The sequence below is a fragment of the Capra hircus genome, chromosome 18 (assembly GCF_001704415.2).
Source record: "Capra hircus breed San Clemente chromosome 18, ASM170441v1, whole genome shotgun sequence".
NCBI classification, from domain to species: Eukaryota; Metazoa; Chordata; class Mammalia; order Artiodactyla; family Bovidae; genus Capra; species Capra hircus.
Window position 1 is genome coordinate 43,680,551 of NC_030825.1, and position 72,089 is coordinate 43,752,639.

Genomic DNA, 72,089 nt, shown 5'->3' on the forward strand with positions numbered 1-72,089 from the left:
CAGGCCAGAGGCCTGCACGTGGGTCCGGGCCTGTCCGCGGACACGGAGGCCTCCATGCGGCATTAACCTACAAGAAGCTGCCTCCATTAGCAGCTCCTGTTCAAGGTCTGATGATTTTTTATTGCCCATGGTGAGAAAGATGTACTTCACCACTGGCTCTTCCAGGGACAGCTCTGGTTTCTGCAGCTCTAATGGGCAGTCCTCAAAAATACTGTGCGCATAGCTTGGGATGCTGCTGGTATCCACAGCCTTCTCCCCTTGCTGGTCAACCTGAGCCATCACTTACACAGCGGCTCAAAGCTAAAAATAACTGACGCAGATGCCTAACTGCTCCCTCAGGTCCCTCGCCTAGGGCTCCTCCAAAGCAAGGTGATACGGGAAGCCTAGCTCTGGCCTCGTCTCCCAGGGCACAGACACATTTCTGAACAAGGTTCCTGCTCGCATAGTGTGCTTCAGGTACCGTGGGGCACACAGAGGAACATAACCTGGCCCAGGGCTCAGAAACAAGTCAGCAAACCCACGGCACTGCTGCACAGGAGGTGCTGGGTCCAGTGGGGGCACAGGAGAAAGAGAAATGGGCCGTGTGTGGGTGAGGGGGCATTTCAGGTGAGTAAGGTTTCAGTAGGTAGAGGAGGGAGGGTCATCCCAGGAACGGAGCATCACAAGCCGAGTTGTGGGGACAAGGGGGATATGTACTCCTCAGGCTTCTGAGAAGAGTCAGACAGAGACTAAAACCCACCCATTAGTTTCAGGAACAAGACCTGTATGACCCTGTTCTGCCCACCTCCCCAGCTCATCTCCAACCACATGCCTCTGTGTTGCCTAAGCTTCCATCACACCAGATCCTCTTACGCCAGGACCTTTGCACATGACTTTGTCTGAATCAGCACTGTTCTTTTGGGATCTCTTGGTTGCCTCCCTTGGACTTTCAGATCTCAAGGCCTGAATAGAGCTGACCACCAAATTCACTGAGGTATTTTCTCCATGATTAGTCTGAAGTTATCTTATTTGTTTACTTGTTCACCATCGGTTCCCCTTAAGCCTATGACCACTGTGAATGCAGGCATCTTGTCTGTTTTGTCCACTATCTTGAGAGGCGGGGACAATGTCTGCTAATAGGTAAAGATCTACCTGGGGAGTGAGCTGCGGAAGGGCACAGGTAGTTCTTTACCTATTAGCAGACATTGACCTCTTTGTCATCTGGCCACAGATCACACATCACCAATCTGGGGCTGGCCAACCTTTTTAGGAGTTTGTGAAGTAGTGTGAGAAATGTAGCCTAGGCAGCTGGGAGCAAGCCAGGGCAAAGCTGATGGGCTCTGTGCAGAATGCACGGGTCACTCGCCACTTCGGGATGGTCGCGGCAATAGAGGCCTCCAGACGTACATGCAGGGATAGCTGAAACGCTGGGGCTAGGCAGCTGATAGAGGAAATGTGCACTTACTCCATCACAAGCTCTGCTGAATGGTCTGACCAGGCTTTGCTGATAGGGTCTTGCAGCCAGGCCTCCAAGCACCTGATCCTTTTGGAAAACAGGCTTCAGAAAGAGGCCATGCACTGGCTTCAGGGCCACGGCCAAGACGTGCCGCCTGGCCACTGCATGGACTCCCGGGCACGTAGGAAATTAGGCTTAGACAAGCTCTCAGCATGGTCAGGCTCAGACTCACAGCCTCATCAGCACTGGCACACACCCGAACATCAGGGTGAGCACCAAGGGATCCCAGGGCACGTAAGAGACTCTGGAACATGAGACCCGAAAGAAGGCAAGCTGTTCAGGATGCAGCGAAGGACACACAAGGGAACACATAAGGGAAATCACAGCTTGTGCATGAACAGGGGGTCTGGGGTCACCTGTGGAGGAGTTCACGGCTCACAGGAACACCTGTGGGGTAAAGACTCTGCAGATCATCACATCTCTCAGCTGCCCTGAGAAACTTTTCAATACAGGAACTTTGAGCTGAAGCTCAACCACTCATTAGCTGTTTTTCAAGACTGGGCAAATAATACGACCTCTCTTAGTGACCTACCGTCCTGAGCTGAAAATACTGAGGGTGTCACCACCTGTGTTTGAGGGTTGTTAGAGACTTAAGCATGGTCAGTGTGCACTTTGCTCAGATCCCTGTGCCATCCCTTGCCCTGGGTTGGCACTCACTGCTGTTCATGTTGCGGCTTCTCCTGCAGTGCCCTGTCCACAAAACCCAGTAAGTCCTTGGATCTGATAGGTGAGTCCAGCTGGGCTCATCCCAGCCTGGCTGAAGGTGGGGGAATCCCCAGGTCAGCCCACTCTGCCCTCTGTCCCAGCCCCTTCTCACCACCATCACCCCACGCTCCTTCTCTCTTGACATTGCTTATTGCAGAGACAACTATTCAGTTGCTATTCAGCCACTCAGTTGCGTCAGAGTCTTTGCAGCCCCATGGACTGCAGCATGCCAGGCTCCCCTGTCCTTCACTATCTCTCAGAGCTTGCTCAAACTCATGTCCATTGAGTCGGTGATGCCATCCAACCACCTCATCCTCTGTCACCCCCTTCTTCTGCCTTCAATGTTTCCAAGCATCAGGGTCTTTTCCAATGAGTCAACTCTTCGCATCAGGTGGCCAAAGTATTGGGGCTTGAGCTTCAGCATCAGTCCTTCCAATGAATATTCAGGACTGATTTCCTTTAGGACTGACTGGTTTTATCTCCTTGCTGCCTGTGCAAGGGACTCTCAAGGGCCTTCTCCAGCACCACAGTTTGAAAACATCAATTCTTTGGCGCTCAGTCTTCTTTATGGTCCAACTCTCACATCCATACATGACTACTGGAAAAACCATAGCTTTAACTAAATGTACCTTTGTCAGCAAAGTGATGTCTCTGCTTTTTAATATGCTGTCTAGGTTTGTCAGGGAGCCTTGAAAAGTTTACACGGTGAGAAGCTGATCCGGAGAGCAGCGGAGCGCTAGGCTACACAAGAACGCAGGAAACTCCGGCTCTGTGCAGTTGCCTCTCCCCAAAAAGGAACTCAAACATTGGCCATAGGAAGAACATTCCGGAGTCATGATTATCCAAGTCTCACTTGACCAGAGGGAGGGGAAGGAGGAGGGACCCTCCTCGGAACTCTGTGTTTAAGAGAGAGAAACTCGGGCCAGCGAGAGGCTGGGCTCAGGAAGTTGGGAGTTTCCCTGAGGAGGCGGAAGATGAAGCGTTTGTGTTTTGTTTGAATTGATAATGATGTCAGTTTCAGTTACGGGCTCATTACAACAAACCTGGGACGTATTAACGGCTCTTTAATTGAATTTGGAAATAAGAAGGCGAGTTTTCAACGGTCTTGTAAAGAGCCGATGCGCAGCCCCCACAGCGACTGCGCGTGCAAGCTGAACAGAGCTGGAACGCAGCGCCCCCCAACGGCGGCCCCTCTCAACACCCTCAGGTCCCCAGGTTACACCGCGAGGCCGTCTATGTCCTTCTTGAGCTCATGGGGGGTCTGAGGAGAAAGATAAGACCAAAAGGCATTCCCAGAGAGTGAATGCAGGCCCCATGAGATGCCACGGTCTATTTTCTATTCCAAACCAACAACGGAAGAGGAGTTGCTGACTCCAGTCCCAAGCTGAGACCCCTCCCTGTGAGCCCCACAGGGTCCCTGGCAGCCCTCACCCCGACGATGCATGCATGCCCGTTCTCCATCCACCTTCCCCACCAGAAGAGGGCTGGGTTCCTGGCGGGGGCGGCCCCTGGCCACATCCTCTTGGAATCCTAGGTGTCTGCCCCAGGCCCTGACACAGAAAATCTGAACGAGCGTTTGTAAAGTGAACAAGTGAAGGCATGACTCGACACCTGTGGGCTTTGCCTTTTTCCCCTCACCCTCTGCCTTCTGCTTGACTTGCTTCCTCCACCACACACTCTCCTATCAACCCCTGTGCAGCCTTTTCCAGAAAACCCTTGTTAATTATCGAGAATGTTTGCTTCTTGATTTACGCCAAGCCATTATATTGATGTTTTGAATCAGTCACTTCAGTCATGTCCGACTCTGTGCAACCCCATGGACTGTAGCCCTCCAGGCTCTTCTGTCCATAGGATTCTCCAGGCAAGGATACTAAAGTGGGTTGCCATGCCTTCCTCCAGGGGATCTTCCTGACCCAGGGATCTACATACAAACACACATCCTTACACATATAAATACGCACGTGCATGCATCATGTACATTCAAATGTCATATCTGGGGGAAGGGGAGATAGTTGCCAGATTCAGCAAATGAAAATATAAGACATCCAGTTAAATTTTAATTTCAGATAAACAACAAACACTTTTTCAACTATTTTAAAATTATTTCTCAGTAGTCTGATATTCAAATGTATTAAGCATTCTGTATTTTTTCTGGCACCCTTGGGAGGAAGGCGGTTTTCTTCTTTTGTAAATCTGATCATAGGATTCACGCACTCTTCTCTCTTAGATCCACGGATAGCTCTCCGATTCAACAGGTATTTGCCTAGTGACTACTTTTTAATGGATACATAATGTTCCACAGTGTGGCTCTTTCTCAGTTGCCAGCAATTATTTCTACATTTGGTTACTGTGTCACTGTAGCATTGCTCAGCAAATCCCCATCCTCAGCCAAAGGAAGGAAACGTGATTAGCTGTGTCTTGGCTGCCTAGATTAGCTGCCCTGGCAAAGTCAGACCCCAAAGTCCGCAGCAAGAGAGTCCATTGCTCAGAACAGCGTGAGACCCTACACTACATCAGAGGCTGTGGCTATGAAGGAAGGACAAAGGAATTTTGATTTACCCCTATCCAACAAGGACCAGAACAATGGAGACACTGAAATGCCTGCCTCTGACTTGAAGCTCGAAATACTCTCAAATGCAGAAATCCAGACTTGGCTAATTTGGCAAAACCAATGCCAACCTAATTATTGTGTGTGGCCCCTCCCACCCCTCGTTCATCACTGGTATCTTTAACTTCAACCTCGTTGCTGAAAACACAAAAATAAAAAATACATAGCAGCTCGGCTGACATTACAGCAACAGCATAAGCCTCATTTTACCAACCATTTAACTCCCTCTAAGGACCCGGCTCAGAGACACAGGCACGTTGATGGGAGCTGTACAAAGGTCAGTGATTTGGAGGCTCTTTCCGACAATTTGCCAGGATTTTGGCATTTGTAAGCATCCATAGGACAGCTCTCTAGCAAGCTGACCTTGACAGCGAATGGGATAAATAAACCTTCAATTTACCCCCTCCAGCTCTCCGCGAGCCGGGCCGGTCCCCACGGAGCCTTCACCTGTCCATATCGTTCAACTGCCTGCAACTTTCAACTGACGAACATCCACAGCTCCGCGGCCCAGTGACAAACACCATCTAACAGATAAGGCTTCTGAAAAGTCAAAGCCAATACTGCTTCCATTGAAAATTTAATGCCGGCTCCATCTTTACCCATCATTCTTCTGACTGTTGCGCGTGTCCCAAGAGGCCCTTGAAGCTAAAGCACTGCTCCATAACAGGTAATGACGTGGCATTTAATGATACTGTCCAAAGTGATCCCGGTCTTTGGGAAGTAATGTGCACTCATGTACCAGATAAGCACCGCCAGACGTACTGAGCTGCCGTATCTTTCACGGCCCTGTCACCAGATACGATGCGACACGTCCCCGGCCATCGTACCTGCCGCTCTTCCGACCCTGCGCATTTTCAGAGCACAGCTCCAACACGTTCAGGGAATGAAGGCGAAAGGTAGGATGGTAACATACCCGTAATTAAGTATTCACAGCCTCTTTAATACTTCAGTGCTCTTGGATTCACTACTAAAATCTGTGAATTATACCTCATTGAAAAATGTCCTTAATCGACTCTGACATGTTTTATTGGAGGCAGAAAAAATGTTTCAGTATGATAGATAAGGTTAAAAATGTTACTACTCTGATCATTTACTCTAGTGCCTGGCAAAAAAACTCCAAAGCCAAAAACCATTTACATCATTCATCGGATGCAAGAGAGGAAGAAGGGGGAAGAAAAAAAGCCTTATCTGACAGCGCATTTTAGCTGATGGGAGAAAGTACAGATTTTCAATTTTCTGACAAAGTTATGTTGTTTATGTAGATAAGGGAGAAAACAACTGTAACATCACTGCAGCATGCCATGAGGCCCGGAAAGGAGGCTTCCGCAGCAAACTATCCCCCGGCCATGTGGAGCGCTGAATGACCTGCAAAGCCATACCTTCAGGCATCTGACCAGGTCACGCAGGGCTCGTTTTCCTCCTCAGAAGCAGCTGAGGGTTTTCAAACTGCCCCAGAGCCCCGCTGGGATGTGCCAACTCTACAAGCACAGAAAGTCCTTTCCTCCCCAGCATGCCCTAAGAAGCTGCAGAGGGGACCAGAAACTTAGCAACAGAGAGGCCTTTTAGAAGCTGACTTTTTCCACAAACATTGAGTTTTTCCGTTTTCTCTGCACATTGACTGGTACCAGTGACCCCAGAGGTGGGAATCTAAGCTCCCGAGCTCTACATACCCTTCTGAGGGATGGGTCCCATGCAATTAAACCTGGGTACACACTGGGACATCACCTGCAAATCCTGTTAACCCTTCCCCAATGTTCACTCCAATGCCACCTCCTTCCAGACCTCATAGACATGCTCCCCTAAGCAGACTCGCCTTTCTCCCATTACAACAGCCAAGATCTTGGGCACAGCACAGAGGTGACGGGTTTGGGTCCTAACTTGCCAGCTGGAAACAAATCTCCTGTTGAGGGCTAAGCAACTATATGCTCTCAGACCAGCGACTCCCTGTGCTTCATCTGTAAGGGGAGAGGATGGCAGGAGCTGAAGTGAGGGTCTTCCAAGCACCGTACCTAATAGCCTGGTTACCGGGGCTGGCAGTGGTTGCTGTGGGAGGAATTTGGACTCCAGCTCTCACCGGTGAGAGTAGACACAGCCTAGCAGACTGACTGCTCAGAAACACGTCCGGTGACATTTTCCAAAAGCAAGTCTCTCTTAGGGCTTCCCCGGTGATTCAGCAGTAAAGAATCCATCTACGGTGCAGGAGCCCCAGGAGATGTGGGGATGGATCCCTGGGTCTGGAAGATCCCCTGGAGGAGGGCATGGCAACCCATTCCAGTATTCTCGCCTGGGAAATCCCATGGACAGAGGAACCTGGCGGGCCGCAGTCTACAGGGTTGCAGAGTTAGACACAGCACAAGAGATTTAGAACACACACAATTCTCTCTTAGGCAGGTCCTAGACAGGATTGTTTTCCAAATAGACTCCAACCCTATGGGACTGAAGTTCATTATAAACCCAGCAGATAACTCATCTGCTCAACCCATGTCTGAGGAAAAGCATCTCAACACCGTGGTCTCAGATCAAGATCCCCTGGGTCAGACAGAGTTCAGGAACTTCACAAGAAAACTGGTTACAGATCAGTTAATGGGATTCAAACAGTAAGCAAGAGCGAGAGGAAAATACAAAAAAACAAACATTGCCTCTTTCCAAATTCATGGTTCTGGGCAGCCAACAAACACCCTTCATCTTTGAGCCACATGGTCAGAGCTCACGTGGCTGGGTAGGACATGCAGACGTGCTGGTTTTGATATGTACAGGTGTCATTTCAGTGCCTCCCCTGATACCTTCCATGCGCAAGCCCAGAAGGCAGCATTCCCATTGACTTTATGCCAACCCTACCTACCTCCCAGAGTTGGAGGTGCTGCTTAGCAGTAATAGCATTTATAAACTAGCAATGCTAAAAATTAGGAAATTCAAACAACAAGGTCTTACTTGGAATATAGCACAAGAAACTATATTCAATATCCTGTGACAAACCATAATGGGAAAGAACATATATATATATATATATACATATATATATATATACATCTGTGTGTGTAACTGAATCACTTTGCTATACAGCAGAAATAACACATTGCAAATCAGTTATACTTCAATACAATTTTTAAGTGAAAAAAATTAGGAAATTCCACATGAAACCGTACCGTCTTTCAAGAAAAAAGATCAGGATTTTTCTAGGCCTGCCTCCTGTTTCTATCAAAAGCGGGAAGACATTCTGCATCTATGGCCAGCACTCACCAAGACAAAATCACTATAAACACAAGACACTGTCACAGACCAGAGGAAATGAAAGTGACATGATGACTAAATTCAGTGTAGAATCCTGGACTGGATCTACAGTCCAGAAAAAAGCGGAGGAGGGCGGTGCATTTAAGGAGAAATTGGTGAAATCCAAACAAAATCTTAAGTTCAGCAATAGTAACCAACCAAAGCTGGGTGTCTTTGTTGTGACCGCTGTCTCTAGGGGATGTCAGCTGCTAATGTCAAGGGGAAGCTAGGTGAGGGGTGCATGGGGACATTCTGTATTGCCTCCGCAACTTTTCTGTAAATCAAAAACTATTCAAAATGTTTAAATTTCCCTAAGAAAAAAGTCAAATGGAGAACAAAGCTCTTAAAGACCACTTCTTTTTAATTCTCTTTTTTAAAAAATGGGGTATAGTTGCTCTACAATGTTGTTCATTTCTGCTGTACAATGAAGTGAATCAGCTATCAAGCCAAGAAGATATAGTAATTGTAATCATTTATGGCAATGGCACCCCACTCCAGTACTCTTGCCTGGAAAATCCCATGGACTGAGGAGCCTGGTGGGCTGTAGTCCATGGGGTCGTGAAGAGCCAGACACGACTGAGCGACTTCACTTTCACTTTCATGCATTGGAGAAGGAAATGGCAACCCACTCCAGTGTTCTTGCCTAGAGAATCCCAGGGACGGGGGAGCCTGGTAGGCTGCCGTCTATGCGGTCACACAGAGTCAGACACGACTGAAGCGATTTAGCAGCAGCATGCACCAATACAGAAGCAGATAAAAATATAAAGCAAGTGCTAACAGCCAGTCCAATATCACTTCCTATATGTGGTCCACCTCACTATTCGGTTTGCTGCTTGGAGCCCAGAGCCGTTTGAACTCGGGACACCCCTCCCCCAATACCTCCTTCATCGGGTGTGTATATACTGTCTCCTGGGGCACATACCTGCCTGTCTCCTGAATAACCTGGTCCACACACAGGACTTGGGGTTCCTGTGGGAAACTGTGGGGACCCCCAAAATCTGGTTGGGCCTTGGTGAACTGAGAGCAGTAGGTCTGCCGTGCAGCTTTCCCTGAGGTCAGTGTCAAGAAGGTGCGAGATGTTCTCCACAGAACACCTGTCACTCTGCATACCCCACCCTGGGGTGCTGCTGTCAGAGAACAGACCTCAGTGTACCCCAGCTTCTGTGCAGCAGAGCCAATACCTCTATCAGAGGTGCTGGAGCAAGTATCTTACCTCCCCTCTGAGGGCAGGGCCCCCATTTATATCTCCCCAGAGCACCCACCCAGGACTGAGCACAGGCTCTCAACTCTGAGGATTTTTGCTGAATGACAAGGCCCCGCTGGACCCATCCTAAGGGTGAAGGTCAGTCAGCACCTGTGCGTGTGGCGGGGGCCGGGTGGGGGTGCTTTGCCGAGCTCTGCAGGGAGCATGGACATGTTAGACCAGCTCTCTGACCTCCAGGAGATGACAACTCTGCCAGAGGGGTCACATCCAGGTCACAGGACAGGTTACTGGAGGCAAACATCACCTGGGGGTGACGCCGTCAGACAGAGTCAGGAAGGGGCTAGAATACCAACAGGATTTGGGAGAAGTGGGAGGGGAGGTGGGCAAAGGGGAGGGAGACAGATCCACACCGGGAGAGCGGCGAGGGCAGGGAAAGGCCGAGGCGTGCTCGGTTGCAGAGGCAGGTCCTGAGTGACTGCAGCTTAGGACAAGCTGGGCGCCAGGGTGACGGTGGCTTCCCTGCTGCCTCCTGGGGAGAAAGTACGGTCCTGGCAGCACACAGAGAGCCTGGAAGCCAAGGCAGTCACCCAGGAACCGCTACCTCGGGGGCATCCAGGGACCACACCCCAGGGAGGGAGGTCACCACGGAGCCACGTTACTCCTAAATTCCTTCGTGGTCCTGTGACCAGCACCATTACCATGCAGAGGGATTCTGTTTTTCAAAGCGTCGATATTTTTAAAGGCAATCATCTCAAATAGAACTCAGTGCTTTTAATTTTGAGATTCCTTTATTTTAAATTTTTTACTGTTATTTTTATCCAAATTTGTTTGGGGCCTCTGCCCCCTGACCTTGTAGCTGGCCACTTCTAGCCAGATCCCAATGCTTGGGTTTAGAGTTCAGCTCTGCCTTCACCTGTGGACGCTGGGCACCCTCTGTGCCTCATTGTCCTCATCTGTGAAATGGGCATAATAAATCCAGCACCCACCTAGCAGAGTTGCCATGAGGTTTAAATGAGCTAATATGTGTCAGCTGCTGCTCACAGACCCTGGTACAGAGAAACCAGTCCTGAGTATCAGTGATGCACCCCGTGCAGGAAATGAGCCTGGGAAATGGTGCCAGAAATATGCCATGGGCACACGTGGCTGGACATGAGGCAGAGGAGAGCTTCCAGAACCTTCTGTGCAAGAGTGACCTCATAGAGGCCACATTCCTGGGAAAATAGTCCTGGGGGTGAGGTGAGGTCACAGTGATCCCTGGGGCTAGCTCTTCAGGGCAGGCCCAGCCCAGGCCTTCACAGACCTGAGCCCCATCATGGCCAGCTGAGAGCAGAGTCCAGGATGAGGGGTGAATGAAGTGGGGGGTCCATTACCCCACCCCAGCCATCCGCCACGCCTGCCCCAGCCCAGGTCCCCCCCTCCACCGCACACCTCCACCACACAGTCCTGCCTTTCAAAGAGCCCTGTGCTTTGTTTTGTTTCAGAAACAGGGTCATAAAATGAGTATATCTTTCTGGTTATTAATTTTCTGCCTTTTTTTTTTTTTTTTTTTTTTTGCTTATTTGTGTAAATGGAAGATGTTTTATTTCCTAACCAGCTGCTATATGAAGTGTGAGGAGCAATTTAAAACCCAGTTCTCTGTGTGGCTGAAACCCTATCAGATGAGGTTGAAAAAAGAATTTTTTCCCCTTGCTGGAAAGAAAAGAAACAGAAAAAGAGAAAGAAAGGCAGGCAGGAAGGAAAGGGCCCTTGATTAAGTTTGGTTTATTGCTGCAGTTCCTCAGGTGATTCCCTTCTTGAGTCAGACTGTCAGGCTGGGCCCCCAACGGCGATCTTGCCCCATGCTGCCAGACCCAGCTGCTACAGCAACACCGTGGCTCCTGGAGTTGCCACACACCTTTTGTTGTTGTTCAGTTGTTCAGTCGTGTCCAGCTCTTTGCAACCCCATGGACTACAGCATGCCAGGCTTCCCTGTCCTTCACCATCTCCTGGAGTTTGCTCAAACTCATGTCCATCCAGTCAGTGATGCCATCCAATCATCTCTGGCACCCACTTCTCCTCCTGCCTTCAATCTTTCCCAGCATCAGAGTCTTTTCCAATAAGTTGGCTCTTCGCATCAGATGACCAAAGTATTGGAGCTTCAGCATCAGTCCTTCCAATGAATATTCAGGAGGTTGACTTCCTTTAGGATTGACTGGTGTGATCTCCTTACAGTCCAAGGGACTCTCGAGAGTCTTCTCCAGTATCACAGACTGAAAGCAACAATTATTTGGCTCTAAGCCTTCTTTCCGGAGAAGGCAATGGCAACCCAGTCCAATACTCTTGCCTGGAAAATCCTATGGATGGAGGAGCCTGGTAGGCTGCAGTCCATGGGGACGCTAAGAGTCAGGCACAACTGAGCAACTTCACTTTCGCTTTTCACTTTCATGCATTGGAGAAGGAAATGGCAACCCATTCCAGTATTCTTGCCTGGAGAATCCCAGGGACAGAGGAGTCTAGTGAGCTGCCATCTATGGGGTCGCAGAGTCGGACACGACTGAAGCAACTTAGCAGCAGCAGCAGCAGCAGCAGCAGCAGCAGCCTTCTTTCTGGGCCACCTCTTACATCCGTGCATGACTACTGGAAAAACCATAGCTTTGACTAGATGGACCTTTGTCAGCAAAGTGATGTCTCTGTTTTTTAATTCGCTGACAAGGCCATGAAATTAAAAGACACTTGCTCCTTGGAAGAAAAGCTATGACAAACCCAGACAGTGTATTAAAACCACCTACTGCTATGTAACAATTACCACAAACAAAGCAGAATAAAACTCCATCCGTTTATTTTCTCAGTTTCTGTGGGGCAGGGGCATGGCTGCACTGTCTCTTCTCAGGGTCTCACCAACCACGGGTAAAGTGCTGGCCAGAGCTTCGACCTTTCCTGAGGCTGAGAGTCCTCCTCCAGGCTCACTGGGTGTTGTAGAACCTTGTTCCTTGCCATGGGAAGACTGAGGCTCTCAGAAAACAGGGGCCGCCACAGCTCCCTGCCACGTGGTCTTCTCCACCGTGCACCAGTTTGCATCTTCAAGACCAACAAGAGAGCATCTCTGCTGTTTCAGGTCTGACTTCTAGACCCTCTTTTAAAGAATTCACCTGATTAGGTCAGGCCCACCCAGGCACTCTCCCTTTTGATTAACTCAAAATTAACTGATTTGGGACCTTCGTTATATCTGGAGACTCCCTCCTCTTTGTCACACACCATGTCCTAATCACAAGTCTCATTCACATTCGAGGGGAGGGAGGGATACAGGCTGTGCACACCAGCGGGAATCACAGCCACCCACCACACTGTCCTGATGCAATTCCATCCCAGTCAGGAGGGCAAGCCTGGACCAGTGATGGCAGAGGCGGCGAGCAGGGAACAGGGTGCCATGGGAGGGCATCGTGGCTGCAGGGAGGATTTGCTGTGTGCCATGCCCACCACTGCCTGCCACCCGGGAGTACAGCTCAGCCTCTCTCTGCTCACACATGCTCCTCACACATTCTGTGTGACAACTGGCAGTGGCTTATTCATCATTTCAGATTGCAACTTTCTGTTTTCTCAGACACCCACTTTAATACCCTGACATTTCTGTAGAGCCGTAACATTCTGTCAATTGTTTATATCTCCTTCTCACACTGATCGCCTTTTCTGTTGAAATCTTGGCCCTTCCCAATCCTGGTGTGTGATGCTAACCAAGAGGTTCAGAGTCACTTCTCCTCAGTGCCCACACCACTGATTTCCAGTAAAGTGTGCTACATCCCCACATCAATTATCTCCCAAAGCACTCACAGCGTATGCTCCCATCTCAGGATAGACGCTGCCTGAAAAAAGGCAGCTTGCCCAAGCAGCAATTCCTCGCCTGCACATTACGAGAGGTCTGTTTCCAGATCCCACAGGTGGGTAAAACTGCCCCTACACGTTTTACCCGACTTTCCATCTGCCCCAAGTCTGGCTCATCAGCAGGACATGTTGCCCATCCTCTGCAGCCACACTGGACCACCAGGCTGGACCACCACCATCACTGTCCCCGGCCATCCAAGCACTAAACCATGTTCCCACAGTCTCCTCTTTCTCCTTCAGTTCCTCATCCACGTCACAACAGGAATGGTCTTCTGAAAACGGGGTGTATCGCTGCTTTGGAGACATCCCTCTAGGGGCTTCTCATTGTACTAAGGATGCAATGCAGACTTCCCTCTGTGGTCCACAAGGCCAGGCAAGACTTGACAACTACTCACCTCTTGCACCCTTCTCAATCAAGCCCGCCCACATTCCAGATTCTGGCCTCGGGGTTTCCTTTCATCTCTGCACGTTCTTTCTACAGCAGGCTGTGCAGGCATGTGCCATTCTCTCCATGCCCTCCTATCCATGGATGGAAAGATAAATCTTAAAGTAAATGGTGTTGGGACAAATAGACAACTGTTTGGAAATAAGAAAAACAATGTTTAGCTCCTGTGAAGCTCCTACCTACCACATAGGATTGGACTTAACCACCAATTTCTCAACTGGAACTCTCCCAACCACCCCAACTAAAACAAACTTCCTCTGCTATTCTCCATCACACCATGTTAATTGTTTGCTTCATATCACATGCCATAGCTTTCCATTATTTTTATTAATCTTCTCATTTTTTTTTCTTGTCTCCCTGCTATAATTCAAATTCTAGCAAGGCAGGGTCTAGTTAGACCCTGACATGACAGGATCATGTCATTGGTCCTGCCACCATCACTTCCCTAGTCATCATGTTGCCTGGCACGCAATACAAGCTCAGAAGCCTTCTGTAGTATGGAAGAATGAATGAGAAACTATCTCTGTGGACTCATGCTAACTCTGTGGTGTAAAAAAGGTAAGTTTGTTGTATGATTTGAAATGTAAGCAGGACAAAGGGAGGATTGTTGTCACACTACATAGAAGAAGCCATTCTAAAAAGATACAATAATTAAAACAGTAGCATTTCCAGTGAAGAGTTAATACAGGAACAAATCAATGGAATAGAATCAAAGGTCAAACAAATAAGCAAACCCATCATTCAAATATTTAAACAGTTGCTTTTCAAATAAGCAGGAAAAGATTATTTAAAAACTTGGTCTGGGACAACTAACTAACAACAAGGAGAAAAAATAAGTAGCGTCTGAGTTCATTACAATGAAATAAGTGAATTTGGAATGTAGTCAGTTCTTTTGAATGGAATGAACCATAATATCACAGAATAAAATTTCTATTAATTAGAATGGAATCTTGAAATGAAGATATCTAAGCATGACACTACAGAAAACATTGATATATTCAACCATGTGAAAATGAAAAGGTCAAACTTAAAAACAATTATTGTGGTAGAAAAACTTCCAGCCATAATGGAGAAAAGAGATCAGCAATCTTTCTCCCCAGAAAACAACTATAGAACTGGAATAAAATGTCAAAAGCAAACATTTAAGAACTCTATAAATTGACCAACAGCAAACAGCAAATTGTAAGTGTTTATTCATAAAATACTGGTAGAAATTTGAGAACCTGTGGCTTTCTCGCTAGGGCTGCCCCAATTTACTTCCTCAACTCAGCTGGCACAGTAGTTATGTCAGGGCAAAACTGGCTGTGAAAAACAGCATTTTACTGCCAAAGGGGGCTGACCTTGGCATGGGTGAAAAACTTCACCTGATGATGCTATCAGTAAAAGTTGCAAACTCAGAAAAAAAAATCAATGTAGGGGAACCCATAGTTAGGCTAGTGTGAAACTGTAGTCCCACTTAGGCTGAGTGATAGAATAGCCAGAAAGGTAATGGGGAGATCCTGGAAGAGCTAACTAAGCCATCCACACACCTTTGGCTGCCTGGAGAACCTCTGGCATATGCAGGTAAGACTCAAGAGAAGATAATAAAACTAACTCTTGAGGCAAAGTTACCTCAACTCTTAGGAAGCAATGCTTAGGAAGCCAGAAGTTTTAAAACTTAAGCAGATATATCAACAGCTGCACAGACTAAGTGTAGGCAAGTGCAGGAAAAGTGAATGGGAAGCAACACTTTAATAGGTACAAGGTTTCTTTCTGGAGTGATAGAAATATTTTAGAACAACATAGTGAGTTTACTGAATACCACTGATTTATACACTTTAAGATAGTTAATCTTACGCATGTGAATTTCACCTCAGTGAAAAAAAAATTTAAAGGAATGGGCTCAGAGGCACTAGTGGGTAAAGAACCCATCAGCAAATGCAAGAGATATGAGATGTGGGTTCAGTTCCTGGGCCAGGAAGGTCCCCTGGTTGAGGGCATGACAACCCACTCCAGTATTCCTGCCTGGAGAATCCCATGGACAGAGGAGCCTGGTGGGCTACAGTCCATAGGGTCAGTTGCAAAAAGTCAGACACGACTGAAGCAGTTTATCATGCACTCTCAGTCGCTCAGCCATGGCTGACTCTTTGCAGTCGCACAGACTGTGGCCCACCAGGTTCTCCTGCCCATGGAATTTTTCAGGCAAGAATACCAGAATGGGGTGCCATTTCCTACTCCAGGGGATCTTCCTGACCCAGGGAATGAACCCGCATCTCTTGCGTCTCTTGCACTAGGAGGCAGATTCTTTGCAACTAACGCCACCTGGGTAGCCCAAATAAAGTAACATAGAATGGCATTTATTCAGACCAAGAACAAAAATAGAGAAGTATAAGCTTAAAAAAAAGACCTAAATGAAAAATGAAAATTCTAGAGTGAAAAATACAGTAATCAAAATGAATATTCACTAGATAAGCTCAATACCTAAGATGGCAGAATAAGAACAACAGTGGGAAAATAAAACTTATCCAACATGAATAACAGGGGGGTGAATTTTTAATAAACGGAGACAGACGTGTGGAAATTATCAAGTATGCTAATACACATATAGTGGAATTTCTTGAAAAGAGAGAGAAAAAGGCAGGAAAAAAGAATATTCAAAGAAATAAGAGCCAAAAGTTCTCAAATTTGATGAAAAAGTGTAATCTACAGATGCAAGAAGCTCAAACAAAACATAATATAGGATAAATACATTGTATTCAGCCTGATGAAAGCCAAAGACAAGCAAAAAATTGTAAAAGCAGCAGGCATAGAATGACTCGGCATGTAGAGGAATAACAACATGACTAACAGCTAACTTTCTGTATCAGAAACAGTGGCGCCCAGAAGGCAGTGGGGCAACATATTCAGAGTGCTAGGGAGAAAACAGAGCTGTCCACCAAGAATTCTATAATCAGCAAAACAGTCCTCAAAAAATGAAGACAGAATATCTTCCCAGGAAGACGCTACGAAACTTTGTTGTTAGTTGACCTGCCTTATAAGAAATACCACAGGAAGTTCTTCAGGATGAAAGGACACCAACTCAAATCCATAGGAAGAAATACAGAGCCCAGAAATAGTAAATATGTAGGTAAATGTAAAATTTATATGAGTTAAAAATTTTTTTTCTTTTTTCTTATCTTAATTTCTTCTAAAAGCCTAAGATTGAAACGAGTAATTCTAGAATTTCATTGTTGGGCTTATAATGCCTATAGATGACAATAATACCATAAAAGAGGGGAGAGTAAATGGGGCTATATTGTAGCAGAATGGCTAAATTCTACTTGAATTAGGTGAGTGTTAACCTGAAAAAGTGATACCTCAAGCTGTGTATTTTAAACCCATAGAGCAATGACTATGAAAATATATATATAAACTAGAGAAATAAAAATGGCAGACTAAAAATTCTTGTTAAATACAAAGGAAAGCCGTACAGAAGGAATGTACAGAAAAATCAAGAATCTATGACTTCTTAAAAATTAATAGCAAATGGGTAACAACTGGAAAGATGCACAGGGAGGTTGCAGGCCATGGATGTTCACAAGGGATCATCATGGAACTGCCTGTTTCTGTTCTGTGCATTTTTCTACGTGTGTTATATTTCATTTTTAAAAAAAGCTTTAATAGCCTTAAAGAAAAATATATTGCATTCAATACACTGAAAATTGTATGTCTTTATTATACAATCAGGTTTTATAAATCAAATGGGCAAACTATTATCATATAGAAAAACAGAAAATTCAAAAACTAGAAGTACAGGTGTCTAATAAACAGTTTTTAATAGTCAATCTCAGAAATCCAGTAAAGTTAAATTATACAGTAGACATGTCCAACAATAAAGGAATTTCCATGTAATAGGCAGCTATTAATCATTTAAAACAGCATTTTAAATAATATTTTGATACAAAATCATAGTCACGACATAGTAAGTGAACAGTGTAAATAATATAAAACTATTTGAATATTGGGAGGGAAAGCCGTTTATATATTAAATGAAAAGCCCATGTTATAAAACTGAATATAAATCATGATCCATTTTAAAAAAGAAATCTCTGTGGTGATCAAAACAGTCAATCCTAAAGGAAATCAACCCTGAATATTCATTGGGAAGACTGATGCTGAAGCTGAAGCTACAATACTTTGGCCACCTGATGTGAGGAGCCGACTCATTGGAAAAGACCTTGATGCTGGGAAAGACTGAGGGCAAGAGAAGAATGGGACAACAGAGGATGAGATAGTTGGATGGCGTTACTGACTCGATGGACATGAGTTGGAGCAAATTCAGGGAGCCAGTGAAGGACAAGGAAGCCTGGCATGGTGCAGTCCGTGGAGTGGCAAAGAGTCGGACACAACTGAACAACAATAAAAATATGTGGATATGTACCCATGCCTCTGCATAAGAAACAATGGGATGAAATGGTTCAAAAGTCTGAGTTCCTGTCTCTGAGTGCTGAGGTTAAGATGATTTTAATTTGATAATTCTTTAGATGTGCATTCTAAATTTTTCACAGTGAGCATGTATTAGTGATGAATATCTTAAAAAAAATAAAAAGATGTTTTTAAATGAGAATCCAAGAAGTATGAAGCATTGTTACAGGGAAGCTGTGGGACACAGCAGGGCAGGGAAGGTCCACCCTCATCCACCACCCCATTTACCCCGTGTCAGCAGGGATTTCTTTATTTCATTTTAGATCAACACCTAATCTACAGCAGCAAGATGACTCCGTCCAAATCTCAATGCTCAGGCAAGCAGTAAACGCGAAAACCTCGGAAGGAGCCCACCAGCCCATATGGCAGAAAGCCAGCGGAGAGGGAGGTGAACATTTCCTATGAAAATATGCTCACGCCTAGGCTGGGATCCACACAGGTAGCATGTAAAAACCCAGAATATTGAAAGTAAACGTGAAGGCATGCATGTGGTGCTCATTCCCTCAGTCGTGAAGGCACCTCACTGACAATACGTAAAATCTCTAGGAAACTTTGTTAATGTTGTTACTTTTTGACCACCGATCAGATTATATTTTACTTTAATTCTGTCGTGAGGAACGCCAGGATGTCAACAGAGACTGCTGTCTGAGCCACCTAAAAGGTGGAAGGATACAGCCAAAGCCGCCAACACGCTAGCCTACCTCCCAGATGGGAACAAAGACAGCTGTGCTCACCCATCAAACCATCTCGGGCAAGGTTAATAAAGGCTTCCGCTTAACTCCAGCTCTCCAGCATGCTCCGGGGAGGGGCACCTTTTAGCAATTATTATGTGCATAAAGTGAGTCAAGACTGCAGCATCTAATAACCACTTCTCAGCAAATTTTTCAGTCTCCCTTTTCTGATAGGCAGTAGGAGCTGTCCAACTGTGCCCAGACACACCCTGCAGACAGTAGTGGGGGGGCAGTGGGGGAGAGGTGTCCCAGAGGCTAGCACGAGGGCAGGGTGCCTGCCAGCCTCTTCTAGAGTCAGGTTCATGCCAGCAAAAGACAAGCACCGGAACCATCAGGAGAAAGAATATAGGGCTTTCTGACTCCCCTCCCCCCACAATACCTAATTATAATTCTAAATAGCAAACATACATTAAGTTCAAGAAAAAAGTACAGATTGTTTTCCCCATAATGTCCAAGTTATCATATTGGTTTTCCTCTTTAATACTCTGCTTTGTGGTGTCTTTGGCACTTTGCCCATTCATGACATTGGGATGGTTTTGTTTCCTATTGCCCCTTTGAGAAAACCTCTAGGTTATGCTTTTCTTCACAACCAGATGAGTAGCACCATTCTGGAAACTCATGGGAATGAGTTGGGCTGACTCCTGAAACCTTCTAGGTGAAGGAGCCCAGACCTCGCTGCATGACTGTCCCCCAGACCTTTGCCTTTCAAGGAAACACAAGCAGCAAGTCACCTGCTGGAGGAATCCCAGGGGCTGGAAATCAAATTGCTCTTGTTTGTTACTGCTTTCTTTTTGTTCCAGACTTAGAGTGTGTAGTTTTTTAGAAAATAGAAAATAGTCTTGGATGGTTGGGCTTTTCTAGCTAACTGTTAGACAGAGATGCGTGTGTATCTTGGCCAGAGCACATGTCATTAAAGAAAAGGGGGGTGGGACTCAGGGGTTGCTCAGCCCCCTCCAGAGGGAGAAGGTGCAGATCAATCACCCAGCCACCGATGGGCATGGACTCTCCGACTGACTCCTAGAGATGCCGCCCTTGCAGTCCTTTGCATCTGGTGTAGACCAGGTCCTAAGCCTGACAGCCATCCTTTTAATTCAACTCAGTGAAGTGCTCTTGCTGCCCTGACAATATTCTTTTGTGTGCCAAAGGAAGTGAATAATAATTAAAGGGCCCTTTGGACACTATCCTTCTGTCTGAGGAATCATTTACTCAAATAATCTAATTTGTAAAAACCTCTTCACTACCTTCCTGCCCAGGTTCCATTTTCTTTTGCATATATTTTTGACACTCAACTAATGATGGATAGAGAGAATTAATACATGGTTGATTGCATCTCATAAAGACACTTGGATGTAGTTAAGATCACTAGCAGCCTTTTTTTTCTTTCCAGCACCCGATAACATAATGTGTTTTCTGAACATGTGTATAAGACACATTGATACTAAAAGTTGTATTCTATATAGCCTGATAAAAAGGACGACACATCAAAAGCCAAAAGGAAAGTCTAATGTGTACTATAATCATTTAAGAGATTAAAGAAACTAGTGTAAGGTTAAGGCCACCAAACAGTCTCCACTCACTACCCATAGCCGTGAAGGTGATGCTGAGCAGCCATGAAAAGACGGCAGGACTGCGGTGCCCACAGTGATGCGACGTCCATACTGTGGCATGCACTTGTCATCACTTGCCCTAGCTATTTCTGAAAATACGAACAGATGCATGCAGTGAGGAAAGACACTCAGTATATCCTGAGTGGCCTCTGGAAGCGGAGGAGGAACATGCTGTCAGGGCCCTGCTATGTATATTTCATAACATAATTCAGCCATTCCACCGTGTGTCCCAAGCCTGTTAAGCAGAACTTTGGGTTTCAGGTCAATGTGAAAATGAGCTGGGACTGCCCATTCGGACTCAGAAGAACGTGGTGGTACTGTGCTTGGGCTCTGCAGCAGACCTTTCTGGACCAAAAACCCTGGCTGTATGGTACCCTTGCCATATGACCTTGGGCAAGTCACTCTCCAAGTCCTGCTTCCCTTATTGAGACATGGACTCAATACCAGTCCCTGAATCCCAGGATTTTTATAAGGATTAAAGTAGCTGGTCCATGCAAATCAGCACATTGTCTCTTAAAAAAAAGTAAATGATCAAGAGGTGTTAATCCTCATTTTTAAAGCAAAGAATAAATTCATAGTGAACTTAAATCATTTCCCAAAGTAAATTCTGTGGATCAATTAGAATATTAATAGGTGCTCCGTGGGATAAATAAAAAATGACCTGGTCAGTTGAGGGAGATAAACAAAGTTGACCTGGTTTCTACTTCTCCAAGTCTTTTAACAGGTAAAGCAAATTGTGAATATCTCACAACTGATTGGGATTTTGTAAATGGTGAGCTGAACAAGACTATAAAAGAAATATCCAGCACATTCAAGATGCTGTTAGGGATAGACTTTCGTCAAGAGCTTTAGCATGAGGCTGAAACAGAACCAGGAAGGGATCCAGGATAACCCTGAAGTCACCTCCAAACTCTGAAGGAAGAGTAACAAAGTGTAGGGTTCTGCTTAGATGAAAAAATAGACTCAAAACGGAAGCTTCGGTAGAAGAAAAGTACCTCCATAAACTGCTAAGGATGTCAAGTGAGGAGTGGACATGATCAAAACTTAACATTTGTTTTGCCCTCTCAAGGGGGCATGATTTTGAAGGAAATGGTAGCCAGTGATGAGTTTTTTCCTAAAGCTGTGGATTTTCCAACTAAGCATAATTTCCCAGGCAGAATCCTCATGCTCATTCCTGACACTTGGGAACCCCCCACAAAACCCTCAGTGGAAACCCCAGTGGCTGGGTCTTTGGTACACTGACTGACCCTCCTCCTCCACTCTCAGATCTTAAACCTCTTTCAGTTTGCCATGTGTAGGAATCCTTTAATACTTGCCAGGTTCTGAGACAGACAAAATGAAAATACTTTGACCATCCCCTCAAGCCCTCCGCTTCACTTTCTCCAGGAAACAGTCTCTTACCAATAGTGATCAAACCCAATTTGACCACCACACAAGACTCAGAATAATCGCTGCTGCTGCTGCTAAGTCGCTTCAGTCATGTCCAACTCTGTGCAACCCCATAGACGGCAGCCCACCAGGCTCCCCCATCCCTGGGGTTCTCCAGGCAAGAACACTGGAGTGGGTTGCCATTTCCTTCTCCAATGCATGAAAGTGAAAAGTAAAAGTGAAGTCGCTCAGTCATGTCCGACTCTTTGCGACCTCATGGACTGCAGCCACCAGGCTCCTCCATCCATGGGATTTTCCAGGCAAGAGTACTGGAGTGGGGTGCCATTGCCTTCTCCAACCATTCTGAAAACCCCATTCAAACACTTTCAAAGCATGAAATCACTCTTGTCCAAGGCTTGCACATAAAAGCAGGCATATTCCTAATGGTCTAAAAGTGCTTTGTTACACCTGAAACTAACACAACACTGTACATCAATTATACTTCAATAAACAAATTTTCAAATGCTTTGTAACCATAATAGCTTCCTTACTTGTTTTGTTAAGTACATAGATAAGATGACCATTTTACAGGGGCAAACTGGCTGGTTTTAAAGGGTCAGTCTCCTTATTGAACAAAACTGCACTGAGTCCTGAACATGATACATCATGTCTCTCATTAATTTCTATCAAAACAGCCTCTTGGGCTTCCGAGGCAGCTCGGTGGTAAAGACTCCGCCAGCCAATGCAGGAGGCATGGGTTCTGTCCCTGGTCTAAAAGGATCCCACATGCCAAGCAGCAACTAAGTCCATGAGCCACAATTGTAGAGCCTGTGATTTGAAGCCCAGGAACCATAACTACTGAGGCCACATGCCTCAACTGCTGAAGCCCAAACGCTTTAGAACCCACGCTCCACAACAAGAGAAGTCACTGCAATGGGAAGCCCACGCACTGCAACTCAAGAGTACCCCCCACTCGCTGCAACTGCCAACGAAGACCCAGAACAGCCAAAAATAAATGAATGAATGAAATTTAAGAGAAAAAAAAAACAGCCTCTATTTCTTTTTACAAGATATGGGAAAGCAAAAATAGATGCAGGCAGATATACTTTCTGTGTGAGAAATCTTGGCCAATGCTCTATGAGATTCCCCCAAATTCACCTAAGTCCGAGTTGAAGGTGTGCCTGGAATGATTGTGTAAGTGAGCCCCTTACACTCCAGGAAGCTAAGACAATCGTTCACCATCAAAGTGCTCAATGATGAGAAGGGCAAATCCTGATGAGCAGAAAAGGTGACACCCCCAGCTTCCAATGTTTCCCCCTGATGAAGCCAATGAGTTTCTAAGGAGGCCTTTTCTTCACAAAGAAATACATCCTCCTGGAGAAGGAGCCGTGCAGCCGATTAAGACATTTCCCAAGCATCTGCTAACCTACTTACAGGCATCATTGCTCCCTAGGGCCTTGGGACCCCTCCACCTTCCTGAACGGAGTAGCTGAATAGGTAAATGGGTTATATCAGGCCAGGAAATCAATGTGTATACTGTGTTCTCAGCCACAGATGAGCATGTCGAAGCCATTTTATTATAGCTCTAGGAACCGTATTGATCCAGCTGTAACTACTCGGAGGTGGCCGGCACTCCAATGAGGACGCATCCCTCTGTCCATCCAGCCGCCTCTCCCCTCTCTCTCCCCACCGACTCAGTAGTGCTTAGAGAGTAAGTGTTTGCAGATTGGATTAATTTAATGTTTGCTTAATCAAAACTGACTGCCCTGGAACTTAAATGCTATTAATTACTAAGAGAATCCAGAAGTGATCCTCTAACACGGCGAGGCCGGGGAGGAAGAGTAGCCCTGCAGAGAAGTAGGTGCTCTTAAGGAGATTCTGTTTGTCATTCTTTCCAGATGTTCATTTCGTTTCCCTCTCCACTTCCACCACCCCCATTTACACAGCCAATTTCCCCTGCAGCCTCCTAGAAAATACCTGTGGCTCTTGTCACTCTTCTTTATGGTACAAACGGTGTGTGCGTTTCCGCAGCCTCTGATGTCGGGCAGTACGCATCACGTCCGTCTCCCTGCTTCTCTGGTCAAAGAGCACCCATTGTGCCCTGCTGTTAGTCTCATTAGGGCGCTTTCCAATGGCACCTAGAGCTCCTCAAAGACAGGGGCTGTGACTTATCCATCGGTCACAACCCCAGTGCCAGTGCTGTGTCTTGCATGTAGTAGGCATCCATAGGTGTCTCCCAAATTTCATTTGGACAGATAACAGTGCCCACCTGCTCCCCAGGGACTCTTTGTTTACAAAGTCCTCCTCTGTGTTGACATCTCTCCAAAGACACCATCTCAGATGCTTTGGTTCAGCTGGTACCTCCATCAAATTTTCCATCTTCTGTGCTCATGGAAAGACAGGAAAGTCTTTCCTTGAAACCAAGATCTTATGGCCATCTTGATCATGAATTAAAATACCATCACAGGAGAAATAGGAAAGGATGTGTCTGCCTCCAGATCTATCCCACTGTTTTGGAAAATAGTAACCATGCGCCACAAAACACCACGCAGCTCAGCCAGAGAGCTAGTGAGAACCAGGAGGGAAGCTTGTGCTTTCCCCCAGCAATACCAGAAGCTTTTAATAAAAATACCATGCTTCTGTAGTCTGGCCGCAAGCACATGCGGTGTCTCTCGATCACCTCCCCATTAGCAATGAATGGTCCCACATCACATCTATGTATTGTAGAGAGAAAGCACGCCCTGCTCCAAACAAAATCCCTCCGCAGAGTGTGCGTGCATGCTAAGTCGCTTCAGTCCTGTCCAACTCTGTGACCCTATGGACTATAGCCCGCCAGGCTCCCCTGTCCATGGGATTCTCCAGGCAAGAATACTGGAGTGGGTTGCCATTTCCTCCTCGAGGGGATCTTCCCAACCCAGGGATCAAACCTGCATCCCTTCATTGGCAGGCAGATTCTTTATCACTAGTGCCACCTGGGAAGTCCCCTCTACTAAGCAAAGGCCTCAAAGGCAGCCACCTCTTTAACCGCTGAGAAGCGGTTCTGCTTCTTAGCCTCCAGCAGACCACTGGGGGGCTTGAAGCAGTAATTATAGGGGTCTCCAACTCACAGACCTACAGTAAAGCAGCTGATAAAGTCCATGACCAAAGCAAGTAGAGTATATGTCAATACAGAGGGGTGAGGCCCACATCCAAATAGCAAGCACATATTCCTTCGTGATTTCTTGCCAGCTAATTCCCCCTGAGGAACACAGGGTCAGTCTGAACAAATCTTACTTCTGCCAGAGAACACCTGAATGTGTGAGGCTGGCAACAAATTCAACTTTTAAAACCTACATATGTGTGCATGCAAGCTAAGTCACTTCAGTCATGTCCAACTCTTTGCGGCCCTATGGACTGTAGCCAGGCAGGCTCCTCTGCCCATGGGATTCTCCAGGCAAGAATACTAGAGTGGGTTGCCACGCCCACCTTCAGGGCATCTTCCCAACCCAGGGATCGAACCCAAGTCTCTCTCCTGCACTGCATGCAGATTCTTTACGGCTGAGCCACCGGGGAAGCCCCAAACCTACATATATCATGCAAATGAAGTCTATAGTTTAGTTAATAGTATTGCACCAACCTCAGTTCCTGGTTTGGTAATGTATTGTGGTTACATAAGATATTGTCATTGAGAGAAGCTGGGAAGAACACACAGAGACTCCACATAGTATTTTTACAGTTTTTTTTGTGAATCAAATTGTTGCTGTTGCTCAGTTGCTAAGTCATGTCTGGCTCTTTGCAACTCCATGGACTGCGGCACACCAGGCTTCCCTGTCCTTCACCATCTCCCAGAGTTTGCTCAAACTCGTGTCCTTTGAGTCAGTGATGCCATCCAACCATCTCATCCTCTATCACCCCTTCTCCTCATGCCCTCAATTTTTCCCAGCATCAAGGTCTTTTCCAATGATTCAGCTCTTCACATCAGGTGGCCAGAGTATTGGATTTCACCTTCAGTCCTTCCAATGAACATTCAGGGTTGATTTCCTTTAGAATTGACTGGTTTGATCTCTTTGAGGTCCAAGGGACTCTCAAGAGTCTTCTCCAACACACAGTTCAAAAGCATCAATTCTTTGGCACTCAGCTTTCTTTATGGTCCGACTCTCACATCCATACATGACTGCTGGAAAAACCGTAACTTTGATTATACAGATCTTTGTCAGCAAAGTGATGTCTCTGCTTTTTAATACACTGTCTAGGTTTGTCATAGCTTTTCTTCCAGGGAGCAAGCGTCCTTTAATTTCATGGCTGTGGAATCATGGCTGCAAATTACTTCAAAGCAAAACATTAAACACACACAGGCCAAACTGCATACCTCAAGCAGCCATTGGTTTGAGGCTGCCATTGGTTTAACTCCCTTAAGTGTGTTGACATCCCTTGACCAAGTCCAAACAGGATTAGTGGCAGCCATGACTCCCAGTCCAGGTGGGACGAGGACCCACAGATTGATACGAGACCCGCATATAGCCAACTCAGCTGTTGACTTCCCGACCCCAAATCTGTTCCCTGGAGGTGACACCTGCTATAGATTTAACTCACTGAACTCCTGCCCATGAAACCCTATCCAGACTTTTTAAATCAAATCACCATGGCACCACACAACACCTACTAATTCATATGCATTTTGCACAAATAATTCTTACTTGATGAATAGAGCGTCAGACTTACAATTCAGCCACAGTGTGGTAAATTACACTGGCCAGATTAACTGTATAAAGAACATGTCTCAAAACAATGATTTCAGTTCAAGCTAAGGAGGAACAAGTGCCCTTTCTTTCATTTCTAAATTACATTTTCAATCATAAATATTGAAAATTATGTTTCTGATCACTGCTGTCGCCTTGTGAGTAGTGGCACATGAGCCCCACAGACACACGGATTGTTACAAAAGGAACGCAAGGGCCATTAGAACACCCAAACCACTTTGAGTTTTAAAGGATTTGTTCCCCCAGCCCACAAGATTATAAAAACATGGCACCCTTTGGAGTTTCAGGAGGCAGCGAATGACAGTCCTTTTTGCACACTGGTTGTTAAATATGTGAAATTATTACTCTGGGTGCATTTTACCACCTTTTATGTATGAGCTAGTTCAAGTGTTTCACAGGTAACTAGGGTAAAGCCATTACCCAACTCAAAGGACATGAATTTGAGCAAACTCTGGGAGATAGTGAAGGACAGGGGAGCCTGGGGTGCTGCAGCCCGTGAGGTCACAGTCAGACATGACTTAATGGCAAATAGCCTCCCTTCTGCATTGCAGACCCTTAAAACATCTGAGCTATAAGCAAAGGAGTATTTTAACATAAAATGTGGTCTAGAAAGCTCATCTTCCCATCAAATAATAGCAACAGGCAAAGCTCTAAGGATGGAGAAAGTCTTCGAAAGAAAAAAGAATGAGATGTTATGGCTGCGTGGCTAGAAGAGTGGTAGGGAAGAATCAGAGCTGGCCACTTGATTCTAGCTTGGTGAAAGGAAGGCTACAAAAGCCTCTGCTAGAAACACATGATTAGAGAATAGTCAGCTTGAAATATTATAGCTGGTTTAGTTCACCAGGTATTTAGAAATTAACATGAAAATAAAGAGTTGGCCTGCAAAGAAGAAATTACCCACCTCAACCAATGATGTCTGTCCTCCAAGACGTATACCCTGGTGCCATCAGGTATAGCCAGAACTAGGTTTAACTCTTCTCTAGATCCACATACATGTCAGTATGTAGAGGAGCCCTCAATAGAATCTATCAGTCTCTCTACCCAGCTCGGTTGCATCAAGGAGGTACTGGCCACCCTACTTGTGCTGGATCATGCCAAACCAAGGCAAACTGGGACACCACTAAGTTGCACATGGAATATCTCCTCTTGTAAAGTTATAGCCTGTAATGTATTCTTTGCAATCCTGCATTGCAGAAACTTCATCACATTAAATGTATATTCCTATCATTTTTGAAGGATAAAGTTTTTTGAAGCATAAAGCTTTATAGACCCCGACACAGTGGTCTTTGTATAGAGCAATCAGTGCCCTGCCATACTCCCTTGGGACTTATATTCTAGTACATGCGCCAAGGGTGTTCTGCTGCAAGCATGTGCCAGGGAGTTAATGACAATGGCAGACAGCAATTGGGGAATTAACACCCTAACCATCTCTCAGCTCACCTGGAACATCTCGGAGGCTTGTTTTAACACTCTCTCAGAGTTCCCAACTGATACAGCCTCAACTGCCCAGGACAGAAACCTGTTTTGACACACCCTGAATTGTCTTCCCTCACTTCTTCCCCAGGCCAGATGGGATCAGGACCTCGAGATTTCCTCCCTGCGTCAGGAGGAGGAGAAATAGAAGCAATAGTGTGTGTGTGTGTACAGACATGTAAGGAATTGGTTCACACTATTCAAACTCAAAATCTGCAGGGTGGGCTGGCAGACTGGAGACACAGGGAAGAACCAATGTTACAGTTCAAGTTCAAAGGCCATTTGCTGGTAGAATTACCTCTGCATGGGAGGAAGTCAATCTTTATTCTTTTCTAGCCTTCAACTGATTAGATGAGGCCCACCCACATTCCAGATGTGGCCTCACACCCATTACCTGCTTTATTGAAAATCCACCCATTTAAATGTGAATCTCCTCCAGAACCACTCTCATATAAACATCCAGAATAATGTTTGACCGAACTATCTGGGCACCATGGCCCACCCAAGTGGATACACAAAATTAACCATCATACCTCCCTCAGGAAATGGCAGCCCACTCCAGTATTCTTGTCTGGGAAACCCCATGGGCAGAGGAGCCTGGCGGGTGATAGTCTATGTGGTCACAAGAGCCGGACATGACAGAGCAGCTAAACCACCACTTCCATCTCCCTCGCTCATCCCTTCTTTCCAGTGTGTCCTAAGATCACCACTCAGATAAACGGCTTGCACTCCCGTTCTTGAAATGGGATCTGTTTCTGAGGAAACCCAACTTAAAGACATTGTGCCTTTGGCAAACTACAGCTTAGAAAATAAATGCAAGTTTATACACGTCCACTCCTCTTTCAAAACCCCAGTGGCCCATGAAAGAGCTCGGCCCACAGTTTGGGAACCACTGTATCACAGATGCTAGAGGGTTTTTTTGTTTGTTTGGTTTGGGGGAGTTTTTTTTATTGAAGTACAGCTGACTTACAATGTTGTATTGTTTCTGAAGTACAGCAAAGTGATCCAGTTATATATAAAACGTTGTAGAAAATCCCAAACGAACTTTTTGGCCAATCTTATATTCTCAGATACACACACACACACACACATATATTCTTTTCCATTGTCAGTTATTACTAGACACTGAATATAGTTCCCTATACTATACAGGAGAAATTTGTTGTTCGTTTATTTTATATATACTAGTGTGTGTCTCTTAATTTGAAACTCCTAATATATCCCTACCCTCCCCTTCCTTTCTGTACTCATAAGTTCCTTTTCTATGGTTGTTTCTGCTTTATAAATAAGTTCATCTGTACCATTTTTTTGAGAGCCCACTATGAGTGGTATCATATGAAAATTGTCTGACTTACTTAGTATAATCATCTCTAGGTCCATCCAGATTGTGCAGGTGGCATTATTTCATTCTTTCCTACGGCTGAGTTAATACATACCACATCTTCTTGACCTGTTCATCTGTTGATGAGCACTTGGGCGGCTCCCACGTCTTGTGCTGTGCTGAGTACTGTACTTAGTCACTCAGTCGTGACCAATTCTTTGCGACCCTATGGATGGTAGCCCGCTCTTCTGTCCATGGGGATTCTCTAGGCAAGAATACTAGAGTGGGTTGCCATGCCCTCCTCCAGGAGATCTTCCCAAACCAGGGGTTGAACCCAGGTCTCCCACATTGCAGGTGGATTCTCTACAATAGCTAATACAGGGGTTTCCCAGATGGTAAATAATGTGCTATGAACATCGGGCTGCATGTATCTCTTTGAACTAGTTTTCACCTTTTCCAGATACATGCCCACAGTGCTGGAGTTTAATGCCTAAAAAAGGTCCCCATGATCTCTGAGGCCATGTAAACACAGATGTTTCCATAGACATGATCATGATTTTAGAAAGACTGAAACATCCTTAAAAACGACTCCCACATTAGGACTGACTGGGCAGTCCCTCCCCTGTCCTGTGCATGTCCACCTCCAGAGAGCTAGCCACTTCCCAGAAGGGTAGAAACCCTTCTCAGAAATACATCACAGTGTGGAAGGCAGCAGCGTTTCCATTTCAAAACAAATCCCTTCCTCCGAGGGCTTAGAATATATTCACAAAAGAAAATACATTTTTTGACATTCCTAAAAATGCACGATCATATCCTATGTGGCAAGACAAGGCCAAGTGACTCATTGAAGTCATAATCACTGCAAACCAACTGTATTGTTGTCTTTGAATGAGAATCACCAGAGGACTCAAGCTCCGTTGTCTCAAGAACCCTAGGCAGTCATTTGCCGCGTCGCGAGACCCAAATCATGTGAAGCTGAAGATCATCTCCTCCTCTTTGTATTTCATTAGCAGAGATCAGGTTAATAAAAAGTTTAAAAGTTGACTGCCTTCCCCCGGAGATTTATTTAGACCTCCTCCACAGCGATGAACCGGGAATGGCAGCAGACACTCATTTCTCCAGAGCTCGCTCTGTCATCTCCCTCTGTGGTCCCTGAAGTCTGCCAATTAAAGACCTCCTGGATGACATTCTGCTGCCGAAGTTATGCACACATAAATCACGGTAATAAGAGAAGATTGTTATGTTAACCTTCGTCATGCAACCCTTTTCCTTTTGTGAGAAATACGGAAAACATTCATCCGTCTGGCACAAAGGAAGCGATTTCCCAGCAAATGCCTGGGAGACTCGCCTGATGCTGCCCCTTCCTTGTGGTTACGGAGGCGGTGCCTGGTGTACCAGCAGGCATTACTCAACTCAAAACGCCAAGCAACAGAGGCCATAAACCAGGCGGCATGACGTCACAGACAGGATGCTCTGAAATAAATGGGGAGCTGGTTCTATCCAGAGGAACATTTTTCCATGTTTAGCCAAGCAAAGCTGGCGACACTACTGAACACACAGTCTCAAAGGTCAGTTCTTAAGGAGCCTGGTTCAGGGGGGAGTTGTCGATTGCTTTCTGCAGCTGTGGATGTAGCCACCCCCCCACCAGGTGACTGGAGTTTCGCTCTCAGTATGAGGGGCTGGTGTGCAGCAACTGTGAATTCCACCTTGATGGGCACAATTACATCCTCAGCTGAGCCCCCTGGAGCAGGCAACGGTGGCACCTGTGGACCTAAGAACCGAGGTGCCCACCCTGGTATGATCCCTTACCTGCATTGCAGATCTTCATGGGCTGGTCTCAGGATTTCGCAGTCAGCTCTGAAAACAACAACAAAAAGAGAATTCTTTATTAACAACAGAGTAGATATTAATGATGTGTTTATGACTATACCTACATGTTCACTTTAGAAGCTGATATTATTCGAACGATTTGAAAAATAAACATCTAGACATGAACTGGGTTGCTTCTCTCTATAACATGGTTTCATTTTATTAGCTAACCCTCCAGTTGCACTAATGGTAAAGGCCTCGCCTCCCAATGCAGAAGACATAAGAGATGTGGGTTTGATCCCCGGGTCAGAAAGATCCCCTGGAGGAGGGCACAGCAACCCACTCCAGTATTCTTGCCTGGAGAATCCCACGGACAGAGGAGCCTGGCTGGCTACAGTCCATAGGGTCTCAAAGAGTCGGACCCAACTATAGCGACTTGGCACACGTGCACGTGAGGCTGGGTTTGTCTCTAGCTTGTGACTGGGGTACTTGCCACCCAGATGTAGCCCCTCCTCAGAAGCTGCCTCACTTGGGATGTACCAGTCAGGGCTCCAGCCTGGGTCAAAAACCCCCTCCTTTCATTTCTAAGAGCCTGATTCTCAGAGCTGCTACCCAAGCATGTCCCGCCTGTGGGGAGCAAGTTCACAGCTGAAAAAGGTCCTGGTTCTTTCCTCTCAAGTGATGTTTTTCCAAAGGAATTAAATTTTTCTAGAAGTGAAATAAAATGGTGTGTGTTAAAGGGGTTGGTGGGGAAGGGATGGAACAGAATTTCCGCTACCACAGTTTCACAATCAGAAAGAAACTTCCCTCTGATTCTCTCCAGAGCAACCCACATGCTCTGTAAATTGTCCCAAAATAACCCATTGCATCTGATGCTATTGAATTCTTGGCACCTGGCGATGTTGTTATCTCATTCTCTTATCTTCTGCTATTCTTTTCTTTGGAAACATAGAATGAGATGCTTTTTTTCTTTAACCTGGGGTGGCCAACCTTCCTGGTTTACCTGAAACGAAGGGTTTCCAGAGTGTGGGACTTCCAGGGCTATAACCAGGGAAAAGTCCCGGGCCTTCAGTTGAGTCGCCTGCCTCTATTACGCAAAGCATTTTGCTCTGGTGTAAGCCTCCCAATACAAGACAAATTAAACACAGTTGCACCGCTTTGTGGTGGCAGATATAGCAGACTGTCCACCAGGCTGTGGAAAATGGGTCCTACTTGAGAATCTGAGGAAAGTCAGTCGCTGTTGAGAAGTAAGCCTCCTTATACCGGAAGGAGAAAATTGAGGTTTTCGATGCTGCTGCTGACTCTTAGAAGCGTCCCAGGTAGCACTAGCGGTAAAGAACCCACCTGCCAACGCAAGAGACTTAAGAGATGTGGGTTTGATCGTTGGGTCAGAAAGATCCCCTGGAAGAGGGCATGGCAACCCACTCCAGTACTCTTGCCTGGAGAATCCCATGCACAGGGGAGCCTGGTGGGCTCAGTTCATAGTCACAAAGAGTCGGACACGACTGAAGTGACTGAACATCATGCACTGACTCTAAAGCAGGACCTGATGAGGGCTTGAGGGAGAAGAATCGAAAACAACGAACAGCGGAGCACATAGTCCCCCACAGAGCTCTTGCAAATGGCTCCAAACCAGCAGTTCACACAATTTTCACCAGTTAGCACAGCCCCCAATGGAAAGAGTTCCCCTGAGTTTCCCACATGAAATAACATCCTCTCCCCAGCATATGTTGTCCAAGGACTGTCCCATCACAGACTTGCTATTTTTAATCAAAATATACAGGAACAACTAACCGTATAGGAAGACAAATATCATACAATATCACTTATATGTGGAATCTTAAAAAAAATGATGTAAATAAACTTACAAAACACAGAACAGACTCACAGACTTAGAGAATGAATTTATGGTTATGGGGAAAAGAGGGGAGGGCTAGATTGGGAGTTCAGGATGGACATGTACACACTGCTATATTTAAAATAGATAACCAACAAAGACCTGCTGTAGAGTGCAGGGAATTCTGCTCCATATTCTGTAATAACCTAAAAGAGAAAAGAATTTGGAAAAGAATGCCAGTGGGATTGGCTTAGTCACTAAGTCACGTCTGACTCTTGTGACCCCATGGGCTGTAGCCCGCCAGGCTCCTCTGTCCGTGGGGTTCTCCAGGCAAGAATACTGGAGTGGGTCACCATTCCCTTCTCCAGGGGATCTTCCCGACCCAGGGATCAAACCCAGGTCTCCTGCATCGGCAGGCGGTCTCCCGCACTGCAGGCGGATTCTTTACCAATTGAGCAACCGAGCCACCAGGGAAGCCTGAGTACACGAATGTGTACAGCTGAATCGCTTTGCAGTTCACCTGAAACTAACACAACATTGTTAATCTACACTTCAATATAAAGTAAAAAAAACAACTTTTTTAAGTATAGAACCAGTATACCTGGTCAATTACAGGCAAAAAAAGGAAATTCAATTTGGATTTTGTCATCTAAATAGACTCCTGACACTTTTCAGTCTTTTAAACCCCCGAGTATCAAAAGCACCATCACGCTGACCAGTGGGTTGCAGCATGGAAACTGGCCATAAGATTGGGACACATTCCCACCTGCTCACCTGGGCTGTTGAGGGGAACCTGGGACTCCTCCAGGGGGCATTATGTGTGTGAGCTGGACTCTGAAGTCCTTGGCTAAAACCACTGTTGGATTTTTTTCTTTATGCGTTATATTATTGTTAGCTGGACACCTGAATTCTTCCACAAATCCCAGGTCCAAGTTGGACATGTCACATCTTAAAGGGTGAGGCTGGCAGACAGAGGATAATGTTAGTGATAGGGAGGCAGAGGAGACACGTGTGAGTGCTTCCTTCTGTGTCACTGAGCGCCTCTCATGTCACAGCCGTAGGAAACTGCCATTTTTGCGGGTCCAGTTTTTATATCATTCATCCTAATACATTGTCTCCTGAAGCCTCACAATAAGTGCACTGATTTTACCCTCTTTTCGTATGAAATCACTGAGGTGCGAGGATGCAATTCCAGTCCATGGGCGATCCCAGCTTGTCCCAGGTCTAATTCCAGACACTGTACTCTCACCCATGACCCTTAACGACCCATCTTTGACCCAATTCCCCAACCCTTTGATCCTCTCCCTGGCTCTCCCCAATCTGCGAACTTCTGATGAGGAAGGGTGAGCAAACGTGACTGACCAGGTGTTGACTGACCAGGTGTAGACTGACCAGGTGTTGCCCAATAAATGGTCACATGCAGGCGGCCACATGGATGGGGGGCAGGGTGGACTGACTGCCCTGCCTGGACAGCTGCGCCTTCACCCGACTGTGGCGGGAAGCTCGAGTTCATGGACCCTCCCGGTGGACTGTCCCGGAAGAAACAGGCAGGGCCCCTCGGGGAGCCACTTGTCCCATGAGGCGATGCCTGGGAAGGACACAATGTGATCTCCACGCCTCTCCCTGCCTCAGGCCACCAGGGCTGATGACCCAAACATCGACGTCCCTGCCCAATGCTTCACTGAGGAAAGCCCGGTGCCCACCACAAATCTCGCCCCTGCTGGGAGGTCAACACATAAGCTGTCTTCCCTTACGCCCTAAGTTTATTTCACAGTTTGGACCTTGCCTGTTCAGTCTTGGAAATATCTCAAATATGTATATACTGTGTTCTGAAGAGCTTCCACAGACACTGTTTATTAGTCACTTTGATCTAATTCATCACACAGAAAAATCTCAAACAAGTACCGAGAGTCCTTTCAAGGGGCGGGGGTGAATACATGTTGAGACAATAAAAGTCTGCCTAAGCCCTCAATTCCCAGAGCTCAGCCGTTGGTGCCATGGGTTCAAAAATGTAATTAAAAGGAGACCGTCGATTTCACTCACCATTGTCAAAAGGCCGCGTCACCCCCTGGAGGAGAGGCGCGCTTTAGTCAATTTCCCCGTCCATGCCAAAGTTTCGGAGAGATCCTTCACTTTATAAATCAACTCACAGCTTAGAACATCCTGGCAGCCCCTTCAAGGAACCGAAGGGAATGACAGGCAAAGAGAGGATAACCATCATAGCTTGACTGGATACAGGTGTTTGCGTTTACAGACGAACCGCAAACGCCTGGATCTCTGACAGGCGTTGACGCTATCAGCGCATCGCAGCTATTATTGGCTCCGGTCGCCAAGGGCTGGGGGGCCCCTCCCTTAGCAACATCTCTGAGGCTGATAACATTTGGCTGAACTTTTCAGATCTTAACCTCCCTTCTGACTTTCTGCAGTCAAACCCGCCTAAACTGATCAGAAGAAAAGACACGCAGTGAGAAGACAAGTAAAATATTATTGACTGGACTGTTTCATGTCTATTAGGAAGAAAGAGCAGAGAGCGGAGGGAGAACCTTACCGCTTGACAGGCTTCAAGATAATCAGGGGAGGAATCAGGGCTGCACAGTAACCCTCAGTGAGGTTGGAAAGCACGGGCTCACCAGAGGTCATTGTTCTGTGTGGGAAACAAACAGGGTGCTGGGCAAACAAGCGCAAGATTGCATTCCTCCGCTGGACCCTGCTCCTCTCCAGAGGCACCCCGACTCCTACCAGAGCACAGGCTTGAAATCAGGGAGCCCTGCGGCTCCAGAAGAGGTCTCACCCTGAAGGCTTCCCCCCCACCCCCCCCACCCCCCCACCCCCGCCCCCGACCCCCGGCCTCAGGCACATCCCAGCACCTTTGTTCAAGGCTGAGGCAGGACCTGCAAACACAGGGTATGCTGCCCTTGAAGAACTTGGCCCTGACAATTGGTATTCTGTTTGTTTCACTTCCCTGCTCCTTGCCCAGGGGGCCCAGAACTGACCTCTTGACCTCTCCAAGTTCAAGTCTTCAGCAGTCTGTGTGTGTGTGTGTGTGTGTGTGTGTCTGTGTGTGTGTGTGTGTGTGTTGGAGCGCTGGTGGCTGGAAGGGCCCTGCTTGCTCTGAATGATCCTGAGGTCAGTCACCACAGCCTTCCACGACCCCACAAAGGGGTCATTTGATGCAAAACATGCTCCCTAGTGCCCCCCAACCCACTGGGAAGGACAATACCCCACTTGATAACCACACGCAAGGTCAAGTTTACTGTCCAAAGCAGAAGCCAGGGTCTCAGACACCTCAGACAGAGTTGGCCCTCTGTCAGTCTCCAGCCCCACACCCCCTGTTACTCACCCCTTTTTTATGCAGGTGAGAACACCGGCAGACAGATACGGAGACCTCAGACACCCTACTAGCGCTGCCTACTGTCCTGTGGGTCTGCTCATCATGGAGCCATCTCTCTTCCAGAGACAGGGCCTGTTTTCCCCTGCCGCATTTCTACTTTGCATCTCAGCAGCCTTGATCTGTACAAATAGTTGGCTACTGGTTGGCCATATACACTGTCCTCCCATCCAGGGAACCATCTGCTGCTCTGGAACCACGTGACTTTGTCACCTGGAGTTTCTGGCCCTGCAGAAAGAGTGGGTGGGTGACATTTCAGCAAAACCCCAGGACAGGGTGAGAGAGTTAGGATGACAGTACTAGAAGGAACTAAAAAGTCCACTTCTCCAATTCTTTAATCCCAAATACAGGGAAACTGAGGCACGAGGCAAGGAAAGCAAAAACACTCGCTTCATAAAAACCTGTCCCCACACACTTGCCTCATGACATGCTCAGATATATGTCCATCCAGGCTCAACAGCTCCTGCTCCCACTCCCTTACTGCCCTGTACATCCACATTGGTCTTTGATTCCCCTCCTAGGATCTGCCGCAGAGCTTTCTAGAAGCCTGTTTCCATGACATGATGGTGATAATGATGATGACGATGACAGCAGCCATCAGGTATCAAGCATCACACTATGCCAGGCCCTGGCCTAAGGCTATCACATAGATCATTTCACTCAGTCCCCAACATGGTTCTACTTTGCATTATGGAGGCTTCAACCCCATCATGGAAGAAGCAACACCATTGCAGGGGAAACCTAGAGAGATGACATATTTTGCTCAAGCTCACATAGAAGAGCCAGGAGTCAAGCCTGTTTCTCCACACGGCCACCCACCAGGGTGGTCCCGGGGTAGGTGGGTCTGTCCCCAGGATTCTCAGCATCCCCACGTCCATGTCTCTGAACACAGCTACCTCACCTTTCAGTCTCCAGACACTTCAGGGGTTTGACTTCCTGGAGACCTCTGGGAAATGGACCGCAACTTTCCCCTCCTGTATCAGCCGCGTCCTGGCTGCTCCTCTTTCCCCTCAGCCCAGAACCCACATAGGTTCATTGAACTGACTGCTCTCAGCTGCAAACTCAGTGTCCTCACCTGACCCATTTTTCCCAACCAAGTTCAAACCCTGCTCCATCCTTTTCCGTATTCACCATGCAGTGTGAGCTCTGCCACCTACAGACTTAGAAACTTTTGTGGCCATACCTCCTTCCCATCTGTCTCAGCAAACCATCCTTCTGCTGAAGCCAAAACCGTCTCTCTCCTCTCCTCCAGTCTCTCCATCATCCCTGGCTCAAGGCTCCTCCAGCCTGAACAGACCACCCTCGATCCTCACTTGTTCCCCTTACCTGCTCAAGTCATCCATGACTTTCCTGCAGCCAGATCTAATGGGCACTTCTCAAACCTTACACTGGTGGACACTCCACTGCACGTACCACTGGTGACCACCTCTCATCTTGAAACTGTCTACCACCTTGACCACTGCTTTTCCTTCTATCTCCCTGACCACTCAGGCTAGGTTCCATCCATGGCTTCTGCATTCCCAACCTGCTCCTTGATGCTGGTGTTCTTCAGGCTTCCACTAACGATCCTTATACCTTTAATTCCCACCCCAGGCTCCATTCAACCTGTTCCCTATAGACTTCAGACTTAGGTTATATCTGGCTGGACCGTAGCCTTCAACAAAAAAATATGTGTTCATGCTAAGTACCCAGTGTCGATTTTTTTCATGGTTCTTAGGTAAGCTGGGATTACAGGTGGCTTCCTGGGGTGATTGACCACGGGGATGAAGTGTGCTGATGACAACCAGAGGTGAATTTCCAGCTCAAGGTCATTCTATTCCTCATGTTGAATTAACAGTTAGTTCCCCCAGCACGTGAAAGAGGTGAGAGTTGGTCTCAGCTCTGATTCCCAGACTCTACCAAAGGTGAGACCTTGAGCTTTTGAAGAGGAATCAAGAGTCAGCCACCTTCTTCTCTCACAATACTGCACAGCCATGTCTATCTGTCCTTGTTCTAAGCTGATCTCCACTTGCACCCTTTCTGAACCCGAGTCTATGCTTTAGAGAGGAGTCACGTGTTGATGATGGATAGAGCCATCCTCCAGCTCTTCTGGGCCCAGTGCTTCCAGGGCACAGGTGAGCCGTGGTGTGGCTCTACCCTTGGTGCATAGGGCAGGCCCCATTCAAGTGCACTCCCTCCGGGAATAGGGTGGCCCCTGTAGCTGTGTGATACCATGACTCCAAGAGAGGGTTGGGAGGTGGTCACAGGAAGACGCACCCTGTTTAAACAGGTTTAACATTGCTCTGACCTCAAAATTGCTGCCTCTGATGTACAAGGACCTGAAGGTGAAGCAGGTGATGGATAGCCATTTCTTCTTTCTGTCCCAAATCTTAGAACCTCCATGCCTGTGTACTAAGTCATGTCTGACTCTTGGGGACCCTGTGGACTGTAGCCCTCCAGGCTCCTCTGTCCATGAGATGCTCCAGGCAAGAATACTGGAGTAGGTTGCCATGCCCTCCTCCAGGGGATCTTCCCTACCCAGAGATTAAACGCACATCTCTTATGTCTCCTGCATTGGCGGGTGGGTTCTTCCTCTAGCACGACCTGGGAAGCCTCTTAGAAGCTCCATCCAAGTCTGCAAACACAGGGTTTTGGGGAGGAAGTTTGAGGCAGGAGGCCTGTATTCAGCTCCCCTCTGCGTCATTCACATGCTGATGACTTTGGGAAACTGGGTTGATTCAAGGCTAAGGCCTCTGCCCTAAACCAAGGGTAGAGGTTATAGCCAGGGGTAGGGGTGGTGTCTTCTCAGTCCCTTCCTGGGCCCTCCTCCTGTGTGTCCCTCTGCTGGCTCCCTGTCCCCAGCTGGCTCCTTCTCACTTTCCAGGTTCAGCAGTCACCTCCCCAGAGAGGACTTCCTGCCACCTATGATAGCATAGCACCAAATCTTGTCACTTTCTAACTGAAGGCTCTGTTTTATTTCCTGAAGAAGACATGAATGGGCATTTTTAAATTTTATTTATGTGTTGTATTTCTTAATTCCCTGATGGTCTAGAAGTTCTAGATCTTAGTCTGAGGTAGAATGTGCCTGGCTCATAGTAGGTCCTCAATAAAGAGTTACTGATTAGCAAATGAAGGGATGAAAAACTGGTGATTTGACCTGGTGTGCTGCAATTCATGGGGTCGCAAAGAGTCAGACACAACTGAGCAGCTGAACTGAACTGAACCCTAGGATGGGGTGGCCTCAGGGCTTTCAAAGCCCCAGTTCTTATATTTCAATGGTTCTGCTTCTCCTCCAAAGACTTCATCAATGATATAATAGCTGGGAGTCCTCTGATGTATGTATCCCCACTTTGGATTCAGGGTCCCTAAGACAGGGATGGGTCCCACAGTCACCCTGCACCCTTTCAGAAGAGCCCATCCTGGATCCAACCCCCCAGGCACTCCTGTGCACTATGTCCCCTACAGAAAATGAGAACTATTCCACATTAGATAGGATCAGACCTTCCCCATGCAAGAAGTGTCTGTTGACACCCTCTGAGAACAGAGTGCTCATGGGCAGTGGAGCGGGGACTTTTATCCTCCCAGGCACCCCTCCCCTCTCAAAATCCTTCTTCCATTTGATCTCATGTGATTCTCCCCAAAGTTGAGGGGCTTCCCTTGTGGCTCAGCTGGTAAAGAATGGGCCTGCAATGCAGGAGACCTGGGTTCGATCCCTTGGTTGGGAAGATCCCCTGGAGAAGGGAAAGGCTCCCCATTCTAGTATTCTGGCCTAGAGAACTCCATGGACTGTATAGTCCATGGGGTCACCAAGAGTTGGACACAACTGAGCGACTTTCACTTCACTTCACTTCACTTCAAACTTGTGAGTAAGCGAGATCTAACACATTAATTTGTATGTGCAACAAATCCTACTAGCATCCAGGGTCATCAGCATTGTGTCTGGTGGTTCCACAGCAATTACACCCAAACCTTGACTGTCTGTCCTCAGGGGCCCTGTTCATCCTTTCTCTCCACCTGGACAACAGCCCCCTAAGGGCTAAGTTGGGACACCTCCCCCAACTTATATAAATAAGAGTTCACTAAAGAGCACCATAAATAGAGCTCACTCTTACAGAGTGCTGGTAGACCAACAAACCATCCTGTTTGGCTGATATATAGATACACCCAGGAAGAAAGAAATGACATAGGGGGAAAAAATGAAAAAGTAGTTTGGGAGAGGGGAAGAGTCATATGTAGAAATAAAGAAAGATTAAGGGAAAAAATTCATTAAGATCTTTCAAAAATACAAAAACTATTCATGGTATGTGCAGGAGTGAGGGGCTATGAGTTGAAGGTTAAGCAGAGCTGTCCTCTTGGCCTGAACAGTCTAGCCTTATTATCCCTCTCTGCTATCTCTCCCTGCTGTAAACCATAAGCAGCGCCGTTCCAGCAATTTCCAGGAACAACCAGCAGTCCAACCCTAGAAAAATCAGCCTCAGATGCAATGATGATCATCAGAGCAGTGTCACCCCAAGTCCTGAGGAAATCCAGGCTGGAGGCAGCTCTGGTCCCTCAATGGAGGGTTACCAAATGCCCTTGGCAGACTTCCCTGTTCCAGGCAGATGGAAGGAAACTGCCTTACAATCCTTCTGCTGTCCTTACTGCTTCTTAGTCAAGCTCCACCTTGGCCTCTTGGAAAGCCAGCTATCTGAAGTCACAATAGAGAGCCCATGTGCACGCATGCATGCCTTACCCGTGGGGCTTCCCAGGCGGCGCTAGTGGTAATGAAACCTGCCTGCCAATGGAGGAGACACAAGAGAGGTGGGTTTGATCCCTGGGTGCGGAAGATCACCTAGAGTAGGAAATGGCAACCCACTCCAGTATTCTTTTTGCAATTATTACTGATTTATTTACTTTAATTGGAGGCTAATTACTTTACAATATTGTGATGGCTTTTGCCATACATTTTCACTCCAGTATTCTTGCCTGGAAAAATCCCATGGACAGAGGAGCCTCTACTTATGGGGCTGCAAAGAGTCCGTTTAGACATGACTGAGCAACTGAGCACGAGCCTTACCCCTAATGGGTGGGCACAGGAGATGTCTGAGGTCCCCACTTGATATCACTCAGAAAGCTGAGGTAGGGACTTCCCTGGTGGTCAAGTGGTTAAGACTCTGTACTCCCAGTGCAGGGGTCCCAGGTTCAATCCCTGGTCAGGGAACTAGATCCCACATGTCTCAATTCAAAGTCCTGCATGCTGTGACTAAGACCCAGAACAGCAAAATAATTTCTTTAAAAAAAGAAAGCTGAGGTAGGCTGTGTGATCATTGGACAGGGCTCCAAAGGTCCCCTGCCATTTCTGTGGACCACCCCAGAGTTCAAGTCCAGAACAAGAGCCTAGAGGTCTCTGAAAGCCCCCCTGGGTACCCCCTTGGTCACTGAGAGCCTGCCCTTTTCTGCATGTTTCGAAAGGCTTTTCATATACACAGACTCCTTCATCAGCAAGTCTGAATTTATAAACAGTTGCTCTTATTCAGGAAAGCAGAGATGAGCAGTTTTATGTAAAAGTTACATCTCCATTTAAGAAAAAATATATAATTCCACATTCTACTGTCCCTCGAACTTTATTCCCGTTTATGTAGATCTTAATACAGTTATATAGTCACAGGGCTAACGTCCCCTTTGGATGGTAATGAGGTCCTCTCGAACCCTTTAGCTGCTATAAAGTATGCAGAAGTTAAATGCACAGATGGAAAAAAATTTGTCTCAATTTTATACTTCTGCAAAATGGTAATTTTGTACTTAAAATGTACAAGATGGATGTTCAGAAATATAGGCTGATAGCCTAAATTATATTTGGTCATAATTTATGTAGTACAGTCCCAAAGAGATACAAAAAGGCAGAGCATAATTTATCTGCTGGAATCAGCGATAGCTTTGCTAAAACTACCATTTAGTCCATCCCCCACAGTTTTGAGCGGCCTCCGTCCTCAGGGCTCACTCTATTTAAGTTCCCCATACTGCTGTTTGATCACATATTGTAGTCTATAATTTGCCTATCATCTGAAGCAAATTTAGGTCCCAGAAGTTATGATCTCTATGTAGCAACCACTTTATTTGGTAAATGCAAAATATTTATAGCAATATAAAAACCAGATGAAAATAAAATTCCTATAATCATTGGAACATACACACTTTATCATTGGGGCTCATAATGACCGTCAGAGAAGAACTAGCATGTTGCCTAATAAAATTACCTTTGGATGTGTACTTGAACTTGCTGATGCTCAAGAACCAGAGAAACACCTTCTCCAGCATCCTTTTCATCCTGCCAATAGCAGGAAATGCCAAGCATGGGCTCTGGATAGGGTTGCCCAAAAGGAAATTAGATGAAAGGCAATGGGCAGGTAAGTCGTTATGGCACCCTGGCTATGGAAAGGAATTTCCAAGTGGAAATAAATCAGTTGGTGAGGGCACTGATCTGGACAGGTTCACCTCCTTTCAACCAGGGACACTGACCAAATAATGAATGTTGACTATAACCCCATCTTTGAGCCAAGATCAGTGAACTTCTACATTGGTCTGTCTTTCAATGCCAGCCTTCTCACACCTCCAGATGTTTCTCTTTGTGTTTCCAAAATGTTCACGTGGGAGATGTTCAGGCTGGACCCTACAAAAGACCTGAGACACAGTCTATCAATAGCTCCTTTAAAAAGCAGCTAGCTCTTCAAAAGAGTGTGGAGAGAAGCAGAGAGAAGACAGACCTCGACTAGAACGGACATCTGGAAACCAGAGTGATGGCATCTATGCAATTAATAACAAGACACTTGTTGAGTGCATGTGCTATAGATTCTATTCCTTACAACAACCCTGAAAGGTAGAGTTTGTCTTTCTTATGTGATCTATATGCAAATTAAGACCCAGAGAGGTTGGTCGGTCAATTAAGGGGTCTAGGTGGAAGTAACACCCAGGTCTGATACCATTCAAGATGGTGGTCTCACCTGCTGAATTTTTCCATGAGCCAACACAGGACACCAAGCTTTCCAAGACACCTCTGCAAGAATATTGCTTCTCTATCCTCAGAATTGTCTCCACCCATCTCCCCCTCCTTCCATGCAGCCCTCAAGGTTGCCTTCAGCTGAGTGAAGATGAAATAGAGCCCCAGATACATCTCTCAGATAAAAACTTCAACTGAAGCCTCATATATTTCATAGATACTTAAGAGCTCATGGCTCTTTGAAGACGAGTGTTAGTATTAATCATTGTAGTTGTTCAGATCATTTCCTCATTTTTAACATCACCCAAGCCCTCTCACCAGAAAGGCACCATTTCTGGGTCCTAGGGAGCCAGACCCTAAAGGATGCACTGGAATTCTCCAGATACTTACTTCCTTTTTCTTGCAACTTATTCCCAGATCCAGCTACTTAAGTCTAAGAGAATATCCTGTTTTCAATTCTTTTTTACCCCCAAAATGCTTAAGCACACATTTCATAGAATTCTGCTTAAATCCAGGTGTAATTTTACAAGGTCTCTTTTAAACAGTTTTTCCATATATCACACTGAAAAGAGGGAAAGAAAAAGACCCAAAAATGAATGCACAACCAAAATTAAAGAGGACGTAAGAAGGGCAAAGGAAATACCTTAGGCTAATTTATCCCCTGGTTCTATAATTGCTTCAAGACCAAATATAGGCTCTGAAAGCATCTGAGTGGGAAGAAACTCTTAACACACGAGAACTGTTCTGCAGTGGGAGAAACTGAGGTTCAGAAAAGAGACATAATAAACCAGTAAGGAGAACAGTTATGTTGTGCTTCGGGTCTTCCCAGGTAGCATGTGAACAATGAGTGTGTCCTTCAGTTCAGTTCAGTTCAGTTCAGTCACTCAGTCGTGTCCGACTCTTTGCGACCCCATGAATCACAGCATGCCAGGCCTCCCTGTCCATCACCAACTCCCGGAGTTCACTCAAACTCATGTCCATCGAGTTGGTGATGCCATCCAGCCATCTCATCCTCTGTCGTCCCCTTCTCCTCCTTCCCCCAATTCCTCCCAGCATCAGTCTTTTCCAATGAGTCAACTCTTCACCAGAGGTGGCCAAAGTATTGGAGTTTCAGCTTTAGCATTAGTCCTTCCAAAGAAATCCCAGGACTGATCTCCTTCAGAATGGACTGGTTGGATCTCCTCGCAGATCCACAAACACTTGCAAGGAGCATGTCCTTACCCTGCTATATTTAAAATGGATAACCAACAAGGCCCTACTGTATAGCACAGGGAACTCTGCTCAACTTATGTGGCAGCCTAGATGGGAGGGGAGTTTGGGGGAGAATGGATACATGTATATGTATGGCTGAGTCCCTTCACTGTTCACCTGCAACTATCACAACATTGTTAATCAACTATATTCCAATACAAAATGAAAAGGATTTTTTAAAAAATTGAGTGTGTTCTCAAAAGTCAGTAACTATTGCACTTAGAGGTGATGTCAAGAATATGTGACTTACAGAATCATCCATGAATCACCAAGCCCTCCTCCAGCCTGGCAGAGAAAGACTTGAAGGCAAATCTGTGAGAGACTGATGGATTTCATTCATCTGTGGTCTGCCAATCTGCCCTCCTCCCCACGCAGAAGCAGAAAGAGTAAGGTAGCAACACTGATTTTGTCAGAAGCCTGCCTTGTGGGCATTTGGTTTGTGTTCTCTCTTTTGACCATAAATAACCTTGTGAGTGATTCCATTGCACAGGTACAGTACAGGCGCTCTACTACAAAGGCCAACTACTTTCACAAGGACACACACAAACAGATCACAGTTCATATAGAAATGCTACTATAGAGGTTATTCCAGAGGGATAAACTACTAGTGATACCTGGGTAGGGGGTTGGGAGACCACATTCAAGTTGAATCTTGTAGGATGCGATGGTATTTGTGATCATAGTTCAAGGAAGGGACAGAAGTACACAAGACCAGAGAAGAGGTGCTTTAGAACCCCATAGGAAGTGCTCTCCAAGTGCTGAGCCAAAGGGCTGTGTTGTTCATCACCTTCTCAGAAGTCATTCAAACCAGCACCGCCTCCCCGCCACCCTACAGTCAGGAGCTCTTGATATGCAATATTAGAGAGTGCCAGGATGGGAAAGGCACCGCATAAAATCAAATTCTCTTCTATTTTAAGTTGAGTGGTGCACTGGTTCAGCTTTAAAACCTAATTTCTTAAAAGTTTCAAAGGGGAAAAAAATGTCCCTTTGCAATTGGAATCGAGTCCACATAAATTAACAGGCCGGCTCTCCGTATCCATCTTTCAGAACTTGCCCTGATTGTTCATTTTAATCAAGCGGCCCACATTCTTTGACTTTTCATCCTTCACTGCCCAGAGTGATGCACTGCAGCTACTGATGACACGCAAATGTTAATTTTGCTCAAGTTCAAACATCGTCCAAAAAGGGCCTATTTTAAAGACTGCTTGGCAAACACCAGCTGAAAATGAGGATGAACAGAATCAAACACCACCAAGAAACTCAGAGGAGAGAAAGCTCTGGTCCTCTGGAGACTCACAAGTTTTCATCTCTAAATCCTCCATCTCTCCCAGGTCGAGTAGAATCACTGATCTCTTGAGTCAGAAGGGAACTCAGACATCATCCCAGCCTTTCCAGAGGTCATTCAGAGTGGTCGTGGGGGAGCTAACAAAAGGAGGCTTTAGTAAATTGGGGAACCCAAGCCTTTCAAGTCTTGCTGTCATTTACCAGGCTTCAGGAAGAGGAGGCATGTCACACACACAAACACACACACGTTTAACTCACAGGCTTATGTAGACCTCAGGCGCCCCTTCACCAATCACCTGCTACCTCGACCCTGTCTCTTCAGCATGGGAGGCCACCATTGCCTACGGAAGGACACAGAGTAACGGCTGCTCAGAGGGGCTGCAAAAGGAGCTGCCTGCTTGAGTGAGGAGCGCCATCCCAGCTCTTCCCTAGAGCTTATCAAAATCCCAACCGAGTCCACAGGCGCCTGATCAAGCAAGATTCAGACTCACATTCAGAAGTCATTTAGTGAGCACCTACTTTGCCAGGAGGTCCCACAGTAGTTATCTATGGGTATATTGTGTCATTTAATACAGCCACACATAAAGAAATTTACATGTATTACAATCAAAGCAGTTTCATATTAAAATAGATTGGAAAGAAATTGAAGGAACTGGGACCCATTTAAAAACTCTGAAAACTTGTATGGACTTTGTCCCTCTTCACTCCCCTGGGTCACTTTCCATTGGATTGTTGTGTTTTATTTTCTTCATATTTCCTCATCACTGAAATTAACTGAAACACCATCTGTTTGTCTCTGCCCTATACCAAGAACCATCAGAAAATAACCTTATCCGTATCAATCACTACTGTGTCCCCAGAATACTCAAAGGATATCTTTGAATGAATGAATGAAATAATTACAATCTTTTTTTCACCAGGATTTTCCAAAGCCAGATCATGACATACAAACCACCCCCCCACTCAGCAGAAAAGGCAGGGGTCTGAGGGTCCCCAAGACTTGGAGAACCATGTCCCAGCAACATGGCCCTAGAGAATAAACTTAGCTGAATACTGTGGTCCAGGCATCTCGGTGCCCTTGCCCCTAGAACGCCAGCATCATGTAAACAAAGCATCCGCAGTGACGAGTCCCGGTTTCCGCAGCCCATCAGATGAAACTGCTCACCGTGGCCGCCCATCTTCTGCCAAGAAGAGGCGAGACACTTCCACTGCGACGTCAAAAAAATGACTGCAGCTATTCCCTGAGCGATAACAGCCCATCTTGAAATGCGGGCCATGTTTCCTTTGCCTTATAATAATTGCGTTCTGTCTTTTAACCCTCAAAGTGTTAAGTGTCGTCATTTCCTCTGGGGATGCAAAGATCTGGGGTTAACAACTTTCTCTTTTAAAAATTCATAAAGGTGCAAACAAACAGCAGCGCAGCCGATGGCTACACACGGGAAGAAGCCACGGGAGAAAGAGGGAGAAAAAACAACCACCACCACATTCTCCCCCACAGGACACTTGGCAATTAACTCCAGCTATGTCAGCAATTTTTTTGAAAAATTTCCTAAACATGGAGAAGGCTTATCCTCACCCTATGAAAGACAAAACCACTGAAGTGACTCTCCCATGCATTACAATGTGTGTGTCTTACTTCTTAACCAAGCCGCTAATCACGCAAATTATTGCAACTAATTACATCTGAAGGTCTAATTAATTCTTTCAGTACCACATCATTTAGTACGCATTCACAACACAGCACCTGTTTTGAAAATCCTTGCAGTTAATTTGTTTATAAACAAACACTATTTGCATAAAATGTTTAATGAATGGTTTAACAGTTAGTACAATACTCCAGTTTTGTCTTAGTAGATTTGAGGTCATCAAAGGCCACGATAAATTAATTTTAAACTCTACAAATTAATTTAAATAGAATGTGTGAATTTCTCATTAATAAAGAAAACATTTCCAACATGTTAATTAATATCTCTGTAACAGGCTAATTACTGCCTGCACAACAAGTCCATCTTGTGAGCAAACCTTAAAGATTTGGGGGGCAAAGGGGGTGGGGACTATTTTAAAGCTGCAAGAAAAAGTGCAATTCCAAGAAAAACAGCAGACCCAATTATTCTGAGGAATTTAGTGTTTAGAGCAGGTCAACCAGCCAAAGAAGTGATCCCCTCCCCTTGCTTTCTGGATACAGCACATTTCAGTCATCAAGAAAGAGACAGTTAAAAAATGTTTCTATCATGACTCCGCAAAGATGGGTAGAAGATGCCTGCCTTCTGGTAGAAACATGCAATTAAGGAAAATATTAGTTCTTCTGAAAGGAAAAGATCTCTCTTGTGAATTTAGGGCATCCTGGCTGTATGTGTGCCCTAGTGGTAAATATAGATTTTATTAAATAAATCTGCATCTTAACACCAGAATCTGAGGCTCAGCCACCATCATTTCCCCTTAAACCATGGAAAGACACTTCATGTAGCAACTAAAGAGAAACAACATTATCGCTTGGCGTGGAACACAGCCCTTACCAGAGCCATCACTGAAATACGTTCACAACCCTAAAGTTTGTTTCTGATTTGCAAGCATTTTCACATTTGATAAGCACCTGTTGTAAATTTACATCCACTCAGGAAGTCTTCTTACGATAGGAAGCTGAGCATTGTAAAGCATATTTATATTCTTACCCTTGCGCAGCGTTGCCGCTTAATGCTCAGGCTGATGAAATCACTGGCTATACAGGACCCAACGGGAAGTGCGGCACCACCTAACTCTCCTGGCATCATCCCTGAGGAACTGCAGGTCCCTTCCCCCGGAAAGGATTTTACTGGCACTGATCAACAAGCACTTGGGTTTTAAGTCCATTAACTTGAAGTGTGTGTGTGTGCACGTGCGCACATGTGTGTGTTTGTGGAGGCTATGGGGGTGGAATGACAAGCAAAGAGAAGCACAAATAGACTTCACACTTCCTTGAGACCTGCCATTACACTACAGAATCAAGAAACCATCCCCAAATAAATAGGAGCCTCAGGCCCCGAGCGCCAGGGAAAAGCAGGCACTCGCCAAGCCTCTGATGGAACCCAGATTTCCAATCTGGTGCCGCTGCCCGCAGAAGGGAACCCACTGGCCACACTGGCCCTCGGGCCTGATGTTTCTTTAGAGGCCCATGAAGAGTGAAAACATCCCAGGCAACCCACTGCCAGGCTGCCCCGGGGAGGCCTGCAGGCTATGAAAATCCCCTGGCTTGGCTCTTTTGGCAGATCGGTGGCAGCCAACATCCATGTCCCCAGGAGGGCCCCAGCTCTCCTGGCCCCATGGTTCCACCCGAAGCCAAGTATTTCCCAGAGACCCCGGGCACTGATGGCTGACACAGCAGAAGAATGATAGTTTTCAGAAAAAGCAAGCAAGCCTCTGCTACTCTTTTAAAACTCTTCATTCTTTCCAAGTTTCCCACCAACAGCCCCACAATAAAAATTCTGTGCTTAAGAGACAAACATTTCAAGAGGACAGGCAGGGATGAGGAGAAACAAGCTCTTCGCCCTCAGGACACAGATGTAAGCTGCTTTACCTCTAAAATGCAAACAAACAAACCCCAAAGAGTCAGGGCAGTTAGCACCCGGCACTCTGTGAGGAGGGGAGCTGGCAAGGGAGGCGGGGAGGAGGGGGGGCGGGGAGGAGAGACTATCACAGAACGTCTTCCCATTCCAGAAAGAGCAGAAATAGGCACCTGGCTCTGCTGGAAAAGGTCAGAGAGCCTCACAGCATAGATGGGACCAGGGAACCCTGACGGCCACGTGGTTCCTAACTTCTCTCCGAAGTCGGCGGCAGAAGGCGTCCAGACGCCCCTCTCGCACAAGATCCTTCCCAGATCTGGAGCCTGGCCTTTTCCTCTCCCCATTAAAAATCACCAGCATTTCGCAAATAAAGGCGATCACCATGTGAAAAATTATCTTTTAAAATGGAGTTTAATTTGCATATAAGGAACGAGAGATTTATGACGAGCAGCATCGTCCAGTACTGCATCTGCCTAGCATCAGTCGTAATTTAGATTGTTTGTGACTGATCTTAAATTCTAAAGCTTGGAGAAGATGAAGTACTCTGTTGCTGTATTATTGTCAGGAGTCTAAGACTTACCAGAGATTTATTAGTAATCTTATCACAAACATGTCTCAAGTTTTTGCTTTTAATATGTGCCAAGCTCCTCTGAGGAATTTTCCTCGCTGCAATTACATTCCTCAATGTATGCATTCTGAAGCTGAGTTGATTTCCTTCCCAAAATAAAGCGACCTATCATTACACCACAGCAGCTCTTGTACATTTTTCCTCTGCTACTTAATAATCAATGTATTCATCATTAAAATCTGAGCCCTGAAGCAATGGTTTTTAGCATATTCTAATGACTAGCGACTTGCAAATTACAATGACCTTTCATGTACATTCTGTAAGCACCTTGTTCTAATGTGTACTGTATTTATAGTTTGCCAATACAAACTAGCCAAAGATTGGATAATTACTGTAATCTATTAGCTCGATTGCTTTCCCTGCTCATTTATAGCATGTGCCACGCAGGCCATTTTCAAAAGCTGGCCTATCTTTCATCTCCCGCAAGCTCAGAAAGTAAGGGATACTTCATCTTCACAATATACACACTTACTAACGTCTGAAGAGCGGCCCATCTCAGCTCAAGGAGGTTTCAAAAATAAAGAAGCTTCCTTCCTATTAGTGTCATAATGCTATTTGTGACTGACAAAAAACATCGCTCCGAGAGTGTAAACTTTCGTTGAAGAATGTCAAGGCCAGTTCCATTTTCTGCCCATTACTCTGACCTCCAAATAGCATTTAATAAGATCTGCTTGTTTTCCTCGCTTTGAAAGAAAAAGATAAAGGCACTTCCCTTAAACAAGAAACAATTTTTTCGCTATAAGTAAATGTTGTGAAGGAAGCAATAAACTTTTTTTTTTTTAAGCACAGTGCTGTGACCGGGGAGCCGATAACAGCCATGTGTTGGAAGTACCAGCTCAGGTCGCCCGCTGACCCTCGGTGACGGTCTATTTCAGGCAGTTATGGATAGATAACATTACAGACACTGGTAATTAAAACAACACTAATTTTGTCTCGGTGGCCACGCTTTGTTGTTAGAAGCCATCTATCATGGCCTTCACGCATCACACAATGAGAAGACATTTGTCTACGTATATTGTGCTTGGTCAACGGTTTTACGGATCTCCCTGCGTACCTGGACGCCCAGGCACTTTTAAAGACGTAGTGCTTTCATTTCTCCTCTGGTGCTCTGATTAATAAAACATTTCGCATGCTTAGTCAAAACACGCTGCATTTTTTTCCACCACATATATTCATGGGGGAAAAAACCATGTTAGTTCCCTTCCTTTTAGCAAGAAAATAACAACAACAACAAAGAAATTCTCATTTGGATTGGAAGAGAAAGAAAAAGAATCTAAAATGGAAATATTTGCCTTCTCTGTAAAACAGAGAACAGCCTAATGGAGAGCATGATATTAAAACGCACGGGCAACACAAAGCATCTCCTTTAAGACGATACATATTTTTGACTATATATGCTGTTGATTCTTTCCCCTGTATCCATTTGTTTGATTTATGGACACTCTATTTCAACTTCCCCTTTTATTCCAACACCTACAGTTACATGAAGAGTGATGGCAAATCAAATGTTTTTATATTTTGGTAATAAAAGCAAAAGAAAAGATCTAGTCCATAGGCACTCCTAGGAAATTAGGGGAGGCCGAAATGCACACTGACTGGTTTAGTTCTGTTGAATAAACTAAAGGGAAAGTGTAATGGTGTATTTCAAGGGATCTTGAACAAGTGGCACAAACAAGAGATGCAGCAGACAGGACCATTTAACTTCAAACTCCACGGAAGCGAACCAAAACGTAGATTTCCTCCCGCAAGCCCAGCTGGCTACTGGGTGGCCATCTTCATTCCTCAGCAGAAAAGCCACCCTCTCAAGACTCTTTAAGCTCCCCCAGCTGCATTTCTTCTCAAGTGTCTAGAAGGTGGGCGCTGTTAGAATGCTTCTCTCTAGGTACAGATGATCACAGACCCTTTTTCCCTTTTGGCTGCAGACACACATGCGGTTTCAAATATTAGCTGGAACTCCGGTGCCTAATTGCTCTCTGAGGGAAGGGATCGCAAACGCAAGTATGGATGACAAAGACGCAGGCAGGAATCCAGCATCAAAGCTGTTTGCAAAGTGACACAACTAGTTATGGAAAAGTACATTTTTATTCTAGTCTTACAATTTGCATTCCTCAGAAACCCCGTGGATTTTGAAATGCGACCACAGAAACGTTGGGGTAACTGACCGTTCCTAATACCTACAAGGGAAAGACACCTCAGTATTTTTCCAGCCACTTTAATACATCAAGCACTTCTGTCAATAAAAGTAACCCACTCATTTAAATGAGTTAATATTAGCACATCTTTCTTACCGGCTGCGATAAGCAGTCTAGCTGCTGCAGGTAAGCAAAAAAGGCCAGGACAATGTGAGTTTATCTGGTCCCACCTGCATTTCTACTCCTGATTCTGCTGAAACAAATGGGAAAGAAAAACTTACTGACTTTTGGCAAACTACAAAGGTTAACTCTATTCATCATGGAGGAAGGATGCTAAGTGCTTTCTGTCTGTCCATATATTTCCAAGATTTAGAAGGCACCTGGTCGTGTTCTCAGGATAAAGACAGCCGTGTTCATCTTTGGCATATGCAGAGTTTTTCTCGCAGCTTTCTCTTTGTATTGCTGGAACTATTGAAATCTTTTTGGACTATAGAGTTCTGGAAACAAGGTTATTTTTCAGTGATATAAAAAGCCAAAGCTTTTCCTTCTTCGGATCTTTTGTGAAGTCTTTTAAGGTAAATGAGAGGATGTGAAGGTGCCTTTACCCCTTGGAAGAGAAGCAGCTCACTCGCTGCAAAGGTAAGAATATAATTCTCATCACCCATATAGTGATAATACGGGCCTCTCCTGATATCGATGAAGCCTTCCCTGGAGAAGATTTCCAGAGACTTGGAAGCAAGTGAACGGTATACTCAGAGGAAATGCAAGGTGAAAGAAACCAGGTGGCCTGGTTTTTCGATCTTAACTCTTAAAGCAACAGCTTCCAAAGTTCAGAGCCCAAACTGCCATCTGCTATGTGGCCTCATAGGGGAAGGGACAAGGAAGTTTGGAACCTGACGACCTCCCTGGTGGCCATCAGAGCCTTTCTCTGCAGCATCCATGTCCCACCTTTGCGACTCACCCACCAACTAATCTTATCACTTTCTCCAACTCATTTACATGCATTTACTTTTTTGCCTTAAGAGGTTGTTGTATGTTAAAACACACAGCGCAATTTTATCTCCATAATATCACAAAAGAAATATTATGTTAGTATAAAGTTTAAAAAAAAATGCTTTCAAAATCTGCTGCTCGGCTAGCAGCATAGCGCTGCTCAAAAGCACCACCCACAGGCGGGAGGGGTGTCAAGCCATTCTGGGAGTGATCGTTTTTGTTAATTTCAGCAATCCGAGTGTAAAAAATGACAGCGCCACGCAAGTTGACGGAGGCTTTTGATTGAAGTGACTGATTGCCTCAGCTGCACCTGCGGAAAATTGATGACAATGCTGTCTAAACCATTCATTAGGATTGGGAACTTCACGCCGATGAATGCTGGATTCATAAATTTGCTAGACATGTGTTGTAGATAATATGACAAAGCACTGTTTTCAAATGAACATTTCTTTGACCTAATTTTATCGAAATCATGCAAAGGAGAGAAAGAATACTTGTTCCCAAACTCTTTGGGAACAGCTGCAACTAAAACTGAGTCTCTCTCATTCTCTTTCTCTCCTTCTCTTTCCCTCTTTGTCTTTCAAATAAATTTCCGTGAAACATATTTGGAATATATCTTCTGGTTTGCTTTAAAATATTTGTTAGAATGACAAGGCATCTATTTTTACCTCTTACGGACAATGTTACTCTCTTGTTTCTCAGATGAAGAAAAATTATTTTAAGGTTTTTTTTTTTCCAAGATCCCAAATTTGCTAAATTGAGCACTCGCAGAAAATAGATGGTACTACTAATAATAACACCTTCACAGGCATCTTGGGAGGAACCATTTCAGTACCAATTGGACCTGCATTCTATGAGAACTACACAGACTACAGGTTTCAAGGGAGGAGAAATCCCTTTGAAAATGGACTCTTCTGGTCAAAAAAGGTGAAACCAGTAAAAAATATGCCATCTGTACACATTTTATATAAGATTCTTGAAATGCTGTTGATTGTAACGTATTGAAACGCTATCAATATTGAATGAAGCTTTTTCTGTGTGTCCAAAAAAAAAGGTTACTAAGAGGGGAGAGAGCATGGAAAGCATGGTGCTCAGACCTGGCTTTGCTTAGCTGCACGCAGGAAGGAAAGGCAGTGGCTGAATCCATCTCCTAGAGCATTTCCCACTGGAGGTTTGACTTGTTAGGAAAGAGTTACATTTTTAGAAAAGAATACCTGATACTGAAGAATCTGAAATTCTCGCTGTAGAAATAGATCTGACTCCTACAACAAGGACCCTCTGTCTTGTACTTGGAATCCCCCCAAAAAAAACAAAATGAATATTTATTAACCTAAGAAGAACCTGGCGCAGGTCGGTCCCATGCATCCCAATCTGCTAAACTGCTTCTAAATCTCTTCTCCGGCATTTAAAAGAAATCTATTTTTATAAATTCTCATGAATTTAGGTTTTACTACGAGTAAGGTAATTTCTGATTAGGCATCTTGATTTTTTTTTTTTCCCTTCTCTTTTTTCCTAACGCGTCCTTGCAAATATCAGGTGCTTATGTTAACCCCGCGCCTGGGTGGAGAAGCACCGCAGGTGTGAACAGCAAAGCTAATGGAGCTGAGTTCTGCCAAGCATTTTCTTACTGCTCTAGCAGTTACTCTGAACTGGGAAACATTATCCAGACAAATCCAAACAGGGCTCTTTAAGGATGCTCTGCCCAAGCTGCTGCAATACAAAATTACCAAATAGATATGCGAAAACCCCTGAATACAGAACATCCGAGTTGTCTTCTAATTGCTATGCTTCATTTTCTAATGGGGAAAATGTGTAAAACAAATAACAGGGGACAGGGAGCTCTGAACAGTAAAAGCAGAATATTCTTGTGTTTCAGTACATCATTTAACTCTCTAATTTAGCCAGATCTGGAAAGCCTAGAGCTCCAGCTGCCTCTTGACTATTCAGACCCCATGTGTCTGCTTCACATTCGGGGCAATATGTTTAAAACAATTTCTAGTTTGTCTTGGGTGACCTTCACAATGAGAATCCCAGGCCTGCAAAACGTCTGAGGTCAAACATGCATTGACCTCAACAGTCCACCAGCAAAGAGAAACACATGAGCCCTGGCTGTACTGCCCAGTCCTGGGTACCAAAAGGAATAGTGGTAGTTATCCTTGCCCTGGGAGATGTTACAATATGGTCAGGGGTGTGAGGGGGTGCATAGGGAGTGAGAAATGAGGAAGTATGGGTGTAAAATATGCATAAATTCTTGACAGGGCAAGTAAAGAAAACCCTGATGTCGGGACATCCCTGGGGGTCCAGTGGTTAAGACTGAGCAGAGGGCACAGGATCCATCCCTTGTTGGGGAACTAAGATCCTGAATACTGCATGGGACAGCCTAAAAAGAAAAAAAAAAATCTAATAAACTAGTTTTTGAGCAAGCTCTGGGAGTTGGTGATGGACAGGGAAGTCTGGCATGCTACAGTCCATGGGATCACAAATAGTCAGACATGACTGAACAACTGAACTGAACTACTTTTAAATGCTGTTAAAAGAAAAGATAAGAAAGAAAGAAAAAGGGGGAAACCCAGCTGCCCAGATGGCTCTACTCTACGTTAGGTTGACTCACAGCTCTTGGAAGATGGGGGCACGCAAACACAAACAGTAAAATCTTTGGAGGGAGGGGAAGCAGGGGCCTGTATGGCAGAGATATATATACATATAAGTCTCCAAGGACACATACAGACTAACCTGGGCCCGCTTTTTCCTCCTGAAATTAATTCCCCTCCAACTGTTCTGGCATGGTTCAGCCAAGCAAAGACAAGAAGGGTGGTCCGGGGTGGACCCATCCACCGCCAGCCCTGGCTCTGACCTGGGCAGGCACCTGAATCTGTAATCCTTGATGGAGAGAACCCCTGCCCCCACTCCACCTTCCATTCTGGCACTTTTTCAGGAAGCCTTTATTCTCAACATGAGAAAAAGCGTTCTTTTCCTCCAAGATCCCTAGCTGAGAATCATTTTGTTCATCCTATGTGTGCTGGTAATTCCCTTTTTCCAATTCCTTTTGCTCAGAAAGCCTGTGTCATCAACATAGTTTGGGAGTCTACGCTTCTTCCAGTGAAAACTCCTTGGACATGGGGTTTTGTCCCTTTGCCGTGTGTGTCCCCTCAAATTCTACTCCAAATCCTCTTCTTTTATAGCCTGAAAAGGGATGCTTTTTGAGCATGGTGTGAGACAGCTTCTGTCCTTACTGGGGTCTCAAATGCTGAATTCATCTTCACTTCCCCTTAAACACAAGGAACTAAGACCAAGGTTTCGTTTTGATTTTGTTTTTAAGACCAAAGATTTTAAACAAAGATTCCCAGAAAAGGGAGCCCAGCTTGACCCAGATGCTCCTCTCAGGTGGCTACCATCTCAGCAAACATCTTTAGCTGTGGACTGGCATAATGAATAGTGCCTTGAAGTCCAATCACCTTGGCCAGGGAGCCAGGCCCTCACAGCAACAATAGCTGTAGTGGGGTGCAGGGAGGATGCCTCTTGGAGAAAGGGAAAAGAAGGATAAGTGCCCAATTTCAGGATAGCGAGTTCTCCTTGATAATGAAGGCTTTTGAAGCACCTACTCCCCCTCTAGCTCAGGCTAGACTAAGATCTTGGAGGTCCATAAGAAAACTGTATTCCAGGGCTGAGCCTGACAGTTGTAATAGGCAGACAACACAAGGAGTAGGGAGAGGAGAGGGGAATGAAGGGGTTCCACAGGAAAAGAATCTTAAAAATATGACCCAGCTTTCCTTCTTTAAGAAAGGAAATGGCTGAGAAGAGACAGAGGCCAGGCTAGGACCTGGGCCCATGGGATCTCTCTTCATGCTTCTCCTCCCACGATCTCAGGAGCCTGCTGGACCACAACCACTGAGCTACATTAGCAACTTCTCATTCCAGACTTGAGAAGAAGATAGAGCTCCTGTCCCATCCATCTATCCATCCAGGCACCCAGTCAGTTACATGTGCTGGAGTTACAAAGATGAGCATGACACCAGCCCTGTCCTCCAAGAGTTCCTGGTCCAGCAGGAGACACTGACAAGAAGCAAGAGGCAGGATCTCTGAGCTGTGTCCCAGTGGCAGGGATGCCTTGCACATAAATATCTGCACTCTCGTTGTATCTCCCCTTGTGTCAGGCCAGAACAGAGCTGATGGAGACCCCATCTGGGCATGCGTACACACACATCCTTGAGTGTATCTACACATATCTCACCACCACCAGGAGGGAAAGAAAAAATTAACCATTGGGAACAACAGTGTCGTGAGACCCCAAACCTCAGCAGGCACCAATTTCAGAGGCAACAGCATCTTTAAATACTGCAGGAATGCACTCCTACCTGAGGCAGGTATGCAGAGCTGGCCTTCCACCCTGGCTTTGCAGATTGCAAGGAGGCTGTGCAGGAAACCTCTAATCAGCCTCTGTGGTCCTTCCTGAGGCTGGGAGGAGCTTGCTCTCAAAAGCGTGGTTGTGTCTGGGCTGAAAGAACATGGTCCCAGTGGAGAGTATGAAAGATCCCACCTCTGAGCCATGCAGCTGACACTCCTTAGCCCGGTTGTCACTTGTAACAAACCCCAGCTGGCCGCACAGCAAGGGGGGCAGGGTGTCCAAGGCAGTGGCCGATGCGTCCCCAAGCAGACACCAGTGTTGTGTAAACACCTGCAGCAGCAGGAGAGCCAGTCAGATCACCGGGGTGGGGAAGCCTGCCAGTGCAAGACGCAAGGAACACGGACTAGGGGGGCCTGGGAGGGGTCGGCGCCATCTAAAGGGGCAGGGGGCCAGCCCTGATGGCTTGCTCTCTGTAGATGTGAGGACTGGAATTTTCCAGCCCTTTCAAGCATTCAAATGAAGCCAGAAATCCAGATGAATATGTGAAATCTCGGATTATGAAACATTGGCAATAAATTCGTATTTCTTTTTAATAATCTGAGAAGGAAGCAGAACACATCTATGGGTGGCTCATGCCTCCAGGATGGCCAATTTTGTGACCCTGGCCTAAGTCTGTCCTCCAAGGCTCCTGGGAGCTCACGCAACCCCTTTACTTCCTCTCCTTCCCCTGAATCAGCTGTCGCCCCATTAAATGGGTGACTGTCTACGCTGGCCCATTGGGCCCAGGACTCATCAGTGGGACCGGGCCGTTTGGCAGAGTTCAAAGTCTTTGTTCTGAATGTGTGATATCAGGGGCTTGCTTCTGGGAGGAGCCCCAAGACAACCCCTACAGAGTGGCCAGATATTCAACACAACGTTCCACAGCCTCTCTGGGGAGCAGGCTTTGCAGGAGGGTTCGTTTAAATGCGACCAGTTTCTACTTGCTGCTTCCCCATGGAAGGAGGCAGAGTTACCCCATGGTTGTAAGGGAATCACCTCTTCACAGATAATGTGTGAGCTGGGTGACTTAAATTTTAGCTTTTGTCAGCAGTTGCTTCTATCGGATTATATTCTTTTTATATATTATATATTTATGTATATTTACAAATATGCGTAATTTAGAAATGTACTTATTGTGTATATATATACACACATATATTTTGTCTCCTTCCTTGCTACAGATTGAGCCCAACGCAAAAGTGAAAATATCACATTTCAACAAATGGGTTTTTCTGTATTGAAATACGATAGCTGAGGCTCAGTGGGAATCAATTTGCTCTCGAGTTCCTGATTCTGGGCCCTCTGATTTCAACAAGGAAAGCAGGGGGCTCCAGGTGTCCCCACTCAGGGGCTGCCACTGAAGGATCTACCGAATCTTCACAAAAGGGGGACATCGAACAGATCCTTTTTCTCTTCTCTTGTGTGTAACCGTGTGGGTGCATATCCTTGAGTGTTTGCATCTCGTGTATTTAAAAATCCTATTTAAGAATGCAAAGGTCCATACAGTGTCATTAAAACAAATGAGTATAACCCTTTGGTCATCTAGGTGAAAGCATTTTGTTGGTTTTTTTTTTTTTTTCAAATTGCTATTGCTATATATAAATGTAACATATAGCAATAACCGTAGAAAGATACTGTGCCCTTGTGTATGGATAATTAAAATAGGAACATCTCCGGACTAAATTAAAATGTGTAAAAACCAAATCCTTATAGCATCCATGAAATTACAGAAGCTACAAGTGAATCACTAGCCCAGAGACGAAGCATTTCTCTCATTACTTCAAGAATCTCTTCCATGATCACAGTTTTACATTTTCACAAATCTACATGGTTCTTTTTATGTCACTAAACATCTCACCTCACTTTTACTGCCCTCTTTCTATACATGCTAGCTGGTAACAGCATGCAAACACTCTCCAATCATTTAAGAGAAACCAACGCTTTTAGTGCTTTTGATGACACGATGACTACACATTATGAACTAAAAATTTAAATAGGATAGAAGGAGATAAATCATATCTTTATGAACATAAAGAAAAAAACACTGATGTGTTTCAGTTTCAGAAAATCACACCCCATAGGTCATTGTCTATGAATTAAGAGGGTCTGAATACCTGAGGACCTGTACACAGATTTTTCACCTTAACCTGTGACCTACACAGTCTGAGTGATTTCCCCTGATGGAGAGCTCCTGGTATGCCCTCTCCTCCTCTGTACTCTGAGCATAAGAGGTGTTATTACCCATAACTTTTTATTTAAAGGAATTGTGCAGCTGGGAAAATGAATGAATTTAATTATCAATGCAGTGTGAAAAAAATCATTAGAGCAAGGGCCTGGAACGCCACATATTAAAAATAAACAAAGGCTATTAAAAAACAGTTCCCAAAAAGAATGTCAGTTTTTCTTCAATTCTTAAAAGGTAAATACCAAAAAGAAAACCATATGTAAACATCCATAGTTACAGAAGAAATTACTCTTTAAGAAAATGGTAAATGACTGACTGGATCATTTAACTTTAAATCTATACTTTATGTGGCAGTATGGGAAGGTCATTTGATTGCTATGCATAGAAAAATGAGAATTCTAATATGTTCTCAAAGTTTCACCTTCATAAGACAAAATTTTCATTATAAAATTTTATTTAATGGTGAGCACACAGAACTTCTGGCTCAGCTGTCCATGAGGACACTTTCATAACCAGACAGCAAGCTTGCCTTAGCCTTTTCAAAGACAGTAGAATTACAAATTATAAAAAAACAACTCTTTATTAATATTTCCTCACAACTGGAGGGTGAAAGCGTTAAGTGTGGGGGATAAATACTAAGCAAAGTTGCCTCAAAAGGCATCTCTGGTTGGAAAAGGCTACAGAGTAGCACGCTTTGCAGACAAGCAGGGATGCTGAACCACTTGAGGGATGTGCAGAGTTTCTTGTTGGGACCCAACAGGACCTGTAGCTGCACAGACTCCCATGGGATATTTACAGCAGCGCCACTTACAGCTCTGATGAGGTGAGGCTCAGGCAAGATGGATGGGGGCTCAGCCACTTTACACCAGGAGAAGCCATGTGATGACAGAGATCGTGGCCCCCAGAGGTCTACCTCCAGAGCCCAGTTAAACAGAAAACAGGAGATGGATTCAGGAATAAGGGAAGGAAGGGCAGATGATTCCACCTAGGAGGGAAGAGCAGGGGGACTTTGCCTCCATCAGCTCAAGGAAGCTCGCTGACTCACATGACCCTGAGACCTGGAACACTGCATAGGGTCAGGGATGCTGAAGAAAACGAGGAAGATGCAGATTGCAACAATGGAGGGTCCAGCCTACGGCAAAGGAGGAATGGCCCTGGGGGAGCTACATGCCCTGAGCTGTGTTCAAGACACCTGGGGGAAGTGGATCTGCCTTCCTGTAGCCAGGAGGCGGATGTAAAGGCAGAAACTCACATCAGACAGTGGTCACCAACCCCATCGGTCAGGGGTCCACACCCTCCTGGTCACTTTGACCCAAAGCCTTGGTTTGTATGCATTTCACACATGGCTCCTATTTACACCCCTCCTCTCCACTGGGATTCCCTCTGGAAGATTCTAGGAGGGAGTCCCGAGGGGCTTAGCTGGTTCTTCCCAGCACCACTCCACTTGGAGCCCTGCCAGCATCAGTCTCCAGTGGTCCCCACCAGAACCTTGCCCAGCCCCCCGGCCAGTCCCCTCCCCCAGCCTCCATGGTGCCATCTGTAAAGCCAGGGCATTGAGCAAACGCACAGGAAGGTGGCTGGGGTCCTGAGAGCCTGCAGATGTTTGAGATCTCAGTCCCTGCTAGAGAAGAGCTCTTTGAAAACCCAATGGGAGCCATGGACTTTCTCCCCAGGGGGAAAAAAAAGCTGGAATATTGCATACAATTTCAAGAGATCCATGGACCATCCCAAAGCTCATGCACGGACCCCAGGCTAAGAGCCCCTAAACTGACTCAAAGGCAACTCTCTCATCAACATGAGTTTTCATATCAAGGAAACTGAGGTTCCAGAGAAGAGGACCAAGTGTCCCAAAGTCCCCCGAAAGTCGGTGTCCACACTGGGGTGAGAATGGTTTCCTCTGCACCCTCTCCCCTCTCAGGCAGTCTCCTGAGCCCCCAGTTTGCTATCTGTACACCACCATCCTTCCCACGCCAGAGCACATTTCCCAGCAAGGGCAGAGACGTGGGTGGGTCGGGGGAGTGGAAGAGGTGGGACACGGAGCCAGAAAAAAGCGCCACAGTTCCCCAAATGCCATTGTCATCCAGCGAGCCCCAGGTTGTCACTGCGGGGCAGGGGGGGCATGAAGGGATCACCTGTGCCTCCCTAGCAGAACAGGGGGCCCTAAGTTGTCTCCAAAAGCACATTTGCTATCTTTAAAAAAAAAATGTGGAGGAGGAGGAGGAGGAAAGGATGCTCAGTCTAGATAAATTCAGAATGATTTGAATACATTATTGTAGTTAAGTTTAGTACATAAAGTACTGAGGATGGCTCTGCGGCGCATTTCAATGAAGCCCAAAATAATGAGGCTCTGGCGGGCCGTTGCCGCTTCGTCAGAGCGATTCTCCCCTAATAAGCGGGAAGGAGGTGTCCACGGCCCCCTGCCCCTGAATTGTCCTCATGGGATTGGACCCAGCCTCAGAGGGACGGCAAACTTCTAATGGGTGTGAGAGGAGAAATTGAACACCTGGAGTGAAGGGCGAGCCACGGAGGTCATTTTCAGACCTGAGGCAGCAGCCAGTCTGTCCCCTAAACCTTCTGGGGATCCAGGGTGGCTGGCATGCCGGAAGGGGAGGGCGGCCACCAATGCTTCTGCCAGCTCTTCCTTCTCGCCCTTTGCCCCATCCTAGCCTATGGCACCCACAGAAAAGGGAAGAGTGGCATCAACCAAGGGGCTAAGAAGTTCCTTCCAGGACTTTTCAGAGGGAGGGGCTTAGGAGAGAAGGAAGGATTGGGGAAGAGGGGGAAGAAGCCTAAAACAGAGAGACAGTCTCCCAGCTGAGCCTCCTCCTTCCTTGAGTCAAGAGACACGAGGTGGGGTTTTCTCCAGCATTGCTGGGCTCAAACAGCTGAACCTGCCAGAGTTAAAGGAGAAAAGACTGACTCCACCACCACCCAATGAGCCACATGCTCCAGGAAGCATCCCAGGAGTCAGCATCCGGGGACAGGAAGGCGGGGAAGGGTAGAGAAAGAATGGTTGAAAGACTGGTGACCATCTGTGAGGACTCTTCCCAGACCCTGTTTGTGACCATTCCAGACTCAGAAAGCTAGAGCAGAAAGAGCCCGTGAAGGCACCAGGACCACCCCACCCCTCCACCTAGGGCAGAACAAGCTTTCCTGTCCAATCTGACCCCCACCAGGGAAGCTCCGAGCTTCCCTCCCGTAGGTGAGCCTAGCAGATGCTACAAGCTTGCAAATAAGGGGTGAAAGTTACTAGCCTCTGTATAAATGGAAACCCACAGACTGTGAGCCAACCACTCACTGAGAAAATATAAATAGTTAAATGGGTAGAATCAGCCTCCTTTTCTGTTCTCTGGATATAACTTGCTCCTGGACTTCTGTGAATAGTTAACTGAAAAGCTGTTGGGGTGGACATCTGTTGTTTTTGCCTGCCCAGCCTCTTTCCTCCTTTTACTGGAAATAGCATCCTGATTTTCCTTGAGGAATCACTCCTCCCCCATGCTCGATCCATGTGGTCTTGGGTGGAGCTGAACCCACCCGCAGCTCCAGGGATAGACAGGTGACCCAGACTGAGACAATGAGGACATCACAACCCACTGGCCACCGTGACTGGCTCAGAGGTGGGTGTAGGACATAATCAGGACCAGACTGACTCAGTAACAGGTGTTTGTGCAAAGAGAGAATCTTTTCCCTACAATTCCTGAGAGGATAGATTGCTGGAAGCCATTCTCACCACTACAAAGAGAGTCCAAACTGCCTGAAAATGGAATCAAGGCAGAAGAAATCAAAGCTGAACCCTGCCAACAGTGTTCTTGCCCCTGGATCCAACCACACCTGAAGCTTGCCTTTTCAGTCACATGAACTAAAATAATCTATGGTTTGACAAGCTCATGTGACTTGGGCTCTTCTGAAAGAGTCCCAACTAAGGTTGTTATTCATTGATCGACTAATGGATATATAACATTTCCTATGAAATCTCAGGAATGATGAGAGGCTGAAGGCTCTCCATTCCCAGGGAACAAAATGCCTACCAGGTTCCCAGGGACTTCAAAAAAAGCACCTGCTGGCCCAGTTGCATTTTGGGAGACACTGTGACTGAAGGTCTCCTTCCCTGGGAATCTATCATGCTGTGAAGTATTCACAGTTTTAAAATTACTCATCAAGAGCTAGGTTTTTTTTTTTTTTTTCCACTCTGCTACCTTAGTTACTGATTATTTCCAGATCCATCAGATATACAAACTCTTGTTTTTAAAATGCAATCAGCACACCCACGCACCCATCTATAGATAGTAAGGAACAGGTAGCCGAAGGTCCTAGAACACAATGTCATCACACAGGATGAAATGGATAGCATTACAAATGTATACTCAGCAGGAAAATACTATTTAGCTGGTAATTCAAGCTGGGGATGAATAATCAGTTCATTTTGAATAATGAACTAAGAAAGAACTGCCATTTAGAAAACTTGGGGTCCATGCTTCTCCTGGAAAGCCTGGTATGGCTGTGTCACTCTGGTGCAGAAAGTCACCGTGCCTTCCAGAGGCCCCAGGCCACGGTCCTCAGCCAGCAGGGTGGCTGGTTGAAGACCACCCAGGCCGACTTCTCGGACTCTGCGTTTTCATCCGACTCCAGGTCTCTGGGAGGCCATACGAGGTTTCCCATTTCAGCAGCTCTGCAGGACAAATGGTACATGGCTCTGTGGGCTCAGGACATATTTAAAAGCCCCATTTACTGGTTTCTTCCCTGTGCATCAGGTTCCCTTACCGATCTGCTCATGGCCAGGATCTGCAAGGTCCTTATGGGGTCCTTATTTTTCCTGACATGGCTCCAAAAACTGCTTGGGTAATGATGCTTTTAAGATAGGACCCGCTACTTGAAGCATATACCAGAGGAGCATCAGCACAGGAAAATATCTTAGGAAAAGGAACTCACATAACACCACTTCACAGCTGACTTTGACCCATTTTGGAGAAAGTTGCTCCCTTTGTTGGTGTGACCATCATATGACGTGTGTGGCCTACACTTTGATTTCCTTTTCAGATGTGGAAATAAACAGACACTCCTGCCCGCCTGGCTGAGTCAGCAATTTGTCAGGCAAGGGGCCTGCAGCCTCCCTTGTGGTTGTCCAGTCTCTTGAGTCAGTAGCCAGAGATCTCATCCCAGACCCAGGACCTTAGCCTGCCAGGCCAGGGGTCTGAAAAATCCACACATTCTGGACTTTGCTTTGGGCTGAAGCCATGCCCTCTCCAAAGGATTCTCAGCCTCCATAAGAAGCTTCAGAACTTTATTCTCATGAAACACTGACCTAATCTTTGCATGGAGACTGCTATTTACATTAAAATTGGTCACATAATGAAAAAAAAAAAAAGTAGTTCATTAATATGCTAAGAAGTGCTAATTTGAACATTGCCGAAAAGCAATTGCAAATTCCATTTTGCAACTTGCAAATGTGATGCAGTGCAAATTAAGGCTGATGGACTCATCTTCAGACATTCAAACTTCATCTGGATACTTCCTTAGCATCCAGGTCTCAGCTGCATCCACCGGCTTCAAGACCCAAAGGCGTGACTTCTCCTTCATTTGGGAAGAAAGAGCGTGCCTCCAGTAATGGGAGGGTTCCACTATAAGCCATTTCTACAACGACGTCTGGTGAGTCCAAGTAAGGGCATCATGAGGGGTGCTGCTGAAATGACCCGTAACGAAAGAACAGAATAACTCCCAATCTTCACCAACACAAATCTTCTGTAAGATGGAGCCGTACCAGATTCACAACTTCCAGCTGGAGCCCAGCCTCCAGCTCTCTTCCGACAGGTGATCTGTGATGCCCTGTTGACCCAAACTGGCTTGAGAAGTAGCCTGAGATGCCCTCTCTCTGCCGAGGAGAGGGGGTCTGTGCTTCTGTGGGGGTCAGAGCCAGACTGGCAAGTGTCAGCCACTGTTCTCGCAGAGGAGCACCAGGGGCAACTCTGTGGATGGGAAATAAATCCCTGAGGACTATATCATACTCAGCAGTTCCTTCCATCGTCCTGCCACCCTCCCTGCTGTCTACACAGGCAGTGGAATCAGAACTTACATTGAGTGAGGTTCCCAAGTCAGCACATACAGGGACATCTGTGTGGGCCTCGGAAGACCCTTAAGACAGCATAGCATTGGACACCAACATCCTTCTCCTGGTAAGTGCAGCATAGTCACTTTCCTCCATCTTTGGCCAGTTATTCCTTCTTCTGTTGAATACCAGATGAGGTGGTTGGCTGGCTTTGGGGGCCGTACTATATTTTTGGAGTGTGTTATCTACAAATATATAAAAACTCATTAAACATAGCAAGATATTCCAGCTCTGAGAGGGACCAGTCAGGGATCCCAATACTCACTGCCAAGGCTTGCCACCTTGGCAGGGTCAGCACAGGCAGAAGCCCCTTGTCATTGCCCTACTCCAGGTGGTTTCCCTGGAGGATGAGCATCCCCACCTGCTGTCCCTTCAAGTCAGGAGCATTTAGTCCTGACCGCATCCTCAGCTAGGCCTCAACTAGACTTTGCTCCCTCGACTCTCTCCCCACTGCTTCTCAAAAGGATGTCCATCAAACAGAAGGAAGAAGTAAAGAGATGAAGGGACCTGGGTAAGGCAAGAGCAGAAACGTTAGTATAGAGCCAGAAATAAGCTTAATACGGAGTCACGTGAACATCAGTGCCAAGAGGGACATGGAAAACAGCTTCCCCGGAGGCAGAGCAAAGAGGGAAACAAGAGGAGTGAAGAACTCTGTCCAGAAAACTGAAAAGGCTCTTCTGCAGCTGAGGGCTAAGAGAAGTTTCTCTGGTGGGTCCCCTCCAAGGGAATGGACTTTGAAGTGGAACCCAGAAACCAAGCATTTGGCAGGTCAGCTCCTGAAATGTTGCTCAGAAAACACCCACAGCAATCTGAAAAGGCCATTTTCCCAGGTTGTTCCCTATCCCTGAGACACAGTCAGACCTGTATGTGTGTATAGGTCTGACTGTGTCACTCAGTCGTGTCTGACTCTTTGTGACCCCATGGACTGTAGCCCGCCAGGCTCCTCTGTCCATGGAATACTCCCAGCAAGAATACTGGAGTGGGTAGCCATTCCCTTCTCCAGGAGATCATCCCGATCCAAGGACTGAACCTGGCTCTCTTGCACTGCAGGCAGATTCTTTACCATCTGAGCCACAAGGGAAGCCCCAGTGAGACCTGTGCTTAGCTCCAAAGTGTCTGTTTGCAGAGGACGTTTCTACTCTAAGATGGACACGAAAGGGAGATGACAGAGATCCGGCCCACACGCACCTCACTATGGCTTCTGGGCCCCCCATGCTTGTCCAGCATGTTGGTGCCATGACACCTGCTCGCCCCTCACACCAGCCACCTGGGAAGGTTCGGGGGGAGCTTGGGCAAACTGATGCTTTCTCATCACCCAGGTTTCCTCTCAAATGCACCCTGCTCTGTGACAAGTCTCCTCAAGCTAATGGTACCTTCCTAGCACCTACCACTGTCTGGAACTCCTTCCCAGCTACTAGAATGTAAACTCCATGCAGGCAAGAACTTATCTTGCTCAAGCTAAATCCCAAGCACAAGGAATTTTGCCTGGTGCATGACAGATATTTAATAAATACTTGTGAAATAAATGAACTGTCTAACACACCCTTCTATATAGCATGTTCTATGGGCCAGGCACTGCTAAGCCCTTTTAAAAAATAATAACTCTTTCTCCCTCAGAGTAGCTCTCATACGTAAGTTTTATCACTAACCCATTTCACAGATGAGGAAACTGAGGCACAGAGAGGTTTTTTTTTTTTTTTTTAAGTCATTTGTCTAGGGTCATACCACTAGTTGGGGATAGGACCTAGAGATCCAGCTCCAGAGTCAGAGCCCCTGATCCCACAGCCGATATGTGATGGGGCCAGGATGCCTGGCTCACAGCCAGCAGTTTTCATCCTCTTCCCTGAATTCAGAAACCTTCTTACACTCCTGCCCCTCATCCAGAGTTGCTGGGCACACTGATTCCAGAGATAAGTAGTCTAATCCATTTAAAATCTTCTTTTTTAACGTTGTTGATTTTAGCTGAAACGCAAAGCGCAGCACAGAGGAGCCCAGACGGCATCCACTGGAGAGTCTGGGATTAGTTCATTAATAGGTTCGGCGGCTGCCCATGAGGCAGCATAACATTAGGAGCTAACTGCTCCCGACCACGCGCCACTTAGAACCGCACATTTGCAAATCAGCCCGAGATGCAGCTCACTGTGAGAGGTGGCAGTGTGAAAGAAAGGCATTTTTCATTTGTTCTTCCAGTAATAGCTATTATGGAATACGATTGGTATAGACAACGCAAAAAAGTGGGTTTTCCCATTTGTTTTCTAAGCCAGCCAACATACCCCATTCATACAGCACAGCTCTGTGGGTAGCTATGGGCATCTCAAACAGAATTCCTCCAGGAAGTAGTCTGGACCTGGGCAAACCAGACAAGCCTGGCCTGGCCTGGTCCCCACATGCCTAGGTCCAGTGCTGAAAACACTGACCGTTTCTGCAGAACCCAGAGAGGAGAATACATGCTCTGGGGAAGCAGCACCCTCTCTGTAAGGGAAGACCCAAGCTGAAGCCTGCAAAGTGGCCTGGCCCCCTTGTCCCGGAGACACATGCTCTGGTGTGACCGTGTCATGTCTGCCATTGAACAAACTCCACCCGCCACTCTGTGCATCATCTCCATCCTCACAAGATGCCCTCTCTCTTCTTCATTGCTCTGAGTATTCCTGTGCTTTCTTTGCCTCCTAGTTTCTGCTGCTTCTGAGCTCCAGCTTTCTTGTGATTCCACCCTCCATGACCTCCCAAGGCCCCAATCACCTTGCAGCTTCCTTGCTGCCTTCAGCTTCAAGTGTGGTCTCCCACACTGAGAGCAAGCACTGCCTGGAAAAATAGCCAGAGAAACCAAGAAACTATCCTCTTCTCACTTCACCTTCCCAACTCTTTCCTCTGCAAAGAAGTATCCATGGGGTGTCAGGTCTCCTAGCATCCAGGAAGGCCAAGGAAACCAGTACCACTGGTTCCCCTCAAGCAAAGTTTAGTTTATCAGGCTTGTAGGAAATCGGAGCCAAACAGTAAAAATTAAGTTATTTAGGAGAGACCCTGCCTGAATGGATCTATCATTTGGGAAAAGTGGGCTGGCCCATTGCACTTACTAATGGAACTACCTGCCTATTGGGAAAGGTGGAAAACACTGTTGCAAGGAAATATCTTGGCTCCAAGAAAGGCCAGCTTATGTTAATGCAGGAAGCCCAGTTTTCAGACTATTATCTTTCTCACTGTTAAGTAACACATTGAACATCTGGGTTTATGCATCAGTCTCACAGCTTTGACTAATGTGAGTCTATACCTAAGACAGATCCACTTTCAGAACCTAAATAAACTCCAATTCCTGGATTGTGAAGTTGAGAATCAAACTCAAGCTGTGATAGATTGCTAGCTAACAAAGGCCACTCTGCAGCGGCTATCTCTGGTTAATGGTCTCCCTCCCTGCTCCGTACCAGGCCCTAGAATAACTCATCCTGGAAAGGAGAAAGCACGCAAGCTAAAGCAAATGATTCTTACCCTTGGCTACTGAGTGGAGTGTCAGCTAGACCTTACCCCAGATACTCTAACCTAATTGACTAGGCCTGCCCCGTGGGCACTGCCCACCTCGTGGTTCTGTTACGCAGTGAAAACCACTGACTAGAGCTTGGAAGCCGTCAGGTCCGTCTTATCTACCAGGGAAGTGTAAAAGGAGGGACAACCCACTGCAATTCTGAGCAGAAGCCCCTAGAGAGATGGAGGAAAACTTCCACCAAGGGCATAACTCACCTTGTCCTCCTCCACCGCTTCCTCACCGAGTCCTGCCACGATGGCATTCCCCAAGAGTCAGGTGTCTGCACTGGCTGATAAGAGGAACTGTGAGCTCCGGCTAAAGTTTGGAACTGCCTTTGGATGCAAGTTAAACCTATAATTAGAATAGTAGAGGACTGACCCACAGCCCAGGACTCCAGTGGCACCAGCTTCAGGCCAGTGACTGAAAACCTCAGTGGACAGATCTGCCACACCTTACAGCCATCTCCTGGTGGGCTGTCCCCTCTGATGTCCAATGAGGAGGAATTGAATTACAGCCTCGGATGCCAGAGAAGTCACGGGCAGGGGTATGGGTTGCAGTGGAAATGGCAATTATGCATGGACCTGGGTGGGCCACTGGGGACAAGGCAACATGGGAAGACACCCGATCTCCCCTTAGTCCTTCAAGTCTCCTTCCAGAAACCCATCCCAGTGCCCGCTCCGGTAGAGAAGCAGCTGCCATGCTGGAAACAGCACAGCGGTGTGAGCTTCACCGAGAACCACCCCTGTAGTGGCAGGGTCAAGACAGCACCGTCAGCCTTCACATTCCCAAGTAATACATATGCTCAAATTAAAAATGCGCTTGTCCCACTCATTGTACCTCTGATATGTATCATAGCATGTAAATACACATTCCACTTGTCTTTCGCTTGTTATTTCCTTTCTGTTCTCCTGTTGGTCAGCAGAGGAAATAATAACCATCTTCCTATGTATGTATCTCAATATCACTAATATTCTTTAAATTTTATAGATTCTCCTTTAAGATTGAATGAAGGCTATCGCCTTTGGCAGAGGATGCAACTGAAAATTTTGTGAATTATATGTCTAGTTTGCTCCTATTTTCCAAGATAAATATCTAAGATAGAATATTTAAGAATATTTTGTGACCACTCAAAAGTTCTTAACAATATGGTGAGAAGAAGTGTGGAGCCGATACCATACTTGGAATCAGGAGACTGGTTTGAGTCCCAGCTCGTGCACGAAGCTGTTCTATGACTCTGACTATTAGCATCTCCCTGGTTTTCCATGTCCTCAATGAACTGGGAACACCCTTACCTGGCCTGCCCACCTTGTGGTGGTATTAGGAGCATCAACAGGTGCCCTACGAGGTGAGAGGCTGCAGGAAGCAGAGAGCGAGCAAGCAGCAGGAAACCCGTCACCACAGATGGGGCCACAGAGAAGAGTGTGGGCTCAGTGAAGGGAGATAAACTAGGAGCAGTGGGCTCCCCAGAGGGACCAGGGTGTCCCCAGAGCCCAGTATGCACTGGAACTTCAGAGGAAGGACTCCCTAACAAGAGCTTAAATTGCAGGTTCCTCAAAGCCAGGCGACTGAGACAGCTTGCCCACCTCATTCTCCCCCTGCCTATGGTTTCCTCTGTGGCTCACAATGGCCAAGTCCAGTTGGAACCAGCCAGCATGGACCACCCACAGGACCAACCTCCAGGGGCAGAGGGAAGGCTGGAAATGGATGGGGTGGGGGTCATCACCAGCAAAGAGGCTTACACACAGTCCAAATCTCCATTCAAACCCAGCTATAAAAGCCATGGCACTTGGCTGCAAAGGATTTTTAAAATGCCTCAGAATTCAGCTCCTCTCAACTAACAAAGACCCTCCTTGATGCTGAGTCGAAAGGGACGGGTCGTTCTAATCGGGGTACCGATGATGAATCGACTCTGCCTTAAGAAAGTTCAATACCCAAGAAGGCAAAATTTAGCATAGAATCAAGAAAGGTTCTTCACCTTCAAAGCACTCTCCTAGCGCGAGGATCCCTCCCAGGGCTCATTAAGCAGCAGGCCCCATCCCCTTCACTCACACATACATACACACACATGCACACACTGTCAGAGGCTGGCAGGGGCTGCAGGAGGGGAGCCAGGAGAGCTGCAGGCGAGGGAGGGAGCTTGCCCATGGGTCAGCCACCGGCCGCAGCCGGCACCCTGTACCTGCTTAGTCTCTGACACTGCAGTGTCAATGGAGAACTAGGACATCTGGCGCCGTTTTGCAGTGTGCGTACCTGTCTGGTCTCTGACATTTCACTGTCAGAGGAGAAATATGACATCTGGAGCAGGTTTTACAGCACCATAAGCAACCAGGGTGCACCCGAATGCTTGCTTTTGTCCTGGAAGTCCTCAGCAAACGCCCCAGTCATATCTTGGAATTTCACCATAGGAGAATATCATGATGTAGTAACTGGGTGGATCTCAGAGGGTCAATCTGATCCCAGCTTCTGTTTGGCAGATAAGGAAATTGAGAGGCAAAGAGCAGATGTGACTTGCTCAAGACCACAGACACAGAGCAAGTCAGGCATGAAAGAATTCAGGCTTCCCTGGCACCTAGTCCTACGTTCCTTATCCCCCCATCTCCACCCCTCAATGAGTGAAGTCCATGTGAAAATACCCGAGGCTGGGGTCTCTGTTAGGATATAAAGAGGACAAGAGTACAGGGTCTCAAATTTATCTGCTTGAGTTCAAGCTCCATTTGGCAGAGTTTGAGAAAGATATTTCATCTCTTTTTAGGCCTCACTTGTTTCCTCTGTAAAATGGGTATGAAAAACATATACCCACTTTAGCAAATCATTAAA

The 72,089-nt window shown here is 46.2% G+C and overlaps 1 non-coding gene across 1 annotated transcript; it reads left to right on the top strand.

The window, feature by feature from the left end:
- On the top strand, positions 41,408–41,480 carry TRNAG-CCC. Its single transcript has one exon. It is a non-coding gene; the product is annotated as a tRNA-Gly (tRNA).